The sequence below is a fragment of the Lethenteron reissneri genome, unplaced genomic scaffold, assembly GCF_015708825.2.
Source record: "Lethenteron reissneri isolate LAM-NWPU_2019-01 unplaced genomic scaffold, ASM1570882v1 scaffold_1574, whole genome shotgun sequence".
In the NCBI taxonomy this organism is placed as follows: domain Eukaryota; kingdom Metazoa; phylum Chordata; class Hyperoartia; order Petromyzontiformes; family Petromyzontidae; genus Lethenteron; species Lethenteron reissneri.
In genome coordinates, this window is record NW_026891305.1 from 34247 (window position 1) to 106335 (window position 72089).

Here is a 72089-nt window from a genome sequence, read left to right on the forward strand (position 1 = left end):
CTCTGTGTGGTGAGTCTGTGGGTCTCTGTGTGGCGAGTCTGTGGGTCTCTGTGTGGAAAGTCTGTGGGTCTCTGTGTGGTGAGTCTATGGGTCTCTGTGTGGCGAGTCTGTGGGTCTCTGTGTGGCGAGTCTGTGGGTCTCTGTGTGGTGAGTCTGTGGGTCTCTGTGTGGTGAGTCTGTGGGTCTCTGTGTGGTGAGTCCTATGGGTCTCTGTGTGGTGAGTCTGTGGGTCTCTGTGTGATGAGTCTATGGGTCTCTGTGTGGTGAGACTATGGGTCTCTGTGTGGTGAGTCTATGGGTCTCTGTGTGGCGAGTCTGTGGGTCTTTGTGTGGTGAGTCTATGGGTCTCTGTGTGGTGAGTCTATGGGTCTCTGTGTGGTGAGTCTGTGGGTCTCTGTGTGGTGAGTCTATGGGTCTCTGTGTGATGAGTCTGTGGGTCTCTGTATGATGAGTCTATGGGTCTCTGTGTGGTCAGTCTATGGGTCTCTGTGTGGTGAGTCTGTGGGTCTCTGTGTGGCGAGTCTGTGGGTCTTTGTGTGGTGAGTCTATGGGTCTCTGTGTGGTGAGTCTATGGGTCTCTGTGTGGCGAGTCTGTGGGTCTTTGTGTGGTGAGTCTGTGGGTCTCTGTGTGGTGAGCCTGTGGGTCTCTGTGGTGAGTCTGTGGGTCTCTGTGTGGGGTCTGGTCTCTGTGTGTGAGTCTATGGCTCTCTGTGTGGTGAGTCTGTGGGTCTTTGTGTGGTGAGTCTATGGGTCTCTGTGTGGTGAGTCTATGGGTCTCTGTGTGGCGAGTCTGTGGGTCTTTGTGTGGTGAGTCTGTGGGTCTCTGTGTGGTGAGTCTGTGGGTGTCTGTGTGGTGAGTCTGTGGGTCTCTGTGTGGTGAGTCTGTGGGTCTCTGTGTGGTGAGTCTGTGGGTCTTTGTGTGGTGAGTCTGTGGGTCTCTGTGTGGTGAGTCTGTGGGTCTCTGTGTGGTGAGTCTGTGGGTCTCTGTGTGGTGAGTCTGTGGGTCTGTGTGGTGAGTCTGTGGGTCTCTGTGTGGTGAGTCTGTGGGTCTCTGTGTGGTGAGTCTGTGGGTCTCTGTGTGGTGAGTCTGTGGGTCTCTGTGTGGTGAGTCTATGGGTCTCTGTGTGGTGAGTCTGTGGGTCTCTGTGTGGTGAGTCTGTGGGTCTCTGTGTGGTGAGTCTGTGGGTCTCTGTGTGGTGAGTCTATGGGTCTCTGTGTGGTGAGTCTGTGGGTCTCTGTGTGGTGAGTCTGTGGGTCTCTGTGTGGTGAGTCTATGGGTCTCTGTGTGGTGAGTCTGTGGGTCTCTGTGTGGTGAGTCTATGGGTCTCTGTGTGGTGAGTCTGTGGGTCTCTGTGTGGTGAGTCTATGGGTATCTTTGTGGCGAGTCTTTGGGTCTCTGTGTGAGTACCGGACATCACACAACTAAAAGCTTGAATATAAAGTCGGGGTGAGGGGGTGCGTGAGAAATAACTTTTCACCATCAATACAACAGCAGCAGCAACAATGACGGTACTACTACAGTGGCGGCCTTGCCCACCAACACACAAACTTCCCCGTGCCGCCATCAGCCCGGTCCACGCCGCCCCGGGGCTCCGTGTCAGTGGCGGCCACGAAGGCCGCGAGAGAGAGAACCGCCACCAGCAATGGGAGCCGTCACCACGAGCCGCCCACCACTCTGACACCTCGTCTTCCACCTCTTCTCCTCTTACACCTCCGTCCAGAGGCGAGGCTAGGGGGGGGCAGGGGGGTACACGTGTCCCCGGGCGCCAAGGTAAAGGGGCACCAAAATGAGGCTTACAACGTTACACGATAACTTATTGCGGCGGGCGCGGCAGCCTGAAACTACTGCACAAATCTACACCTCAACCTCAAAGTTTATATATCCCGCCACACACAGCCTGCATGTCATGTAATTAAATTTTGGTACGCGCGCCTATTAAGAACTTCCATGGAAGAACGTCCCAAACAACAGACAGGCGCAGTCTTTCAGCCTTAGTCACTGGCCTGTTTTTTGGTGGTGGAAACTACGACGCCTATTTTTAGTTCTTATTAGTGACACCACCACGCTCCAGGCGGCTGCAGCAGCCGCAGCAGCCCACGCACGTTCAATTACATCAGCATGGTTTAAACGCCGACTAGCGAACGGAGAGGAAGTGACTCGTTCGTGGCTATTATATTCACCAATCAATAAAGCTGTTTACTGTTTCTGTTGTCTATTATTTACATAATCGAGTTCAAACTCACGAGCTTCGTTTGAATTAACAAACGGTTTCAACAAGTGGAGGAAGCCAGAAAAACTAAATTCTCATGAAAACAATCCTAGCCACCGCACACAGCTTTTACTACATGGAAGGAAGCCGAACGAAGGATGATTGATGGTGCTGGAATTGACGCAGTGGTTCAAGCTCAGATTCATTTGGAAAAACAACGTTGGCGAGATATATTGCAAAGAATACTCACCTGTATTAAGTTTCTGGTTTCACAAAATTTGGCACTACATGGCCATGAGGAAAATTTGAATGCGGATGAAAAAAAATGTTGGAAACTTTCTTGCGCTGATCAAACTCGTTGCGCAGTATGACCCATTGTTAGCAAAACACGTACAGCACGCAGGAGAAAATCCGGGATCAGTTTCTTATTTGTCACCGGAAATCCAGAATGAATTTATCCACATACTTGCGTCGACTGTAAAGAACCAATTGTTGAGTGATATCAGGAAAAACAAGTACTACGGTATCTTACTTGACTCAACTCCTGATCTAGGACATCGGGAACAGCTTTCTCAGGTCATAAGATTTGTGGATGTCAATTTTCAAACTAAAAAAGTAACTATCAAAGAATCATGTTTAGGTTATATCGAGATACATGCGAAAGATGCAGCAAGCCTAGAAAGAGTCATCGTCGAGAGACTGAAATCTGACAACATACCTCTAGCCGACTGTCGGGCACAATGTTATGACAATGCTGCTGTGATGACTGGGCATATATCCGGCCTTCAACAACGAATATGTGACAAAAATCACAGAGCATTGTTTGTCAACTGTGACAACCACAGCTTAAACTTAGCAGGAGTACACTCAGCTAAACAGGATCCACTTGTCACATTTTTGGAACAGTTGAAAGTATATATTTGTTTTTCTCTCGTTCAACAATTCGTTGGGAAGAGTTAAAAAAAGCTGTGCCCATCATAGTAAAGCTGGAGCCTGAAACACGTAGGAGTGCACGATCAGAAGTTGTTAAAGCTATCTTGAAGGACTGGATGAACTAGTAGGGCTGCTAGACAAATTATCGGAGGACGTAACTATGACGCCTGAAACCAGAAGTGATGCAGAACAGTTACAGGTGTAATACCGTTGACGACTCTTGACGCCGGAGTTGGAGGCACACGGGTTTATTTCACAGCACAACAGTGGGCATATAACACTCGAGGGGTTATCGGCCCTCTCACCCGGCTAGCTGGGAATACACACGCTAGCTACCCTAGCCTGCCTCTTAGTCCTCCACTAACGGGCTAGGGGAGGCTATCTGGCCCAACACTGGTAAGTCGGGCCCGGTACCCGGAGTCCCAGACCTGCTCTGACAAGAGCACCGGCTCTGGCTCTCAGAACCACGCCGCTGGCTCGATCCTGTTCGGCCCTGATAAGGACGTCGAACTAGGGGAGTCCAGGGCTTCTAGCTAAGATGTCTTCAGTCTTCTCGTTAGCTTAACATTTCTCTCCCGAGCCCTCTGACACCTCCCCTTTTATACTCAACCCCCGCTGAGGGGTGGGGCCCCGGGCTGCCCGGTGCGGACGTCGTTGAGAGCACCCCCCCGTGCACTCACGTAGCCCCGCCCACTGTGTTTGTTTCCCATAAGCTGCCATGCATAACGGCTCTCTCTCTAACACCCCTACACAGGCATGCGTATTACATTTTAACTTCATAGTTTTATTACATTTCTGGAATGGCATTCTTGGAAAAATTGATCGTGTTCAGAAGCGCTTACAGGATCCTACTATGAATTTCAAGGAAGCAGCAACTGATCTTGAATCTTTGGAGCATGAATTTGTCAAGCTTCGTGATGATTTGAGCCAAGTTGCTGTAGAAAACGCCAAAACAAGATGCACAGCCTGGGGGATCGATGTGGACAGAAGAATTAGGCGACGTCGGAAGATGCCAGGAGAACTGGCAAGAGATGCAGGACTTTCAGCAGAAGAAGAAATTGTGCGCGTTATGAAGAGCGTATTTTATCGACTTCAACAGGTGATGTCAACACGTTTTTTTATGACTAAAAAACCTGAACACAAAATTTTGATTTCTGCTGGACGTCAAAACTCTTCTATCCAACACAGATGTCGATGCAATTCGTCGAAATTGCAAAGATTTTGGAAATTTCTATGACACCGACATCAATGGCCACGAACTTTTCACAGAAATTGGAGATTGCAAAATGCTGCTCAGTAACCGGAATGAAGTTCTACCAGAAACTCCTTTGGATCTTCTTGGTTTTATTGTCTTTTATGGAGACGACATATTTCCGAATTTGCGAATTTCACTGCAAATGTTATTAACAATAGCAGTTTCAATTGCAAGCTGTGAGCGGTCGTTCAGCAAATTGAAACTTATTTAGTCGTATTTGCATGCTTCAATGGGACAAGATCGTCTCAGCGATCTTGCTATTCTTAGCGTTGAAAGAGAAACATTGTAAAAAAACAGATGTTGATTATGTGATTGACCAGTTTGCGACAGTGACTGAGTGAGCCATGTAATATAATTTCTATAAATTTGCTTCTTTAAACAACAATGTTTCATTAAAATTTAAATTGTTGTTCCTTATTCGATGTAATAGGAAAATGTGATTAAACGGGGGGGGGCGCCAATTTTATAGTTCGTCCCCGGGCGCAAAATATCCTAGCTACGCCTCTGCCTCCGTCACCCGCGCGGTGGCCGCCTCCTCGTCGCTGGAGGGAGCGGAGAAAGTAGGCGAGGGTGATGCGGACGGCAGAGCTCGCAAACGGGTTTTGATTCCTTACCCCCCGTACCCGGCCGCACCAGGGTCGCAAACGGGTACCCGTACCCTACCCGCACCAGGGTCGCAAACGGGTACCTGTACCTGGCCGTACCCGTACCCTACCCGTACCCTACCCGTACCCGTACCCTACCCGTACCCTACCCGTACCCTACCCGTACCCTACCCGTACCCTACCGTACCCTACCCTACCCGCACCCGTACCCTACCCGTACCCGTACCCTACCCGTACCCGTACCCTACCCGTACCCGTACCCTACCCGTACCCTACCCGTACCGTACCCGTACCCGGCCACACCAGGGTCGCAAACGGGTACCTGATTGCGACCTCTGGGATGAAGCCATGTTGCAGGCGCGGGTGGGTTGATTCCAGGAACTTGAATTGTGAGAAGAGACAAGACGTTGGGAAATGAGTGACAAACGGTGACTCACCGATGACTCACGGCCTACCCGTACCCGTACCCAGCCGGGTACGGGTAGCCGGGTATCGGGTAGGGTACGGGTATCGGGTACCCGGTTGCGACCTCTGGCATACGTACCGAGCAGCGCGTGAGAGTGCACAAACAGTGGAAGTTATTCGCGCCCGTTTCGTAGACAAAATATTTCTAACTCGGAGGTTCGGAGGAAGTTTGACGAGCTGAACACAAGAAGACGTCACGCGGCCACCGAATAAACAGCGGCGGGCGTCGTCAAGGGTGGGGATCGAACCCACGACCTCCTGCGTGCCAGGCGAGGTGGTCAACATCTCTCAGTGTCTGGGATTGAACCCACGACCTCCTGCGTGCCAGGCGAGGTGGTCAACATCTCTCAGTGTCTGGGATTGAACCCACGACCTCCTGCGTGCCAGGCGAGGTGGACAACATCTCTCAGTGTCTAGGATTGAACCCACGACCTCCTGCGTGCCAGGCGAGGTGGTCAACATCTCTCAGTGTCTGGGATTGAACACACGACCTCCTGCGTGCCAGGCGAGGTGGTCAACATCTCTCAGTGTCTGGGATTGAACCCACGACCTCCTGCGTGCCAGGCGAGGTGGTGGCGGTGGTGGCGGTGGTGATGGTGGTGGTGGTGATGGTGGTTGTGGTGGTGGCGGTGATGGTGGCGATGGCGGTGGCGGCGGTGGTGGCGGTGGCGGTGGTGATGGTGGTGGTGGTGATGGTGGTGGCGGTGGTGGCGGTGGTGGTGGCGGTGGTGGCGATGGTGGTGGTGGCGGTGGTGATGATGGTGGCGGTGGTGGCGGTGGTGATGATGATGGTGGTGGCGGTGGTGGTGGTGGTGACGGTGGTGGCAGTGGTGGTGATGATGATGGTGGTGGTGGCGGTGGTGATGATGGTGGTGGCGGTGGTGGTGGCGGTGGTGGTGATGGTGGTGGCGGTGGTGGTGTTGGTGGTGTTAGTGTTGGTGGCTACCTGCACTTGGCAGAGACGGCATCTCTCTCGGGCACCAGGCTCGGGGAGCTCCCTCCTTGCTCGTCCGCTGGGGAACGAGAACATCACGCAGAGTGCGGAGAGAAACTCACGAGGCACGGAACTCTGGGACGCGACACGCAGACGCGACACGCAGACGCGACACGCAGACGCGACACGCAGACGCGACACGCAGACGCGACACGCAGACGCGACACGCAGACGCGACACGCAGACACGCGCCGTCGGCACGTGCGAAGTATAGCAAAAGTTGACAAATCAATTAAAATAAGTACATAGATACAAATGCTAATATTTGTTGTATCTTACCGGGTAAGCCCCCCGCTGTGCAACTACTTAACTTGTTTAGTAGAAGCTACAGCGGCTATCACAAGTGACGGCTCAACTCGGTGGCTTATCGTCGTCATCGTCATCATCGTCGTCGTCATCATCGTCGTCATCATCGTCGTCATCGTCGTCATCACCATCGTTGTCGGGCGGCAAATATAAAGCAGCAACCAAAAGACTCAGAATGCGCAGAGACGCAGGAAGTGTCAGGGTCTGGATCGAACCCACGACCTCCTGTGTACCAGGCGAGGTAGTCAACATCTCAGACATTGTGATGATGAGAGACACCGCAAACTCCAAATATACAGGTGTCAGGGTCGGGATCGAACCCACGACCTCCCGTGTACCAGGCGAGGCCGTCAACATCTCCGTAGCCACCACAACGCCACCACAACGCTCACCGGCATCATCTCATAGCCACCACAACGCCACCACAACGCTCACCGGCAACATCTCATAGCCACCACAACGCCACCGCAACGCTCACCGCCACGTTTGCCGGCGCTCCGTCTGCCCCACGCGGTGCACACCACGAAGGGGAGGATCGCCAGCACCGCTATGGCCGCCATGAAGCTGATGGAGGCGCTACCGCCACCGGCGGGGAGCGTCGCCTCGTCTCCCGTAGACACCGCGGTGGTGGTGGTGGTGGCGGCAGCGGTGGTGGTGGTGGCGGTGGTGGTGATTGTGGCGGTGGTGGCTACGGGATTGGGGACACACGCGGGGAGATACGGTGAGACGCGGGGAAACAGAGAGACACAGTGAGACAGATACAAACAGAGAGACAGAGAGAGACAGGGAGACACAGACAGAGAGAGACAGACAGAGAGACAGAGAGAGACAGACACAGACAGAGAAACAGAGAGAGAAACAGGGAGACACAGACAGAGAGACACAGTGAGACAGATACAGACAGAGAGACAGGGAGACACAGACAGAGAGACACAGTGAGACAGATACAGACAGAGAGACAGAGAGAGACAGGGAGACACAGACAGAGAGACACAGTGAGACAGATACAGACAGAGACACAGAGAGAGACAGAGATACACAGACAGAGAGACACAGACAGAGAGACACAGTGAGACAGATACAGACAGAGAGACAGGGAGACACAGACAGAGAGACACAGTGAGACAGATACAGACAGAGAGACAGAGAGAGACAGAGATACACAGACAGAGAGACACAGACAGAGAGACAGAGAGAGACAGACACAGACAGAGAAACAGAGAGAGAAACAGAGAGACACAGACAGAGAGACACAGTGAGACAGATACAGACAGAGAAACAGAGAGAGACAGGGAGACACAGACAGAGAGACACAGTGAGACAGATACAGACAGAGAGACAGGGAGACACAGACAGAGAGACACAGTGAGACAGATACAGACAGAGAGACAGAGAGAGACAGGGAGACACAGACAGAGAGACACAGTGAGACAGATACAGACAGAGAGACAGAGAGAGAGACAGGGAGACACAGACAGAGAGACACAGTGAGACAGATACAGAGAGACAGGGAGACACAGACAGAGAGACACAGTGAGACAGATACAGACAGAGAGACAGAGAGAGAGACAGGGAGACACAGACAGAGAGACACAGTGAGACAGATACAGACAGAGAGACAGAGAGAGACAGGGAGACACAGACAGAGAGACACAGTGAGACAGATACAGACAGAGAGACAGAGAGAGAGACAGGGAGACACAGACAGAGAGACACAGTGAGACAGATACAGAGAGACAGGGAGACACAGACAGAGAGACACAGTGAGACAGATACAGACAGAGAGACAGAGAGAGACAGGGAGACACAGACAGAGAGACACAGTGAGACAGATACAGACAGAGAGACAGAGAGAGAGACAGGGAGACACAGACAGAGAGACACAGTGAGACAGATACAGACAGAGAGACAGGGAGACACAGACAAAGAGACACAGTGAGACAGATACAGACAGAGAAACAGAGAGAGAAACAGAGAGACACAGACAGAGTGGGATGCTGAGCAGTGTTGTTGTATGAGGTGAGTGATGAGGTTTTGGTCTTCATCACTTTTCTGTGTCTGTCTTGTGTGTGTCTCTGTGTGTCTGTGTTTGTCTGTGTGTGGCAGTGTCTGTCCGTCTGTGTCTGTGTGTGTCTGTGGCTGTCTGTTTGTCTGTGTGTGTGGCCTGGCACAAGCGTCGTGGTGATGTCACCACCACTTAGTGGCAAATGGCGGTTGTTGTTGTCTGTGTGTGGCTGTGTGTGTCTGTGTGTGTCTGTCTGTGTGTACCGTTCTGGCCTTCATAGGTGCTCGCTAACAGCACTTGCCCCTACAGTCTGTTAAGGCTATACGGGGGATCTTTATCTGTCTGTGTCTGTCTGTGTGTGTCTGTCTATGTGTGTCTGTGTGTCTATTCAACATCGCTTTGCCAGGCACACTGAGGACAGGCTTGCGGAGCCCCAATGTGGTTTAAGGAAAGGGTGGTCCTGCACAGATGCCATATTTTCTGTCCGTCTGCTACAGCAGAGGTGTAGGGAATTCCAACAAGACCTATATCTCTGCTTTAATGACCTGGTCAAGGCCTATGATACCATCAGTAGGCCTGGGCTCTGGGTCATTGTTCGTGCTTTTGCAGTCCCTGACCCTCTGCTCACAAGGACCTTCATGATGGTGAGCGGGCCCGGGTAAAACTACGTGGCCGGGAGTCAGAGCCATTCCCTTTTTACCTTGGGGTGCAACAGGGATGTCCTCTAGCTCCCACATTATTGAACATCTATTTTGACCACGTAGTTCGTGAAGCCTTCGATGGCTGTACCAGAGGAATTTCCATCTGGTACAGATACAATGGGAGGCTGATCGATGCCCGGGTGCGGTCAAGGGATGGCTCCCTATTGGTCAACCATGTTATGTATGCCGATGATTTGGTGATAGCTGCTCATTCAGAAGAGGAGTTGGAGATGCTGCGGCTGAGACTGGAGCGTGCCACTAAGAGGTGGGGCCTTACCATCAGACCCACCAAAACTAAGCACCTGCCTGGGTATTTTGTACCATTGGACACTCCACCCCCACAACTCCCATTTGGTGATGGGGCAGTTGTGGAGAGAGTGGAGAGTTTCCCATACCTGGACAGTGTGATCATGGCCGGCTCCGGTTTAACAGCAGAGGTCTCACTCCGAATCAGTCAAGCGGCAATATCTTTTCATCGGTTGCGTAACGCTGTGTGGAAGCTACCTGGTCTGTCGCTCCGCACGAAGCTTCAGGTCTTCTCGGCCACAATCATTCGCTCCCTTCTCTACGCATGCGAAAAGTGGACCCCCCTAATGGAACATATTCGCCGCTTAAAAAGATTAAGGCTGGCCTGCCTACGATCCATCCTGGGTTTAAACAGGCTGGATTGTGTGAGGAGCTCACAAATCCCAGAAAGATCTGGACAAAGTCCCATCGGTGAGCTCCTCCGGCAGGCAAGGCTGCGTTGGCTGGGTCATGTAGCCCGCAAGCCCAGCCACCGCATGCCTAAACAGCTTTTGTTCGGCCGGATCGAGGGGGCTAAATGGGTGCGGCACTCATCCACCTACCCACTCAACCACTAACGCACCCACTCGCTCAACCACTTACCCACCCACTCAGTCAACTACTCACCCAATCACTCACTCACCCACCCACTCACACACACACCCATACACCCACTCACTCACACACTCACTCACCCACCCACTCACCCACTCACTCACCCACCCACCCACTACTCACTCACTCACTCACCCACACCACCCACTACTCACTCACTCACTCACCCACCCACCCACTCACTCGCCCACCCACTCACCCACCCACTACTCACTCACCCACCCACCCACCCACTACTCACTCACTCACCCACCCACGCACCCACTACTCACTCACTCACCCACCCACCCACCCACTACTCACTCACCCACCCACTCACCCACCCACCCACTCACCCACCCACCCACCCACTCACTCACCCACCCACCCACCCACTACTCACTACCACCATCACCACCCACCCACCCACTCACCCACCCACCCACTCACTCACCCACCCACCCACCCACTTACCCACCCACTCACTCACCCACCAACTCACTCACTCACCCACCCACCCACCCACCACCACCCACCCCACCCACCCACCCACTCACCCACCCACTCACTCACACACTCACTCACCCACCCACCCACCCACCACTCACCCACCCCCCCACCCACTCACTCACCACTCACTCACCCCACCACCCACTCACTCACCACCCCCCCACACACTCACTCACTCACCCACCCACCACTCCCACTCACTCACTCACCCCACCCACCCACCACACCACCACTCACTCACCCACCCACCACCCACTACGCACTCACCCACCCACTCACCCACCCACCCACCCACTCACCCACCCACCACTCACTCACCCTCACCACCCACCCACCCACCCACTTACCCACCCACTCACTCACCCACCAACTCACTCACTCACCCACCCACCCCCCACTCCCACCCACTCTCACCCACCCACCCACTCACCCACCCACTCACTCACTCACTCACTCACTCACCCACCCACCCACCCACCCACCCACCAACTCACTCACTCACCCACCCACCCACTCACTCACCCACCCACCCACCCACCCACTCACCCACCCACTCACTCACTCACCCACCCATCACCCACCCACTTACCCACCCACCCACCCACCCACCCACTACTCACTCACCCACCCACTCACCCACCCACCCACTCACTCACTCACTCACCCACCCACCCACCCACTACTCACACACCCACCCACTCACCCACCCACCCACCCACTCACTCACCCACCCACCCACTCACTCACCCACCCACCCACTCACTCACCCACCAACTCACTCACCCACCAACTCACTCACTCACCCACCCACCCACTCACCCACCCACTCACTCACCCACCCACCCACCCACTCACCCACCCACTCACTCACACACTCACTCACCCACCCACTCACCCACTCACTCACCCACCCACCCACTACTCACTCACAACAAACACCCACTACTCACAATCACTTCACCTCACCCACCCACCCACTACATCACCCATACTCACCACCCACCCACCCTCATCACACCACCCACTCACCCACGTCACTCACCCCCACCCACCCACTACTCACCTCACCCAAACACACCCCCTACGCACTCACCCACACACTCCCCACCCACCCACTCACCCACCACACCACTCACATCACCCCCCACCCCTCCACCCCTTACCCACCCACTCACTCACCCACCAACTCCTCACTCACCCAAAACCCACCCACTCCACTCACCCACCCACTCACCACACCACCACCCACCCACGCACCCACCCACATCACCACTCACATCACATCACGTCACCCACCCACCCACCCACCCACCACCAACTCACTCAATCACTACTCACCCACCCACCCAATCCACCCACCCACTCACTTCACCCACCCCCCACCACCCACTCCCTAAGCACCCCACCCACCCACCACTTACCCACCCACCCACTCACCACTCACTCACTCATTCACCCACCCACCCACCAACTCACTCACTCACCCACCAACCCACCCACTCACCCACCCACTCACTCACTCACCCAACAACCCACCCACTCACCCACCACTCACTCACTCCCCACCCACCCACTCACCCACCCACTCACTCACTCACTCACCCACCCACCCACCCACCCCCCCACCCACCCACCCACCCACTCACTCACTCACCCACCCACCCACCCACTCACTCACTCACTCACCCACCCACCCACCCACTCACCCACCAACTCACTAACCCACCCACTTACCCACCCACCCACCCACTCACTCACCCACCCACCCACCCACTCAACCCACCCACTCACTCACCCACCCACCCACCCACTCACCCACCCACTCACTCACACACTCACTCACCCACCCACTCACCCCACTCACTCACCCACCCACCCACTACTCACTCACTCACTCACCCACCCACCCACTACTCACTCACTCACTCACCCACCACCCACCACCCACTCACTCACCCACCCACTCACCACTCCACTCACCCACCACCACCACTACTCCTCACCAAACACACACCCACTACTCACCACCACCAACTCACCCACCCACACACTCACCCACCCACCCACTCACTCACCCACCCACCCACCCACCATCCACTTACCCACCACTCACTCCCCACAAACGCACTCACTCCCCACCCCCACCACCCACTCACCCACCCACTCACTCACCCACCCACCCTACCCACCAACTACTCACTCACTCACCACCCACCAACCCACCCACCACCCACCAACTCCCACTCACTCACCCACCCACCCACTCACTCACTCACCCACCCCACCCACTCACCCACCCACTCACTTCAACTCACCCCACCCCACCCACCCACACACTTACCCACCCACACTCACCCACTCACTCACTCATTCACCCCACCCACCCACCAACTCACTCACTCACCCCATCCAACCCACCCACTCACACACCCACTCACTCACTCACCCAACAACCCACCCACTCACCCACCCACTCACTCACTCACCCACCCCCACTCACCACCCACTCACTCACTCACTCACCCACCCACCCACCCACCCCCACCCACCAACTCACTCATCACTCCCTCACCCACCCACCCACCCAACCAACTCACTCCACTCCCTCTACCCACCCACCCACCACCCCCTCACTCACTCACTCACCCACCACACCCACCCACTCACCCACCAACTCACTAACCCACCCATTAACCCACCCACCCACCCACACTCACTCACCCACCACACCCACTTACCACCCACCCACACACCCACCCACCACTCACCACTCCACCCACCCAACCCACTCAATCACTCACCCACCCTACCACCCCACTCAACCACCAACTCACTAACCCCCCACTTACCCACTCACCCACCCACTCCCTCACTCACCCACCCACCCACTCACCCACCCACCACTCACTCACCACCCACCACCCACCCACCCACCAAATCACTCACTCACCCACCCACCCACCCACTCACTCACTCACTCACCCACCCACCCACCCACTCACCCACCAACTCACTAACCCACCCACTTACCCACCCACTCACCCACTCACTCACTCACTCATTCACCCAGCCACCCACTCACCCACGGCGCTGTGTGGTGGAGGGACGGAGACACACGACAGTGGAGACCACTCCCCTGCCTTCCACCGTGGGTAGATGACTACGACTCTCACGCGGACGCAGTATTCCTCCTCGCCTCCAGGCTGAGGCAGCGCATGGCGGTAACGACATCCCAGAAAGCGCTCCTGGCAGGAGCAAGCAGATGGTCTCAGTGTGCTGGGTTACGTGGATGACACATCGGTGGTCTGGCCACACGGCAAAGATGCACTGAACGCATTTCTAAATCATCTCAACTCGTAAAACCCATCCATCCAGTTCAGCATGGAAGTGGAAGCTGACAGAACTCAACCATTTCTGGACATTCAGTAGCAGCAGCAGCAGCAATAGCATCGTCATCAGTAGAATTAGCATCACCACCCACCCACTCACTCTCCCACCCACCCACCCGCCCACCCACTCACTCACTCACCCACCCACCCACTCACCCACTCACCCACTCACCCACTCACTCATCCACCCACCCACTCACCAACCCACCCACTCATCCACCCACCCACTCACTCATCCACCCACCCACCCACTCACTCACCCACTCATCCACCCACCCACACACCCACTCACCCACTTATCCACCCACCCACTCATCCACCCACCCACTCACCCACCCATTCATTCACTCACCTACTCACCCACTCATCCACCCACCCACTCATCCACCCACTCACACACCCACTCACCCCCTCACCCACCCACTCACCCACCCACCCACTCACTCATCCATCCACCCACCCACTCACTCACCCACTCATCCACCCACCCACACACCCACTCACCCACTTATCCACCCACTCATCCACCCACCCACTCACCCACCCACTCACACACCCACTCACCCACTCATCCACTCACCCACTCATCCACCCACTCGCCCACGCACTCGCCCACTCACTCACCCACTCACTCACCCACCCACCCACTCACCCACCCACCCACTCTCACCGTGCTAGTCACGCCCCTCCTTGTGGAGACCTCGGCTTGTAGATGGTACAGCACGTCACTCTGCGCCATCCTCCTCCTCCACTCGCTCCTCATGGAGACCCGCACGGACAGCTCCCACCGCTCTCCCTCGTCGCCACCGCCATCACCGTCATCGCCGCCATCACCCTCATCGTCATCGTCGTTCTCGTAGCCATCTTTGTCGTCATGTTTGTAGTCCTCACGCTCACTACCACACTCCTCCTCCTCCTCCTCGTCACCACCCTCCTCACCACCCTCCTCACCACCCTCCTCGCCACCCTCCTCGCCACCCTCCTCCAGCGTCGCGTCCTTGTGGAGCATCAAGGTGACAGTCGGAGCACTCAGCACGGCTGAGACACACACAGAGACACACACACAGACACACACAGACACACACACACACAGAAACACACACACACAGAGACACTCACACACAGACACACACACAGACACACACACAGACACACACACAGACACACACAGACACACACAGACACACACAAACAGACACACACACACAGACACACACACACAGACACACAGAGACACACACACACAGAGACACTCACACACAGACACACACAGACACACAGAGACAGACACACAGAGACACACACACACAGACACACACACACAGACACACACACACACAGACACTCACACACAGAGACACACTCACACAGACACACACACAGACACACACAGAGACACTCACACAAAGAGACACTCACACACAGAGACACACACACGGACACACACACGGACACACACACAGAGACACACACAGACACACACAGAGACACACACACAGACACTCACAGACACACACACAGACAGAAACACTCACACAGAGACACTCACACACAGACACACAGACACACACAGAGACACTCACACACAGAGACACACACACAGACACACACAGACACACACACAGACAGAGACACTCACACAGAGACACTCACACATAGACACACAGACACACACAGAGACACTCACACACAGAGACACACACACAGACACACACACAGAGACACACACACACAGAGACACACACAGACATACACACACACTCATACACAGAGACACACACACACACAGAGAGACTCACACACAAAGACACTCACACAGAGACACAGAGAGTGAGACACTCACACACACAGAGACACACAGAGACACACAGAGACACACACACACAGAGACACACACACAGACACACACACTCATACACAGAGACACACACACACACACAGAGACACACAGAGACACACACACACAGAGACACACACACAGACACACACACTCATACACAGAGACACACACACACACACAGAGACACTCACACACAGAGACACTCACACAGAGAAACTCACACAGAGACACAGAGAGTGAGACACTCACACACAGACACAGAGACACAGACAGAGACACAGACAATGCCACTCACTTGTCTTCAAGGGTAACACATCAACCACGACCCAGGGTGAGGATGATGGTGGTGTTGGTGGTGATGGTGGTGTTGGTGGTGGTGATAAGACGGTGGATCTGACGCGAAGTTGATAGCGGTCGCCGGGATGTCGCAGAGCTGAGGAGACATCGCACCGTGTCTCTGCGGTGGCAGCGCAGACGGTCCGCCAGCGGGCTCGTCCATAGCTGCACAGACAGAGACACGGGGAGGAGGAGGTGGTGGTGAGGAGTGAGTGGGTGGGTGGGTGGGTGGGTGGGTGAGTGAGTGAGTGAGTGGGTGGGTGGGTGGGTGAGTGAGTGAGTGGGTGGGTGGGTGGGTGAGTGGGTGGGTGGGTGAGTGGGTGGGTGGGTGAGTGAGTGGGTGGGTGGGTGGGTGAGTGGGTAGGTGGGTGGGTGAGTGAGTGAGTGAGTGGGTGGTGGGTGGGTGGGTGAGTGGGTGGGTGGGTGAGTGAGTGGGTGGGTGAGTGAGTGAGTGAGTGGGTGGGTGAGTGGGTGGGTGGGTGAGTGGATGGGTGGTTGAGTGAGTGGTTGAGCGAGTGGATGAGTGAGTGGATGGGTGAGCGAGTGGGTGAGTGGGTGAGCGAGTGGGTGAGTGAGTGAGTGAGTGAGCGAGTGGATGAGTGAGCGAGCATCTCACAGTTTGCTGTCCACCCTGTAGGTAACGTCCAGGAGCTTTGAGCTGCTGCTGGTGGCGACGTCCACTTCAGCGTCGTGGTCCCAGCGGAGTTGCGTCAGCAGGTCGCGAGACTCCACGCGGACATTCAGAGGGGGAGTCGCAGCTGGGGAGATGGGAAAACGGCACTCGGTGTGCGCTAACCACTGCACCACCGCTCCCCACACTGCGCTAACCACTGCCCCACCACTCCCCACACACAGTGCGCTAACCACTGCACCACCGCTCCCCACACACACACAGTGCGCTAACCACTGCACCACCGCTCCCCACTCACACACACACAGTGCGCTAACCACTGCACCACCGCTCCCCACACACACACACAGTGCGCTAACCACTGCACCACCGCTCCCCACACACACACACACACAGTGTGCTAACCACTGCACCACCGCTCCCCACACACTGTGCTAACCACTGCACCACCGCTCCCCACACTGCGCTAACCACTGCACCACCACTCCCCACACACACACAAAGTGCGCTAACCACTGCACCACCACTCCCCACACAAAGTGCGCTAACCACTGCACCACCACTCCCCACTCACAAACACAGTGCGCTAACCACTGCACCACCACTCCCCACACACACACAAAGTGCACTAACCACTGCACCACCGCTCCCCACACACACACACAAAGTGCGCTAACCACTGCACCACCGCTCCCCACACACACACACAGTGCGCTAACCACTGCACCACCGCTCCCCCCCCACACACACAGTGTGCTAACCACTGCCCCACCGCTCCCCACACACACACAGTGCGCTAACCACTGCACCACCACTCCCCACACAAAGTGCGCTAACCACTGCACCACCACTCCCCACTCACCACACACAGTGCGCTAACCACTGCACCACCACTCCCCACACAAAGTGCGCTAACCACTGCACCACCACTCCCCACTCACACACACACTGCGCTAACCACTGCACCACCGCTCCCCACACACACACACTGCGCTAACCACTGCACCACCGCTCCCCACTCACACACACACAGTGCGCTAACCACTGCACCACCGCTCCCCACACACACACACAGTGCGCTAACCACTGCACCACCGCTCCCCACACACACACACACACAGTGTGCTAACCACTGCACCACCGCTCCCCACACACTGTGCTAACCACTGCACCACCGCTCCCCACACACACACAAAGTGCGCTAACCACTGCACCACCGCTCCCCACACACACACAAAGTGCGCTAACCACTGCACCACCACTCCCCACACAAAGTGCGCTAACCACTGCACCACCACTCCCCACTCACAAACACAGTGCGCTAACCACTGCACCACCACTCCCCACACACACACAAAGTGCACTAACCACTGCACCACCGCTCCCCACACACACACACAAAGTGCGCTAACCACTGCACCACCGCTCCCCACACACACACACAGTGCGCTAACCACTGCACCACCGCTCCCCCCCCACACACACAGTGTGCTAACCACTGCCCCACCGCTCCCCACACACACACAGTGCGCTAACCACTGCACCACCACTCCCCACACAAAGTGCGCTAACCACTGCACCACCACTCCCCACTCACACACACAGTGCGCTAACCACTGCACCACCACTCCCCACACAAAGTGCGCTAACCACTGCACCACCACTCCCCACTCACACACACACTGCGCTAACCACTGCACCACCGCTCCCCACACACACACACTGCGCTAACCACTGTACCACTACTCCCCACACACACACACAGTGCGCTAACCACTGCACCACCACTCCCACCCCCACACACACAGTGCGCTAACCACTGTACCACCACTCCCCCCACACACACAGTGCGCTAACCACTGTACCACCACTCCCCACACACACACACACACAGTGCGCTAACCACTGCACCACCGCTCCCCCCACACACACAGTGCGCTAACCACTGTGCCACCACTCCCCACACACACACACAGTGCGCTAACCACTGCACCACCGCTCCCCACGTCCACCACAACCTGGTACCCGATGTATCGACCACCTCTGGCTGTGCTCACCGCGTGTGCACGTGACGAGGAGGGAGAGGAGGAGTAGGCCAAGTCTCGAGAAGAGTTCTCGCACCGCCATGACACCCACCTGGGACCCACGTGTTTCAGTTTCTCAAGTCACGTGGTGCAGAGAAATTCGATTCCCGGTTCGATTAACTCCACTTGCGTCGATTCTTAATGGGATAACATTAGGAATCGATTCTTGTAGTGGATTTATAGAGTCGATTTCTATTGGGATAACATGGGAATCGATTTATAGTTGATTAAGCTATTGGAATCGATTTACGTTGAGATAACATGGAAATAGACTATCGTGGGTGTGTGTCCATGTGTGTGTGTGTAAGGTCCGGCAAAACAACCTCCTACCTCCTCGCGGTGCCGGACGGGCAACACTGTCGTGGGCAGTGCTGTGGGGGGAAGTCCAATGCCCATTGGCCTCTCCCCTCATGGCGTCTGTGACCACCACAGTGGCTAAACGGGGGCTCTGGACGGGTGTGAGGGGCTGGTAACCCCTCCACCTTCAATTAACCACCACTAAACCACGAATTAAACATAAACCTGTAACAAATAAGCTTGTGCCGGAGGCCCCGGGGGGGTCAGGCTTTTATGACGTCTCCTGGCCAAACCCCATTTGGCGGAGCCAGGAGATTGAATTTTCACCCTCGGGGCTCCTCCAGAAACAACAAAAAACCATTGCGGATGGCCACGTGGAATGTTCGAACGCTCACTGCGGAGGAGAGGCTGCCACTCCTCTGTCGGGAGCTGGACCGGTACCGCCTGGATCTCTGTGGCATTCAGGAGGTCCGGTGGACCGGTTCTGGCTCCTGCCACCATGAGGGGTGGACAGTCCTCTACTCGGGGCAGGAGACTGCCAAACAACAGGGTGTGGCTCTTCTTCTGAACAAAAGAATGAAGGGGGCGTGGGAGCGTGGCGGTGAGGTGTGGGAAGCTGTAAGCCCCAGGATACTTTGGGCTCGCCTTCCCATCAACCAGAGGCGAGGAGTGGTGGTCGTGGTTACTTATGCCCCCACCGAAGACGAACATCCGTGGAGGGATGCAGGCAAAGCCGATGAGTCAGACTCTTTCTATGACCTCCTGTCACAGGTGCTGGCTAAAGTGGCCACTCGGGACAGAGTCATCTTGTTGGGTGACTTCAATGCCCGAGTTGGTCATGATGCTGGTACCTGGTCTGGAGTGATTGGAAGGCATGGGCCAGATCAGCTCAATAATAACGGTAGGAGGCTGCTAGATTTTTGTGCAGCCCATGGGCTTGTAATTACCAACACGCTCTTCCGGCATCGGCGCATCCACACAACATCATGGATACATGCCGGGTCCAAGCAAGAACATCTGCTGGACTACATAGTGACGGACCAGCGGATGCGAACCCATGTCCTTGACACCAGGACCTACCGTGGAGCTGATCTGTCCTCTGACCATCGACTAGTCATCTGTAAGATGCGCCTGCCTTTCTTCCACTCCGGTGGTGGGTGTACACCCAGGATCCCATTCCAACCAAAAGTGGCCTGGTCTCAGTTAGCTGATGAAAGTTGCAAGCGAGAATTTCATCATCGCTTGCAGCTGGGGTTGGCATCGTCCCCCACTCCACCTGATGTCGAGGGGAAATGGGCGAGGTTTAAGACTGTGACTCATGCAGCTGCAATGGCTGCTTTGGGTACGCGGTCCAGACCTCCCCAGAAACCCTGGCTGACAGAGGAGGTGTTCAGGTTAATTGGGAAAAAGCGTCAGGCCCACTCTCATCGCCTATAGCATCCCACGTCAGAGAATGAGGAGGTTTACCGCAGCCTTCGCTCGGAAGTTCGGAGAGCCGTAAGGCGCTGTAAGGATGGGTGGTGGTCGCGGGTTGCTGAGGAGATGGAGTCTGCCTCAGTGGCCCGTGATCACAAATCACTATTTAACTCCATCAAAAAAGTAACCTGCAGCGCCACACCTATTACCATCATTAGAGGAAAAAACGGTGATCCAATCTCCGACCCCCAGGAACAGGTTTGCAGATTTGCTGAGCATTTCTGTGAGGTCCTGGGGGAGGGAAATTCTCTCAGCCAGGAAAACATCATGGCACAAAGTGGTGATAACCCTGCTGAGGCTGCGGTGCCTCAAATATTGGAAGAGGTCACCCCCTGTGAGTGGCTGGCTGAGGTGCCAGCTGTTGAGGAAGTACTGAGGGCGATCCGGAGTCTGAGACCAGGGAAGGCATCGGGCAGAGATGATCTCCCAAGCGAAATGCTGAGGGAGGGTGGCGTTTGTGCACAGACTGCCCTATATGACATCATAACAACAGTCTGGACCACTGGACGGGTTCCGCAGGACTGGAAGGATGCCCTGGTGGTCCCCCTCTTTAAGAAGGGGGACCGTACCGACTGTAACAACTACAGGGGCATCTCACTCCTCAGTGTGCCGGGTAAGGTCCTGGCAAGGATTACTTGCTAGGCACGCTGAGGAGAGGCTTGCGGAGCCCCAATGCGGTTTCAGGAAAGGGCGGTCCTGCACAGATGCCATATTTTCTGTCCGTCTGCTACAGCAGAGGTGTAGGGAATTCCAACAAGACCTACATCTCTGCTTTATTGACCTGGTCAAGGCCTATGATACCATCAGTAGGACTGGGCTCTGGGTTGTTCTTCGTGCTTTCGGAGTCCCTGACCCTCTGCTCACGATCATTAAGGACCTTCATGATGGTGAGCGGGCCCGGGTAAAACTACGTGGCCGGGAGTCGGAGCCTTTCCCTGTACACCTTGGGGTGCGACAGGGATGTCCTCTGGCTCCCACATTATTTAACATCTATTTTGACCGCGTAGTTCGTGAAGCCTTCCATAGCTGTACCGGGGGAATTTCCATTTGGTACAGATATAATGGGAGGCTGATCGACACCCGGGTGCGATCAAGGGATGGCTCCCTATTGGTCAACCATGTTATGTATGCCGATGATTTGGTAATAGCTGCTCATTCAGAAGAGGAGTTGGAGACGCTGCTGCTGAGACTGGAGCGTGCCACTAAGAGGTGGGGCCTTACCATCAGCCCCACCAAAACGAAACATCTGCCTGGGTATTTTGTACCATCGGACACTCCACGCCCACAACTCCCAATTGGTGATGGGGCAGTTGTGGAGAGAGTTGAGAGTTTCCCATACCTGGGCAGCGTGCTTATGACCGGCTCCAGTTTATCAGCAGAGGTCTCACTCCGAATCAGTCGAGCGGCAATATCTTTTCATCGGTTGCGTAACGCTGTGTGGAAGCTACCTGGTCTGTCGCTCCGCACGAAGCTTCAGGTCTTCTCAGCCACGGTCATTCCCTCCCTTCTCTACGCTTGCGAAACGTGGACCCCCCTAGTGGAGCATCTTCGCCGGTTGGAAACATTTAGGCTGGCCTGCCTACGATCCATCCTGGGTTTAACCAGGCTGGATTGTGTGAGGAGCTCACAAGTCCTTGAAAGATCTGGGCAAAGTCCCATCAGTGAGCTCCTCCGGCAGGCAAGGCTGCGTTGGCTGGGTCATGTAGCCCGCATGCCCAGCCACCGCATGCCTAAACAGCTTTTGTTCGGCCGGATCGAGGGGGCTAGACGGGCGCGGCATGGGCTAGAGAAGAGATGGAGTGATGTGGTACAGGAGGACGTGGAGCTGAGTGGACTTGCCGATGACTGGTACCAGCGGTGTCAAGATCGGCCTCAGTGGAGGAGGCTCGTGAAGGACGCTACTGGGCAGTTGGAGGCAGTCGCCCTCCAACAACAACGGAGGGCGGAGGAGCGACGCTCACAACGAGCGGAGCGCCGGGTGGCTAAAGCACAGCAAGTTGGCACAGTAGGGGGCACAGATGGTGCATCAGCCACTCGTCTCAGTCAGTCGACCCGTGGCACCTGCTGGGTCTGCCCCGTGACCTCCTGCCAGCGGGCGTTCGACACTTCACGTGGCCTCAAGGTGCACTTGGCCTGGCACAAGCGTCGTGGTGACGTCTCCGCCACTTAGTGGCGAATGACTGTTGTTGTTGTTGTGTGTTGATGTTTGTAATTGCAAGTGTACATTAGGGACAGGCCTGAACCTGAGTTTCTTGCTTGAGGGTCACGTGACAGCCCGTCCAGCCGTCAGGTCACGTGACTTATCGACCCTCGGAAAGCTTCCCCACCTGCCCGTCTGTCTGTCCCGTGGCCCCATCTCCCTCCCTCTCCCTCCTCATCTCTCTCGCTTTCACGCGGACAGCTGGGGAACCACCACCCACCACCACCACCACGCACAGCACACACACAACCACTGCTTTCTTATTAAGATAATCTGTTCATCTGCTCTCATGAGAATAAGCTCTTTTTTAAATCCTTTATATTAAGTTCGCTCGCTTGCTTGCTTACGACCGTGCAACTCTTTCGGTCGTTTTTTAACACACTTCCCGTGATCCAATAGAGCTGACATTTTGCACACAGACTCGTTGTGCGTGACAATTTTCGTGAAATTTTTTTTTTACATTTTTACACTGTTTAGGCAATTTCTTTTAAATATTTAATTACCAATTGCTTAATGGTGGCAGACAATCATCTCTGACCCATAGGTGGCAGCCATCTCAAGCCAGAGGACGAGAGGACTCGAGCCGCCACGCATATAAGTTCCTAGAATCAACCCACCCGCGCCTGCAACGTGGCTTCATCCCAGAGGTCGCAATCGGGTACCCGATACCCGTACCCTACCCGTACCCGGCCGGGTACGGGTAGGGTACGGGTAGGGTACGGGTAGGGTACGGGTAGGGTACAGGTAAGGTACGGGTAGGGTACGGGTAGGGTCTGGGTACGGGTAGGGTCTGGGTAGGGTACGGGTACGGGTAGGGTACGGGTACGGGTAGGGTACGGGTACCCGTTTGCGACCCTGGTGCGGCCGGGTACGGGTACGGGTAAGGAATCAAAACCCGTTTGCGACCTCTGATTCACGCGAAGACGATACAATTGACTCTTCAATCTCCCATGGGACGAGGAGGGCACGAGTAGAGAGGGAGAGAGGGGGGGGGGGGGGACGGTTCGGGGGTGCCCCCCCCACCTGAGCAGCTCGCAGCGGTTGGGGTCCATCTCGTCGTAGACGGTTCTCTTGAGGATGCGGCTGAGATGCAGCGGCAGCCAGCACAGCGCAAACACCACCGCCAGGCAGAACACCGCCTTGCCTGCCTCCCGTTGCTGTGTGTACACACACGCACGCACACACGCGCACGCACACACACACGTACACACACACGCACACACACACACACACGCACGCACACACGCACGTACACACACACACACATGCACACACACACGTACGCACACACACACACGCACACACACACGTACACACACACGCACACACACACGCACGCACACACACACGTACACACACACACACACGCACACACACACGTACACACACACGCACATACACACGCACACACACACACGCACACACACACGCACATACACACACACGCAAACACACGCAAACATCCGTCGAATCAACATCTCGCAGTTTCACGAATCGTTCGGTGACAAAGTCGGAGAGCGAACGTCACGGACCCCTCCCTCCCCTCCTGCCCGCCACCGCAAATCGGTTACGTAACCGCACAACCACGGGGAGCCGTTCGGCCTCCAGCCGATGGGGCCGGCGGTACCGGAGGGAGGTCCCGAGGTTCACACCTGCTTGAGGTGCTCGTCGATGGCGCTGCCAAGGTTTCGCTTCTTCATCCCAAGCATCTCGACGGTCGTGAGCGTGTAGAAGACCGCCGCGCAGGCCAGCGGCATGCAGAAGTAGAAGCCGAACAGCCACCAGTCCTTGGCTTTGGCGTAAAACTGCGAGGGCCCAGACAAGAGGTTTCGTCAGAGTCAGGCGGGGCGACAAATCTCCTCGTGGGATAGCCGAGCACAGGGTTGGTGGAGTATCTAATTAGCTGCCTGTCTCTGTGAGTGACTGAAAGACAGACTGTGTGTCAGAGGTCGCAATCGGGTACCCGATACCCGACTACCCGTACCCTGGTGCGGCCGGGTACGGGTAGGCCGTGAGTCACTGGTGAGTAACCGTTTGTTACTCATTTCCCAACGTCTTGTCTCTTCTCACAATTCAAGTTCCTAGAATCAACCCACCCGAGCCTGCAACGTGGCTTCATCCCAGAGGTCGCAATCGGGTACTCGATACCCGTACCCTACCCATACCCGGCTGGGTACGGGTACGACTGGATACGGGTACGGGTACCCATTTGCGACCCTGGTGCGGCCGGGTACGAGTACAGCAACCCGGACAAAAAACATTCGGTGACGATTCACATCCCCGTTTGTGCCGACCGGAGTTTGCGAAACCACCCCCCCCCCCCCCCCCCCCACGGTTACGGCGACGCCGGTGGTTGCCACGTTCTTGACGCGCCGTGTCGCACCTCCACGAAGCTCGTCTGCGGGATGACCATGCACGTGTCGAGCGTCCGGTTGCGGTATTCCCAGGACAGCGTGTCGAAGGCCAGGAGCTCGGGCACCGCCAGCACCAGCGACAGCGTCCAGATGGCCAGGACTTTAAGCGCCGTGAGCAGGGAGAGGCCCACGCCCTGGAGGCGGTCCCAGTGCGCGACCGCACGGTACCTGCGTAGAGGGGTCACGGGAGGGCGAACAAACACACCGGGGGTGCTTGTGCCTGCACGCGGAAAGATGCTTACATCCACGTCCGCATCGGTTAGCCCTGGGGGGCTGTAATGGCGCTGTGATCCCCCACGGCACCACCCCTTGGGGGGGAGTTGCTATATAAGGCGGTGAGCCGGTGGGCTCGGGGTTCAGTGTTTAGCTTAAACCAGAGAAGAGAGAAGACCGGCTAGATAGGCCCTGGGACTCCCCTGGCTCGCCGTGCTTCTAAGGAGCAACCAGGGCAAGCCAGTGGCGTGGCCCCCAGAGCCCAGAGCCGATGTTCTTGTAAGAGCCGGTCTGGGGACTCAGGGTGCCGTGATCCCAGCTTGGCCAGAGCTGGATCAGCTAGCCTCCCCTAGCCCTGTAGTGGAGGACCTGGGAGTAGGCTAGCCGGGTTAGAGACAGTGGGAGCTCCCTGTTAGACGGGTGAAGTGGCCGGTCTGGTGACTCAGGGTGCCGTGATCCCAGCTTGGCCAGAGCTGGATCACTAGCCTCCCCTAGCTCTCGAGTGGAGGACCTGGGAGTAGGCTAGCTGTGACATAGATTGTGGGATCTCCCTGTTAGACGGGTGAACGGGACGATACCCCTGCGAGTGTTGTATACATTGGCCTGTGCTGAGTGAACCGTTTAATAAACCTACTACACCGACTACACCTGCACAGCCACCAAAGATAAAGGCAATGACCCCCCCCCCCCACCCGTGTAGCCTGTAACAGGCTGTTGTCTCGCCGGTGGCGATGTTTACACACCGCACCACGTCCTCATTTGAGGCCGAGTCTACCTAGGGAAGGCCCAGGACCGGTTCAAATAATCGTCACCGGTGTTGGCCGTGAGCGGGAAACGGGCGATCGCTTCGGGTCCTGAAGCAGAGGAGGGGGCGGCCAAGTTGGTGCTGGTTGGTTTGTCGAGGCGAGAACTCGCGAGTGAGCGGGACGGGTCTCGCTCGCAGGAGCGAGCTGGATCAACACGTTGACACGTGTCGCATGTTTGGGAAGCGGGGATTAGTTTCGGCCGCGTCCGTCCGGTTTGGCAACCTGAAACAATGTGTACGCACAGCGGCTCACCACATCCATCATACAGATCGCTATGTCTGTGGCTGCTAGACGGCGCTGGTGCCATCTACAACAGTCTACCAGGAAGTCGGACAATATTCAGTGAGAAATGAGGTTCTGGGTGACACCCAAGGAATGACACCGTCACTTAATTATCTAAAATACTGTTGTAGCCTGCTGCTTATAACAGAAGGAGCAGAAGGGAGGAGGGAGGGAGGAGGAGGAATGTAAACTCTGGAGATGTACTACGACTGTTCCTATTCTATTTGTATGTTACCAGGCAAGGCCCACTCAGCTGTATACGACCTGGCCACAAACGACAGCTCAACGAAGTAGCTGATCACGTGGGGACATTTAGAGCAGCAGCCAAATAGCATTTATAATCAAACGCATGTTTTTTGTCTTAATTTGGAGGGAAAAACCAGAGGACTCGGAGAAAAAATACACACGACCACGGGGAGAATATGCAAACTGGAAATATACAGCAGCAGCAGGCGTCAGGGTCGAGATCAAACCCACGACTTCCTGTATACCAGGCGAGGTAGTTAACCCATTTACATTTTTCTTCTGATTCCGTACACGTATGTCATGCACACGTATGTCATGCACACGTACGTCATCGGAACGGAATTGGAAGAACAACTAAAATAAAATTACTTTATCGGTAACCGAGGCTCCCACAAGGCCATGCGGGAGGGAGTGTGGCTATTGCGACCTCTGGGATGAAGCCATGTTGCAGGCGCGGGTGGGTTGAGTCTAGGAACTTGAATTGTGAGAAGAGACAAGACGTTGGGAATCGTGTCGTGACAGTTCTCCGCGGTGAGCACGATGTCTTCAGGAACACGCCTCTCCAGACAAAGTTCACGCCAACAAGCGCTTTGAGCGCTTCCGAGATTTGAGCCGTGAACGGGAACAGCGAGCGGCCGGGTCTCTCCTCACCTGTCTCCGCTGAGCACGCACAGGCTCAGCGCGCTGATGCCCAGAGAGGCCTTCTGCACGAAGGGCACCGTCTTGCACACGGTGGCACCGAATGGCCAGCTCTCGGCGTGCAGCTGGAAAGATAAGAACGCACCGCACGCACCCCGCAGGTTTTCTCTGGAAATGAATTGAGGAAATGAATTGGGGTCCTCCCAAACATCAACAACAACTATACTCTTAGTTCTTTCGGTAAAGACACCATGTAGGCAAAAAATGAAATAAAAATTAATAAAAATAAAACAATAAAATCACGACGTTTCGGAGGCAACACAAGTCTCCGTCATCAGGTGGGACCGTCACAGCCAGTCATGAAAGCTTCAAATCTAGAATCAACAACAACAACAACAGTTCTAGATTTGAAGTTTTCGTGACTGCAAGGGTCCATGCTCTTTGGTGTTTTTCGGTAAAGTCACGTAGGTGAAAAAGAAAATAAAAATAAATGAAATCACGACGTTTCGGAGGCAACACAAGCTTCCGTCTTCAACAACAAAAGTCTCCAGAACTTTTAGAGGCCTTTTTTTTTGGGGGGGGGGGTAAAAGTCAATCGAGTTAATGATCACAACAAAAATTTTTTGTGTTAGGTCACGTAAGTAGAAATGTTGTGTCCTAACCCTCCACCACCCGACACAGCCAGTAAGGTTTGTCACGTAAACAACGCGCCAATTCCACATTCCCATGACAGTGGCGAGTCTGCTCATCGCAACACCGCTGTTGACTTCACCATCATGGGGTAAAACCAGGGGCGGTTTCTTCATTAGGGCGATTGGGCGACGCACCACCAATGTCATTCAACCACAGAGTCACGCTAGCCGTCACTGCAGCCTCTGGATATAGTCCAATCAGCGTCATGTCACGTTCTGTGGAGTACCGCCTCTTTTTGGGCGATTTCACTCCGGCTGAGAATCGCCCCGAGTGGCCCCATAGACTTACATTCAAAGATGTTTTTTTTCGAACGGCGGGCGCTGCAATGCATTCTCTATGGCTTCCGGGAGGGCTCGCACTAACGTGCTTACGTCATCATACGTGCTTACGTCATCATACGTGCTAACGTCATCATACGTGCTTACGTCATCATACGCAAGCACGTTTCATCCAACAATATAATTTGTGGCCACCTAGTGGAATCTTTAATAAAATAAACTTGAGTGGTTTGTTTTAATAGTGAGTATAGAAACAAACAAGATGTATTGTAAGAGTCACTTTATTTTTCATTAATATTAAAGAAGTGAAGTTGCCTTTACATGCTTAAGCTGTTAATTTATCCATTGCATGGGTGGACCTTATCCTTATCAATCATCCAGACATTTGCCCCCCCTGAGAGATTTTGCAGGAGCCGCCACTGGGTAAAACATTTCTTTTTTGTAATTGAGGCATCGTCGTTTCATCTATGCATTTCTATTTGTTATATAACAACAGTTTTTACACTTTACTTTGGCCAGAATATTCCTAAGTTAGTGAATAACAACTGGATATTAGCCAATTAACTTTTTGCGAATATTCTCTTTGTATAACAAAGTCTGAATATGTATTGACACTGGAGGAGGAATCCGATGAGCTATGAAGCTCTTTTTCACAGATGTCCAGTAGGGGCACGGGGTCAGAACGTTAGAACAACAAAGTGAAAAAAAACCATGACAGTCTATATATAGTTACGTGTATATAGTATCCAAGTGTACGTACGTATGTTAAACCGCTTTCACGCCACACATAGCCGAGCGTGCTAATCGGCTGCAGACACGCGAGCGTGTTGTACACACACACACAGGTACACACACACACAGGTACACACACACACACACACAGAGGTACACACACACACACAGGTACACACACACAGGTACACACACACAGGTACACACACACACAGGTACACACACACAGGTACACACACACACAGGTACACACACACAGGTACACACACACACACAGGTACACACACACATGTACACACACACAGGTACACACAGACACACAGATACTCACACACAGGTACACACACACACAGGTACACACAGGTACACACACAGGTACACACACAGGTACACACACAGGTACACACACACACGCACACACACACACACACAGGTACACACAAACACACACAGGTACACACACACACAGGTACACACACACACACAGGTACACACACACAGGTGCACACACACACACACACGTACAACACACACACAGGTACACACACAGGTACACACACACAGGTACACACACACAGGTACACACACACAGGTACACACACACAGGTACACACACACAGGTACACACACACACAGGTACACACACACAGGTACACACACACACAGGTACACACACACATGTACACACACACAGGTACACACACAGGTACACACACACAGGTACACACACACAGGTACACACACAGGTACACACACACAGGTACACACACACACACAGGTACACACACACAGGTCACACACACACAGGTACACACACACACAGGTACACACACACAGGTGCACACACACACACACACGTACACACACACACAGGTACACACACAGGTACACACACACACACAGGTACACACACACACAGGTACACACACACAGGTACACACACAGGTACACACACACACAGGTACACACACAGGTACACACACACACAGGTACACACACACAGGTACACACACACAGGTACACACACACACAGGTACACACACACAGGTACACACACAGTACAACACACACAGGTACACACACACAGGTACACACACACACAGGTACACACACACACACAGGTACACACACACAGGTGCACACACACACGTACACACACACACAGGTACACACACACACAGGTACACACACACACAGGTACACACACACAGGTACACACACACAGGTACACACACACACACAGGTACACACACACACAGGTACACACACACAGGTACACACACACACACACAGGTACACACACACACACAGGTACACACACACAGGTACACACACACACGTAGACTTTGGCGACCAATATTATCCATAAGGGGATTGTTTTTGGGATTACATCGCGCAAATATAAAACACGCGACCTCTACGATGGTTGTACATCCGTCGCATGCTGTAGCTGGGGGGGGGGGGGGGCACGCTGGTGCTCGCCTGTGGGGCAGTGCTCTGGAGGCAAGGGTTGGTGGGTCACGCAGAGATTTGTCAAACTCCCAACCCACTGGGGCTGCGAGGCGCCCTGGAGATGGGCAGTCCACAAAGTGGTCTCTGGAATCCATCACGTGCAGAAGCTACACAGATTGGCCAAACATCCTCAAGCAGGATGCTCGTTCTACAGAGTCTTGCAACTCCTCGGGGCTTTTCTGGATACATCAGAGGGAATTGTTGCTGATTTTCTGTCCATCTGTTTATCACCCATATGGAAGCAAACGAAATGTTGAAGCAGTCTATATAATTCAACGCTTTAAAGCTTGCTACTTATCAAGTCACACACGAGGTGCGTGGTGGAGTGGTAGTAGTGGCGGCAGTGGTTACCGCACAGTAATATTGAACCGGCGAGTTGAGTTCAATTCCCAGCGATGGTCAACATCAGTGACAAGTGACATCTGAACTGGTCCTGCCCCAACCTGTCCCTGGCCAGCACGGCGAGGCGTGGTCAAGCAGGCCGCGTGGCTGACGCGCTATGGGGAGGGCCCTCATCCAGGCAACACCCTTCTCACAGTGGGTTGACAGAGGACTGTCAATGAGACTTGTGTCAATGTTCATTAACAACAATGATCCACATTCTTGTTTTTTTGGGGTAAGGCAAACCGTGGTGGCTTCAATGCCAAAATTATTGCCGTCACCCCCCCTCTCCCACCCGACAAGATTGTCACGAATTGCATAATCATCACGTGGTAGCTGGGAGAGAGAGACATTTAATTTCGTTGTTGGCGAACCGTCTTGACAGACGAGTGGTAATCTCGGCTCGTCAATGAGTATGTGACCTGTAAGTCGTCGTACAGCTTCCCGAGTCTGCATCGCCTTGGGGACTAAATATGAATGAATAGTCTTTGGTGTTTTCGGTAAAGTCACGTAGGTAAAAAATAAAATGAAAATTAAAATAAAAGTTCTTTATTTTATTTATTTTCTTTTAGTAAAATGTAAATGTGTTTATTTATTTATTTCCTTTGAGTACAATTTTCTTTTAGTTGTTTTTACCGAAAAAAACCAAAGAGTATGAATCCTTGCAGTCACGCAAACTTCTAATCTAGAATGAATGAATATATCATTTTGACCCGGTGGGTGTAGTCACCCAGAATGATCTCTCTCTTGACTCTCTTGGCTCAAACTCGCTCTCTTCTCTCTCTCACCATCCTGCCTGATCTTGAGCTGTCTGCTTCATTTCTCTGGAAGCCTTCCACCAAGGTGTCATTCTCTCTCTCTCTGCCGCACGGCCTCTTTCCCAGCATCGCTCAAAATCTTTTCGCGAAATCACGAAGCTTCATTATTCGTTTTTTTATATTCTTGGTTCTTTCGGTAAAGTCACGTAGAAGGGAAATAATAAAATATCAAACAATAAAAATTCTCACGACGTTTCGACTGCAACACCAGCAATCATCATCAGGTGTGAAATCCATATTTTATTTTATTATTTCCCTTCTGCGTGACTTTACCGAAAGAACCAAGCATATGAATCCCTGCAGTCACGAAAGCTTTCAATCAAAATATTAGTTTTTGTTTCGTCTCCCAGGTATGTACATGTACAACAATCTCACTCATGCACATATCTCTCATTACAAACAACAGCATCCATTAACCCTGTTGGCAGCATTTTAAATACGCAACAAACAACAGCAACAACTTTTTAAAGAGCCAACACTACTCTTAGGTTGTTTCCGGTAAAGTCACGAAGGTAAACTAGTAATAAAATAAAAAATTAAAATAATTAAATTAATAAAACAAGTATAACCTGTAAAAAAAGTTTTTCACTCTAAATCCTTTATATGCGTGGCGGCTAGAGTCCTATCGTCCTCTGGCTTGAGATGGCTGCCACCTATGGGTCAGATGATTGTCTGCCAGTATTAAGCAATTGGTAATTAAATATTTAATTTGTTTTCCCTAAACAGTGTAAAATTTTGGAAAAAAAAATTCACGAAAAATAATTGTCACACACAACGAGTCTGTGTGCAAAATGTCAGCTCGATTGGATCACGGGAAGTGGGGTAAAAAACGACCGAAAGATTTGCACGGTCGTAAGCAAGCAAGCAAGTGAACTTAATATAAAGGATTTAATAACTAGCGATTTAATTTAGTTTTATCATCATTAAAACCCACGAGTATGATTCCTTGCATCTTCTTGGTTCTTTCGGCAAAGTCACGTAGAAGGGAAGTAATAAAATAATAAAAATAAAACATAATAAATAAAATATAATAAAATTAATTTTATTATGTTTTATTTTTATTATTGTATTACTTCCCTTCTACGTGACTTTACCGAAAGAACCAAGAAGATGAATCCCTGCAGTCACGAAAGCTTTAAATCGAAATTTATGATTCCTTGCAGTCACGAACGCTTCAAATCCAGCCAGCAGCAGCAGCACGTGGCTAAGAACTCGCGTTGTTATTGACACCGCACCACGTGCGCGCGTCCTACCCCCCCCCTCCTCACCTTGTACACGTTGATGGGCATGTCTAGGACGATGTAGAGGAGGTCTCCCAGAGCGAGGCTGGCGATGAGGACGCTGCTCCCGTCGCGCATCATCGACTTGTCCCCGTAGACAACGAGCAGCAGCGCCGAGTTGCCGACGCTCCCCACGAGGAAGACGACGCTCGCCACGGCCGCGTTGACGCGCTTGAAGACGAGGCCCACGCCGCTCTGCGCCAGGCACGGGGGCGGCCTCCCGCCAGCTCTGGGTCCCGGTGGGGACGCCGAGAAGGAGGAGGAGGAGGAAGACGGAGGAGGAGGAGGAGAGGACGAGGCCATCGCTGGACTGGTCGCGGGGATGGTCTGGGCGTCTGTCGATTGGGACTGCTCTAAGGGTGCAAGTGACGGTGGGGTTCCTTGGCCGTGTACCGAGGCCAAGCCGACCAGGGTGGCCAGGGAGAGGCACAAGAAGGTGGACGTGAGCCTCCTAGGGGTGGACATCGTGGTCGAGGTGGCGGTGTGCGTGTGTGTGTGGTCACGCTGGGTGTGAACTTGTGTCCACGTGCTCCTCCTGCTGATCCTCCCGGGGCAAAGTTCACTTTGGTGTGCAGCTTCCGGGTGAACAATTTTTTTTTTAGAAATATTAAAAAACCCCCCACGCTTTCATCTTCTTGGCTCTTTCGGTGAAGTCACGTAGAAGGGACTTTACCTAAAGAACCAAGAAGATGAATCCCTGCAGTCACGAAAACTTTAAATCAAACCCCCCCCCCCCACGCTTTAATTAAATGTCACTGTCCCAGATGCCCCTCCCCGTGCCCCCCTCCCCCATCGCCCCTCCCCCTCCTGCCACCCCCCCCCGCCCCTCCCCCCCCCCGTGCCCCCCCCCTTCCCCCCCTGCCCCTCCCCCCCCGTGCCCCCCCCTTCCCCCCCCGCCCCCCGTGCCCCCCCTTCCCCCATCGCCCCTCCCCCCTCCTGCCCCCCCCCCGCCCCTCGGCGCGGCTGCTCAGAGGACACAACTCCAGACGGAATTTGTTAAATAATAAAAGCGTGTTATAAACAAACCCATCTAGGATAACATCAATCCTCGCCGTAAACCAAGTATCTGTCATCTCAAAACATGAAAAATTCGCAAATGTATTTGTTTGGCTTGTTTTGTTTACAAACACATCACAACGGACGTATTAGAACAGAAAAAAATATAAAATAGATTTTTGGTTCTACGTTTGGAAACTATTCCTCGCTTGTTGTGTTTCATCGTCAAACAAACTCCCCCCATTCTGCCCCCTCCCCCTTCTCCCCCCCCTCCCCCTTCTCCCCCCCTCCCCCTTCTCACTCCCCCTCCCCCTTCTCACTCCCATAGAGACCCCACAGAGATCCATAGACACCCATAGAGACCCCACAGAGATCCATAGACACCCATAGAGACCCATACTCAGAGAGACTCACACAGACCCACAGACATCCAGGGACTCGTATAGATCCATAGAGACACACGGAGAACCATCATCATCACGTGAACATTTCTAGTAGCAGCCAAACAATCTGAACGTGTGCAGATGTCAACTCGACATGTGGAGGGGGAAAACCCGGAGGACCCGGTGACACATATACAGCAGCAGCAGCAGGGTTGGGATGGAACCCACGACCTCCTGTAGACCAGGCGAGGTAGTCAACATCTCATAACTACAGAGAGAGACACAGACTCCACATATACAGCAGCAGCAGCAGGCATCGCCAGGGTCCGGGATGGAACCCATGACCTGTAGACCAGGTGAGGTAGTCAACATCTCTTAGCCACAGAGAAAGAGACGCAGACTCCACATATACAGCAGCAGGCATCGTCAGGGTTAAGAATGGAACCCATGACCTCCTGTAGACCAGGCAAGGTAGTCAACATCTCTTAGCCACAGAGAGACGCAGACTCCACATATACAGCAGCAGCAGGCATCGCCAGGGTTGGGATGGAACCCACGACCTCCTGTAGACCAGGCAAGGTAGTCAACATCTCTTAGCCACAGAGAGACGCAGACTCCACATATACAGCAGCAGCAGGCATCGCCAGGGTTGGGATGGAACCCACGACCTCCTGTAGACCAGGCGAGGTAGTCAACATCTCATAGCCACAGAGAGAGAGACGCACACTCCACATATACAGCAGCAGCAGCAGGCATCGCCACGGTCCGGGACACACACGCACACACGGCGGCCAACTCAGACCGTATTGGTCACCCCGTGCCCCGTATAAACCTCAACGTTCATCCTGCAAAGTCCCATCATCACAAGGGAAAGAAACACAGATAGACGATTACGATTTGTTGCCCGCATTGCAACGTCTGTACGCTGTGTGGGCCTGAAAACTCGCCTGTTGCAAGAACACGGGTCGAGCGCACGGGTTGGGACGTCACGGTGGGTGGCACGTGCGTGTGGTGTGACTCCCTGAACCCTGCGGGTTCCGTGGTGACCTGTGAATACACTTGATGTCTCTTGCACACCTCACCCCGTGTCTGTCTCCGCGTGTGTGTCTCTCGCGGTGTGGGGAGCGGTGGTGCAGCGGTTAGCGCTACGAACCCGGCGATCAGAGTTCGATTCCGGCTCACGGCCAACACCGCCAGTGACGATTATCTGAACCTGTCCTGGGCCTCCCCTAGGTCGACTCAGCCTCAAAGCGAGTAGCTGGTGCGGTGTGTAGCGAACATCGCCACCAGGGAGACGAAGGCGGCCGGGCGTGGTGCTGGTCACCCACCGCCACCTCGTGTGTAGCCACAGTGAAGGGGGGTGAGAGGGGGGGGTGAGGGGGTGAGTGGGGGGGGGGTGAGTGGGGGGGGTGAGTGGGGGGGGGTGAGCGAGTGGGGGGGGGGTGAGTGAGTGGGGGGGGGGGTGAGTGGGGGGGGTGAGTGAGTGGGGGGGGGTGAGTGGGGGGGGGTGAATGGGGGGGGTGAGTGGGGGGGGGGTGAGTGAGTGGGGAGGGGTGAGTGGGGGGGGGTGAGTGGGGGGGGTGAGTGGGGGGGGGGTGAGTGGGGGGGGGGTGAGTGGGGGGGGGTGAGTGGGGAGGGGTGAGAGGGGGGGGGTGAGTTGGGTGGGGGGTGAGTGAGGGGGGGTGAGTGAGTGGGGGGGGGTGAGTGGGGGGGGGTGAGTGGGGGGGGTGAGTGGGGGGGGGTGAGAGGGGGGTGAGTGAGTGGGGGGGTGAGTGGGGGGGGGGTGAGTGGGGGGGGGTGAGTGGGGGGGTGAGAGGGGGGGTGAGTGAGTGGGGGGGGGTGAGTGAGTGGGGGGGGGTGAGTGGGGGGGTGAGTGGGGGGGGGTGAGTGAGTGGGGGGTGAATGGGGGGGGTGAGTGGGGGGGGTGAGTGAGTGGGGGGGGTGAGTGAGTGGGGGGGGGTGAGTGGGGGGGGGGGTGAGTGAGTGGGGGGGGTGAGTGGGGGGGTGAGTGGGGGGGGGGGTGAGTGGGGGGGGGGGTGGTGAGTGGGGGGGGGTGAGTGGGGGGGGGTGAGTGGGGGGGGGGGGTGAGAGGGGGGGTGAGTGAGTGGGGGGGGTGAGTGGGGGGGTGAGTGGGGGGGGGTGAGTGGGGGGGGGTGGTGAGTGGGGGGGGGGGGGTGAGTGGGGGGTGAGTGAGTGGGGGGGGTGAGTGAGTGGGGGGGGTGAGTGAGTGGGGGGGGGTGAGTGAGTGGGGGGGGGGGGGTGAGTGAGTGGGGGGGGGGGGGTGAGTGAGTGGGGGGGTGAGTGAGTGGGGGTGAGTGGGGGGGGGTGAGTGAGTGGGGGGGTGAGTGAGTGGAAGGGGTGAGTGAGTGGGGGGGGTGAGTGGGGGGGGGTGAGTGGGGGGGGGTGAGTGGGGGGGGGTGAGTGAGTGGGGGGGGGGTGAGTGGGGGGGGTGAGTGAGTGGGGGGGGGTGAGTGGGGGGGGGTGAGTGGGGGGGGGTGAGTGGGGGGGGGTGAGTGGGGGGGGGTGAGTGGGGGGGGGTGAGTGGGGGGGGGGGTGAGTGGGGGGGGGTGAGTGGGGGGGGTGAGTGGGGGGGGGTGAGTGGTGGGGGGTGAGTGAGTGGGGGGGGTGAGTGGGGGGGGTGAGTGGGGGGGGGTGAGTGGGGGGGGGGGGTGAGAGGGGGGGGGTGAGTGAGTGGGGGGGGTGAGAGGGGGGGTGAGTGGGGGGGGTGAGTGGGGGGGGGTGAGTGGGGGGGGTGAGTGGGGGGGGGTGAGTGAGGGGGGGGGGTGAGTGAGAGGGGGGTGAGAGGGGGGGTGAGTGAGTGGGGGGGGGGGGGTGAGTGGGGGGGGGGGGTGAGTGAGGGGGGGGGGTGAGTGAGAGGGGGGTGAGAGGGGGGGTGAGTGAGTGGGGGGGGGGTGAGAGGGGGGGTGAGTGAGTGGGGGGGGGGTAAAGGGGGGGTGAGTGGGGGGGGGGGTGAGTGAGTGGGGGGGGTGAGTGGGGGGGGGGGTGAGTGGGGGGGGTGAGTGGGGGGGGGTGAGTGGGGGGGGTGAGTGGGGGGGGGTTAGTGAGGGGGGGGTGTGAGAGGGGGGGGTGAGTGAGGGGGGGGGGTGAGTGAGAGGGGGGTGAGAGGGGGGAGTGAGGGGGGGTGAGAGGGGGGGTGAGAGGGGGGGTGAGTGGGGGGGGGGTGAGTGAGGGGGGGGGTGAGTGAGAGGGGGGTGAGAGGGGGGGGTGAGAGGGGGGGTGAGTGAGTGGGGGGGGGGGTGAGAGGGGGGTGAGGGGGGGGGGGGGTGAGTGAGTGGGGGGGGTGAGAGGGGGGGTGAGTGAGTGGGGGGAGGGGGGGGTGAGTGAGGGGGGGTGAGAGAGGGGGGGTGAGAGGGGGGGGTGGGTGGGTGAGTGGGTGGGTGGATGGTGAGTGGGCGAGTGTGTCTGTGTACCTGTGTCTCTGTGTGTCTATGTGTGTGTCTGTGTGTCTGTGTGTGTGTCTGTGTGTTTGTTTAGCAGCACTTGCCCCCACAAAGTGTGTGGAGGCTACACGGGGGAGCTTTGCCGGTGTAGTGAAGGATGTTGCGGGCGGGCTGGTCTGGTTGCCCACAGCCTCAAGATTGCACAACTTTGACAACGACTCGTCACGAGCGGGTGGTGGTGGTGCTGGTGGTGCTGCTGGTGGTGATGGTGGTGGTGGTGGTGCTGGTGGTGGTGCTGGTGCTGGTGGTGCTGCTGGTGGTGGTGGTGCTGGTGGTGGTGCTGGTGGTGGTGCTGGTGGTGGTGGTGCTGGTGGTGCTGGTGGTGGTGCTGGTGGTGGTGTGGTGGTGCTGCTGGTGCTGGTGGTGGTGCTGGTGGTGCTGGTGGTGGTGCTGGTGGTGCTGGTGGTGCTGCTGGTGCTGGTGGTGGTGCTGGTGGTGCTGGTGGTGGTGGTGGTGCTGGTGGTGCTGCTGGTGGTGCTGGTGGTGGTGACGTTGGGCCGCCTCATTAACATAATTTATTCAGTTGCGGGGTCGCTCATTGTGGGAGGAGCGTGGCTTGTAACCCGAGAGTGACGTCATGTCACCTGCTGCTGCTGCCGCGTGACGTCACGAGGTAACAGGACGTTGCTGCTGCTGCTTCGTGCTTACTGAAATCTGAGGTGAGAATTTCTCATCGTTGTGGTGGTTGTTGTTGTTGTGGTTGTTGTTGTGTACCAAGGTAGAGCCTCGCTGTTTCTCTCTCTCAGGGATGTCAACTGAGTAGCAGCGAGTGTTGGAATCGATGTCCAGATTGGAACTTTGCCCCGCGGGGCCTTGCCTCCTGCCCTCGCCTGATTGCGTTCAAGTTTAATTATCTCGCTCAAGATAAATTTGTCTTCACGCGGCTCGCTACTCTGTAACTTTGGTTCGCTGTAGATATTAACGCAGTTTTTTTTCGTGTTTTTTATCAGCCCAAGCCCGCTCGAGCTGCTATACCGCTCTCGTTTTCAGAAGCGACCTGCCAACAACAACAAGGTGAGGCTTGTCAACACGTGGCGCTGTTCACTCTGGACGCGGCACCGCGAGTCGGTGTCTGTGGGTCACAGGCGCTCAGCGCCGCGTGCCGCTGTTCACTCTGAACGAGTGGAGGGGGGCACCGCGGGGGGGGGCAGGAGGTAAATCCGCGCCGCCGCCACGGGGAGAGGGAGAGACACGGGGAGCGCCTCGGCTGTGTCGGTTGATCCTCCATTCTTTACTCGGTGGAGTGACGCAGCATTAATGTCACTGCTAGAAACCTCCTGGTTCCACCAGCCCACAGGGGATTATTGTGTCCGTCCGTCCGTCCGTCGTGCATCCAGAAATGGGAGGGGTGGGGCTGGGTGGGGGAGGGGGCTGGTCACCCCGTGGTGCCCTTATAAAACTCAACGTTTCACCTACTCACGCCGGCTTGTGCCCGCCCTCACAGTCGGGCATATTTGCGGAATACACCACGCCGCCGTTGACCCTGCAGGCCATTGACCGAGCAACCCAACGTTCCTACCAGCTCCCTCCGCAGGAATGAGGTAATGGTGTGCTGGGTGAATAATCAAGAGACACACACTCACCCAAATGCAAACAAAGTTAAGAGCCCACAAAGACGCACACTTTGGCACGTAAGTTTGCCTACCACATAGCTTTACATTGGTGTGTGTATGCTCATAAGTTTACTCTCAGGCACGAATATACTGATTTTGTACAATCTACAATGGCCTATTGTGTGAGAACAATATCCCGTCTGACAATGAAACAAAGGCAGACTTTTCACAGACTAAGATGTCGACATTAATGATTTTACTCCAGAGTACTTTTTAAAACATGATTCAAAGTTTAGGTGTGTCTTTCCGCATTGCAATAATGGCACAAGTATTAAATGTGGGTGTTTGAGGTTATCTCGGCCAAATACTCCCAACAACTATGTCATACCCCACCCTTGAGGTACACTGCAAGGTCCAGAGACACGATGTCTCATATCCTGTGTTAAAGCCTTAAGGCAGACAACTGTACAGTTTGTCTTTATGTCCTACCAAATTATTTTATGAACGTAATACAAGGGCAGCAACAACACATCTAAAAACTGCTGTTTGGATTTCCTTGACTTAAATACAACTCTCCAACGATGCAAATGGCCATGAGCGGTTAGGAGAGCTTCTTTACCAATGCTGTTTATTGAATGAGTGTTGCAGTAAATCATCCAGTACTTTGTTGCAGTGCCACACCTGGTTCAGAGTTGCACCTGCCACTGTGACTTTGAAGTTCACGTATGAGTACCATTATGCACCTGTGTCTGATTAGTTTACATTTATATTGGCACCGAAGCAAAAACGGATGACAAGGGAATTCTAAAATGTATATTCATTGATGGATTTACCGCCAAATAACACTTCATGTAGTACTGTAATTTAATTACCCACCTTTTTAATCTGCTTCCTGAAAAAAGCTAGCGTTTTAGAATATCTTACATTTGTGCGTAAAGTACGAATAGCTTTTAGAGGACTTTTTTGTACATTTTCCACCATGCACATGAAAACCAGATGATTGGCCTTGCTTCTAATTCCTTCTACGGGAATGCTTTGAAATTGCATCATGGGTGTAGTAATGACTAAACCATACCAACCTCCATCTTTCCCCAATCTCCAGATGTATCAAATTCTCAGCATAGCAGGTCACGGCTCTCGGGTGAAAGCAGTTCCCCCAGTTGGTACAGGTGCAGCCTGAGGAAGGCTGCTGGCAATTGAACACAGTCCTTTTTGTTGTACACATTCACACACTGGGTCTGAAGAAATTAATGGCACGAGGAGTGGGATTTAAGCCATGGCTGCATTCTCGGCACATACCGTAATTAAAATGTTTGCCCATATTTACAGACTTGTGTTGGTGAAAAAACCCCAGCAATCTTGGGCCAGATTGCTCTTTAAATCTGGGTCTGCAGCGTGGGACGGCACCACCTTAAGTATTTTTCAAACGAAAAAAAATCGGCAGTGTGGAATGTCCATGTGTTTGCACAATGGGAACGCTTGCCAGAGTGAACCTTTCTCCAGATGAACCTTTCATTTAAATTCACATTGCTGTCAAAAAGTATTTACAGAGAAATGTGCACCATGAAATGTGCGTAGAGCTAAGATAATGGCAAAGGAGGAGTTAAGTTTGATAAAAACAAGAGTTTTAAAATGATCTTTGAATACAATGTTTCTTTAACTCTTGAAAAATATACTTTTAAGCGGTACGAGATGGCACAGATAAGAGTGGGGATAAAAAGGCACGTGTCTTTATCATCCATTTCCATTACATTAATTTCCATACTTGTTTCACTTAGAGGGCATTTAGACAATGTAGAGATGATCCCGATTCATGTAATTGCTTAGCTTGCTGGTATTATGCCACGTGTTTAAATTACTTTGTATTTAGACTATGAAATATATTTTCAACTCCATTTCTTGTTGTGGTACATTCATTTTCGTGAAGTACTTTATTCCGAAAACAATTACAAGAATAATTAAATATGTTTTGTTGTTGTTGCAAATCAGGCACTCTCATCCTGAATAACCGTTCAGCAGGAAGCGGAGAGTGGGAGTGTGCGCGCAGTGAAGGACAGTGGCCTTGAACAAAACCGCCGGCTACTGAAGAATATGTACAGCGTTGCCGACCTGCTGGCTTCCCATGGCTTCAGGTCGGGCAGGAGGCCGACATCCGGCAGCAGCAGCAGCACACAGCCTCCACTCCGGATGGAGCCGCCCCGGTCAGGGCTGGAGCAGGGGTTTCCTGGCCAGGATGTGTGGCACGACGCACCGCCCGCTCCCCGCGCCACACGTCACTCCAGCCTGCCACTACAAGAGCACCCCGCAAGGGCCGAGCCCTCCAGGGAAAGGGCAGAGCTCGTAAGTGAAAAGGCGAACTATGAAGAGGGGCAAATGCAGCCCCAAAGCCCCCCTGTGACCATAAGGTGAGGAGCTCGCTGGAGAAAAACGCACCGTCAAAAAAGTTCAGCATTTTTAGACATCATTTCCTTTCTTTGACTGCTGTGTCATTTGCCTGAAATGAAATGTGCTTGTACTCTGTTTGAACAGCTGTAACATAATTTCCTTTGAGAAACGAACAGATTACACAAATGTATATGTATGCATATATGCTGCTTATACAGTACTTACTGTATGCCTATAAAAAAAACACTGGCTTATGCATAGAATGTGACAAGAGTGCATTACGTCGACTATTAATACTTAAATAGAATAGGTTTCACCCTTTCTGGCAATAAACCAGGAGTTAAGATTTCCAAACACCACATAGATACCTTTACGTGATGCTTGAACACCCCTATCTAACACATCAATAGGCTGCAGGATTTATGCTGACCAGTCAAACAATATACACACATTTTAAACTATTAATTCTTACGTGCACAATTCTCTGCAAGTACTCTGATCACAAGAATCATTTTCAAATGTTAATCGATGCAGTTACATGCCTAGATATACACCTGTGGGCAGATTATATGAATGCCCACTGTTGGTGCAATTAAAATACAATATAATTGACCGAAATGAGAATCCCTGGTAAGCTTGCTGTGGTTGCATCCTGGCAGCCGTACCAGGCACATTATTTTATTTTTGTCTCGTTTTAAAGTGCTGCATGCATCATTTATGCCATGGATAGTTACTCAGTGGAACAACTGCAGTTCCCAGTTTTATTTGTTTGTTTGTTTTCCACTGCTGTGCTAACTTTACGCCACAACTCATTCGGCCACGGTTTGGTTTTACACTCTCATCATTTATGTGGGTGAGTAGAAAGTAATCACAATCAACTGGCAACAGGGTGGTACACCGGCTATGTGAAAGATGTACTCCTGAAGACATATGAGCTCAGACATGGTATGTTGAAGTTTGGATTTCACCAAGGCAACATCAACTTCACGGTCTTGGCTTCCGTTTTGGGGATTATTATGCTGATGTTCATGCCCCCCACCCCACATACTGAAAGTTTCTTCCAAACCCATGAAATACCAATAAAATGTTGTCACCCTTGTAACAGACATGGCAAATATAATACAAAGACTGAGCCAAAGGGCATGTCTTGATTTGAAATGGCCCGTCGTTGTTTTCAATGAATGGTCTGCATCCGATTACGAATTGGCAGAGAAACTGCTTAAAAGACAGTGTTGTAAAATTCTTAAGGGGATGCGATGCTGTATACACTGTATAAGGCGTTCACAAAGACACTGTAATCCTTTTGAATATGATTAATTAGTCACCAGCACTTAAAATATTGTTCCAATAGTTAAACTCTTTAAGATGTCCTAAATGTTTCAAAAACATGTATAAAAAATGAATGCAAAACAGCATGCTCTACAAAACACACACTCGCACATGATTGATGTCTACCCCTGACCCAGGATTTAAGCAATGGCTCATTGAAAAGAAAAAGCAGAAAGTTACAAATGCTAAAAGCGTTCTAGTGTTGATGCAATTTGGTCACAATATTTATTTTGTTCTGCAGGAACTTTGAAAACCAGCTTCCATTATTGGAGGGATCCGATGAAAGCGTGAGTTACTGGCGGCGCCGTGGGCAGGATTTCAGCGTGCTGCTGGACTACGCAATCCACCAACCGCCTCATGTTGACGTCCCTCCGCCTGCCTACCTTGCAGGGTTACGAGATCAAGCCCCATCACACAACACAGTGCAGCATGGCCCTTTCAACCAGACTGCAGTGTCTCGCGAGGCAACCCCCCCACCGTACCCTGCAGTGTCTCGTGACTCGACTCTTCCCTCGGAATACTCTGGATTGCACGGCTACCCAGCTAATGCAGACACAATCCCACGCCCCAGCACCTACCCACAGCCTCCACCATACAAGGCTGAACCTCCGACCCTGGAATTATCTCAGAACTCTGCACCACAGACTACACAGCTGCAACAAAGTAAAATAAATCCAGACTACGCGTTATTGACCGATCAAAGTAAAAATATGCACAGGAATAGCAGAGAAAAAGGGAATTCCAAATATGTATCAAGCCATTGCTGTAGTGACTACCAGGACATGTCAGGGATGTATTACTCCTCAAGTCAGTGTGGTCAGGACAGCAAGGACATGTTGGTGAATCCAGGCAAAGGAAGCACTTCCCTCCAGGCAACATCAGATGCACATGCAATATTGTACACAGGAAAACAATACTTTGAAGCAACTCCCCTACCAACAGAGAAGATTGAAAAACCTCAAACATTCAGGCCTCCACCGCCAACATACGAGATGTACCAAATGAGAAGCAAAGATTGCTACAAGGGACCAACAACACAAGTTCAATTGAAAAACGTGTGTTGTCATACGAGTACACATGAAAATGGGCAATACAAGTCATCAGCAGAATTTTCCCCAGACAGATTTATGCCTCCTGAATCACAAATGAAATATCAAAATGTACAGCTGCCCACATACATCAAACCACCAGATTACATTCCTCAATATAAAGAGAATACATCTCGTCAAAATCAACATGCAAGCAATGAAAACAGCATTGACTCTACTGGTGAAAGCAAACAAAAACTTAGAACAGCTCGTGTTGAATACATTCCATTCACAGACCCATGGGTGCGAATTGTCCCCAAGGCACACTGGGAAACTGAGCGCCAAAATCAAGACAATGGTCACAGTGTGAGGAAGTCTACAAATGACAACAATTCTGTAAACTACATTCATGTAAAAGAAGGCTTAGACAAACAATTGTTGTACTCAAAGCAAATACCACCTCCATCACTTGTGTTACCTGTACTAAATCAGGATTCATATTTTTGGAGAAATTCGCAGTCAAACCATGAAATCAACAAGCATAAAATGCATTCAGATGACATAACGTACATGCAGTTAAAATATCCGGACAGTACCTCAACAAGTGCTGATCATGCATTTCACTCAAGAAAGGGCCACATACAAGAAACAGCAGGTGAACATAGATCTGTGTTGCATACAGATAAAAAGGAGGGTATTCTTCAGGGTGACAAGACACATGAAGCAAGTGGTGGTCAGATGCCACGTAGCCTGCTTGGAGTCCGGACCGGCATGCATCAGCGAGGAGCTGTGGGAGAAACTGTGTTCTGTTTGATCTCCGTGCCAAGTCAGTCTGTGGATGTGGATCAAGGTGGCATTTGGCTCCCAGATGTGTCAAACGGCAGCAGTAACGCCGTTCCCGAACACTCCCACCAGCACACGCAGTCTGCAAGTGAGCTGGAGCTGCAAGCACTCACTGGGAAAATGATCGCCGAGGAAGAGGCACGCAAGGCCAAAGAAAAAGCGGAGGAAAAGGCGAAAAAGCATGCATGTGAAAGCCAAATATTAAGTCACCCACTGAAATTTAGTTCTGAACTAAAAGGTGAAGCAAAAATGTATGAAACACCTCAAAAACCACTATCACAAAAACAGCTTAATAATGTTACCTTGCACTGTGTTCCAAAGCAGCTATATCCTGATGAACGAACATTTGTGTCACAGAAAAATAGACAAATTCATGGGCATGCTGTAGAGGTGGAGGGTAAACATTTCCAAGCCTCTAATTGCAGGTGGAAAACCCAAAATTCACAAAATACATCCCATATTACTGGTGAAACAAAAAATGAGGAAATTAAAAGTGAATTTGGATCTAAAATCTCCTCCAGGTCAGTCTCGTGCTGCTTGTATCTGAGGAAATGTAAACAACTAACATTTTCTATTTACCAACAACAGTATAATTAATTTGGTTTAACACATCAGCTTTCGTGGCCAATATCCATAAAGGTGTATTGGGTTAGATCGCGTAAATATAAATGTGTTAACACACCACCACCTGACAGCCAATTAGTAAGGTTTGTCGCGGAAACAAAATGTGCCAATTAGTGACTACTTAAGCTTACCAGTGTGTTGGAGAGTAAACCCACAACATTTACAATTTGAGTATGATGTTTTGCTGGTGATTACAACCAGCTTCAGGCGATTTTACAGAAATGTAAAAAAGTTTGAATGTTTACCAAAATCCTTTATTATTGAATAATTGCCAGGCTAAACTATTAAAGTGGTAGGATATCAATTGGTTAACCTTTTACCGCATGTCGATATTCAAAGTTAATCATACCGCTTTATACAATTTGAGATAAAATATATATATATTGCCGTTTGCTTTGAGAATCTATATGTGGTATCAGGTTTTAAAAATTGGCAAGTTACTGCTTAAATTGGTAGCGTTTGATTTTAAGAATATCTTTGAACTGTTGAATTCCTATTGGGAAATAATTTGCCTAGTTCCTTCCTGTTTGAGCATGCGTATTAATAAAGATGTCGATACGAGTATTAACGTGAGTTTTCTTGCAGATTAATAAAGACCTGATTTGTTTTTAAAGATGACTGATCGTACGTTATTGCTACCATGTTTCCTTTAAAAAACACGGACGAGTAGACATACACACACGAGTGTGCATCCAAACACGACTGTATATACAGCGGTGTGCATTCACACACGAGTGTGCATGTGTTTCTACGCTTTTTAACGTTAATTTACTTGCAGAACAATAAAGACCTGATAGGTTAAAGATGACTGATCGTCGCTTATTGCTACAATCTTCATAGCGAACACGTGTGGAGGCGAGTTTCAGGCGAAGCATCTCCAGCACACAAGTTGACCCTCACCTGGCAGCATCGTGGCTGTCCGCTGGTCACTCATGACGTCACACTCATGACGTCACACGCACGAGCTGTAGGGGCGGGGCTCTGTCTGCTCAGTGGCGCTGTTTTCATTCATTGAGCACCACGAGCGGGGAGTCTCATTCCTACCACGTTGCCCCTACATTCTTTGTACGACACAATATTAAAACTCATTTGTTCCAGTACATAATCATACACGAGTACACATATACACCCCCATGTACACACACCCACACACGAGTGGACATACACAGCGCTGTAGAAACATACACGAATGTGCATACACACTGCCTCATACATACACACACGGGTGCACATGCATACAAGTGCGCATACACACACGAGTGTACATACACAGCAGTGTACGTACAAAGGGATTGCGTTCTACTACACGAACAAATGTGCAAACAAATGATTGTACATACACACACATTCACGCATGTACATATCCACATAAACAAGTGTGAATAAACACACGGGTGGACATACACAGAAGTACAGATGCATGTACATACACACAGTAGTAGACTGGGATAGCGGGGTTTTGTGATTATTTTCACAGGTTAAACTGACGATACAAATCTTAGATGCCCCACAACATTGAAGTACGTTATACTTTTGAAAAAAAGCGCATTCAATTATAATTCCTTCTCTGTTTCCACTCCAAACGCTTGGAATTATTAATAATATTTTAAATAGTGGCCCCATGTTTAATGAATGAGTGTAGTGAAATCTTAACTTTGGAGCTTTCGTGACTGCAGGAATTATTCTTTGGTTCTTTCGGTGAAGTCACGTATAAAGAAAAAATAATAAATTAATTAATAGCATACGACGTTTCGATTGCAGCACAAGCAATCATCATCAGGTATAATGAAATAGCGACATAAAATCTAACCAGCAAAAAATTATAGACAGACATATAAGCAGACAGATGTCACCAAGATACACAGAGCGGGCAACACAGGTACAGAGAGGGGTGATCGTCTCTGTGGGGTGGCCTTAAATAGTGAAGGCATTACTTTAGTTCATTTAATTCCGTTTGTTTGCATTTGCTCCGGCACATATGTAGTGGCGGTGCGCGCGACAAGGTGGGGGCGTGTGTGTGCGCGCGCCGGGCGTGGCTACATCGAGTGTGGGGGTGTTGACGCACACCGACAGTGATGGATCACGGGGCGGCGCTGGGTGCGTGCTTGTGCACGCAGACACGATATGGGAAACAGGATCGTGGGCAGCGCGCTGAGTGATTGGTCAACTTGGGTGGGTGCTCTCAGCGACGTCCGCATGGAGGACTATAAAGGGGGACGCGCGAGAGCACTCGGGGAGTTATTACCAGCTGAAGATCGAAGACGGAGTTGAAGAGATAGGGCCCTGAGACCCCTAGCCCCGCTGTCCTTGTAAGGGCCGGGACCCTGTGCGGCTCAGAGGCGAGGCTGTGGGACCTGGGGCCTGGTGTCCATGTGGAACCAGGCTGTGGGACCCAGAGTCGAGACTAATAACCCAGCCGGGTGTGTTCCAAGAAGCTACGGGGCGTAAGAGCCCGTGTGGGTATAGCTCAGGGGAACCTCGTGGGTTATGTGGCAGTTGCCACCCGTGTAAAATAAGTTGGTGTTAATAAAAGGTGTGCTACCCGTCAGAGTCGTCTCCCGCCAAGTTACTACTTTACACAGGCATACGAAATATACTTCAGTATTTACGATATTTACATCATTTAAACGTTGTCCTATATGTACAATTATATGCTGTGGAATGTACATACTATATTAGGATCACAGATGCATGCTGCACTAAACACTTAAACATTGTACATGTACAACTCTTGGGTAAATGTATCCGTATAGATGCATTCAGAAAATACTTCATAGTTCATAAGCATATATATATTTTTAAAAGCATGTTATTAATGCATAGATAAGCGGTCATGCGTGTCAGGCTACTATACAGTACGGAATGTTGTCTTTAATAAAGCAAAACTATTCAATGAAATTAACCTTATATGTATCTACACAGTTGTATATAGAGCGTGTCTTTAATAAGTGACCTCTACTGACCAGCCTGGTGAAGTCTGGACACACACATTCCTCAAGGCCCCGTAAGCTATTCAGCAGCGAATTTCCAAAACGGACTGTGCGTGTATTAGACACACACAGACATATATACACTGGGCCCATATATGTGTGTAAGAAAATGTGTACAATAATTAAGCGTGAAATTCATGCATAGAAAGGGATGCTGTACAGAACACGTATCCACAGTATAGTACAAATTACGGCTCTATCTATATTGTATTATTTATATACAGTAAATACATAATCGTTGCAGGGCATAAGCTGCATTAAAATAATATAACAAAGTTTGAATGCAATTGTGTATATTTACACGATTCTGTGCACGCGTGTGCATGTATGTGTGTGTGCTGTGTGTGAGAGTGTGGGGCCAGTGTGTGTGTGTGTGTGCCGTGTGTGTGTGTGTGTATGTGTGTGTGCATGTGTAGTTGTGGAGAGAGTGGAGAGCTTCCCATACCTGGGCAGTGTGCTTATGACCGGCTCCAGTTTATCAGCAGAGGTCTCACTCCGAATCAGTCGAGCGGCAATATCTTTTCATCGGTTGCGTAACGCTGTGTGGAAGCTACCTGGTCTGTCGCTCCGCACGAAGCTTCAGGTCTTCTCGGCCACGGTCATTCCCTCCCTTCTCTACGCTTGCGAAACGTGGACCCCCCTGGTGGAGCATCTTCGCCGGTTGGAAACATTTAGGCTGGCCTGCCTACGATCCATCTTGGGTTTAACCAGGCTGGATTGTGTGAGGAGCTCACAAATCCTTGAAAGATCTGGGCAAAGTCCCATCAGTGAGCTCCTCCGGCAGGCAAGGCTGCGTTGGCTGGGTCATGTAGCCCGCATGCCCAGCCACCGCATGCCTAAACAGCTTTTGTTCGGCCGGATCGAGGGGGCTAGACGGGCGCGGCACGGGCTGGAGAAGAGATGGAGTGATGTGGTACAGGAGGACGTGGAGCTGAGTGGACTTGCCGATGACTGGTACCAGCGGTGTCAAGATCGGCCTCAGTGGAGGAGGCTCGTGAAGGACGCTACTGGGCAGTTGCTGCACGCGCTGCAGCGCCCGTAGCAGCACCAGCGGAATTTGCACTCGCAATGCCACGAGCGCGTGTACTGGCGCGTGTTGTAGCCGCGGCCGCAGCACAGCAGCTCGCAGCCGTCGGCGTGCGGCGACTTGCGGTCGCACGGGCGGCCGCGCGTGCCCACACTGCCCGTCAGCCAGTCCTCCTCGCAGTAGTTGGGCGAGCTCTTGGTGAACACGAGCTCCGTGCGGAGCGGCTTGCGGTGGGCGCGCGAGCGCCTCGTCTTGAGGAAGGCGGGGTAGCGGCGGCGGTAGCGGCCGGCGTGCACCGGCTCCACGTGGACCGCCTCGTCGTACTTGCGCTTGAGCGCGGAGCCCACCTCGCGGAACTGGGGCAGCGTGGCCCAGCACGTCCTGGTGGTGCACGAGCCCGACACTCCGTGGCACTTGCACACCGGCTTCATCTTCTCCTCCAGCACCTGGCGGCGCGTGGGGGGGAGAGAGAGACGAGAGGGCAGGAGAGCATCGGGGAGGTAGGTGGGGACAAGTGGGGGGGGGGGGAGAGTGGGGAGGGAAGGGGTGGGGTGGCGGGTGGAGAGGTCAAGCGAGGGAGTGTGCGTGAGGGGTTGCCGTACGCGGGGTTGGGACGAGAGATGGTTTTGTTTTCACCCCCAAGACATTTCAGCGCCTGCCTGGGATTGGATCTGGAGGAGTGCTCGGTTTGGGGAAATCGCCTGCAGAGGAAACAGGGCCCCACGGGCGTAATGATAATTCCTTGCATTCTAGATTCAAAGTTTTCGTAACTGCAAGGATCCATACTCCGTGGTTCTTTCGGTAAAGTCACGTGGGTGAAAATAAAAATTATAAAAAATAACTAAACTCAATCACAACGTTTCGGAGGTAACACAAGCTTCCGTCATCAGGTGGGACAACCACAGCAAATTTGTTTTTTTTTTCACCTAAATGACTTTACCGACATTCCTTGCATGGCACGCGAGCGCCTTCATTCAATGATGGGCCTGCAGGTGGGATCAGGGGGAGAGGAGACCCCTGTCGAGAGCACTCAAGGAACACCGGGGCAGACGAGCTGCAAGGGTAGCAGCAGCAGCAGCCCAGTGTCGCCGTGTCGCCACGAGCAGGAGGTGGCTGGCTGGCTGGGTGGGTGGCCACCTGCAACCCCGTGGCCGTGCAGGGAAAGTGAAAGCACCGGGCGAGTTGCTCTTAACACGTAGGCTTTTGCGACCAATGTTATTCATAATCAACGTTTTTGGGTTTAGATCGCGTTATTTATAAATGTGTCGTAACCCTCCACCACCCGACACGTAAAAAAAGTGTCACGTTGACAAAAGACAAATAGTTCACTGCTTTAGCCCACCGGTGTGTTGAAGCCACAACATTTACAATTTGAGTACGACGTTTCGCTGGTAATTGCATCCAGCATCATCGGGCAATTCGCCAGAATGGTGAGGCTCTCCCCCCTTGAATCTTTGCACCTGATGAGTTGATGAGTTAATGATGACGTCACCCTGCTGCTGCTGCTGCTCTATATAAGAACGGGAGACACAGCAAAGCCTCACCATTCTGGCGAATTGCCCGATGATGCTGGATGCAATTACCAGCGAAACGTCGTGCTACTCAAATTGTAAATGTTGTGGTTTCACACTTCACACCGGTGGGCTAAAGCAGTGAACTATTTGTCTTTTGTCCTACGTGACACTTTTTTACTGATTGGCCGTGTCGGGTGGTGGAGGGTTACGACACATTTATAAATAACGCGATCTAAACCCAAAAACGTTGATTATGAGTTGCTCTTAGGCTGCGCTGACCTGGAGGACCTTGGAGGGAGGAGGTCCTCAGTGGAAACGGAGCCGCCAATGTCAGGTGCAAGGGACAGGTAAAGGTGCAGTGCTGCAACCTGCTTTGTGGCACCACTGCTGTCAGAAAGCCCTCCTCCCCACTCGAGGCCACGTTGCTCTACTCTCCCACACTGACCACACGTCTTGGATAACCCCCCCCCCCTTCACCCCGCCGCACGTGGCGCACCAGGTCGCCTAACTGCGGCGTTGCTCATTTCGCCGCCGCAATTAGAACGTCGTGCCGCGCCCGGAGCACCCAAGCGAAGACTTCCGATCCGCCGACCCGTTATACCACCGCCGCACGCCCCCTACGGATCGCGTTCACGAGTAGATGAAGTCATCGCGCGCCGATGAATGACATCAACCTTTCCGATTCAAATGGAGAAGCGAGGTCTGTAAACGGACGGCGCGTGTCGTCGTGATCTGCGGAGACAGCCGATTGAAAGGCGTCGTGGGAAGACGAGGAGCAGGGTAGGGCACCCGCGCGCCCACGCACCTTGCGCCCGGCGACGTTGTTGTGCAGGTTCACGAGCGTGCGCGTGTTCCGCTTGACCTCGCGCGCGTCCACGAAGAGGCGCGAGAACTCGAGGCCGTGGCTGAGGTCGGCCGAGCAGCCGCCCCAGCGCCAGCCCCCCTGCGCGTCGTAGAAGCCGCCCCGCTTGGCGCCGTCGCAGCCGCACTCGCTCCGGTCGCCCCGGCCGCACGCCGCCGTGATGGCGTACGCCACGGCGGCCGAGATCACCGCGTGCTGGAAGGCCGCTTCTCGGCTACCTGCTCGTGTGGGGGAGCGCACGCACCAGGGGGGTTATACGGCAACTGCTGCATCATAAGCTCGCGGGCAGCCTGCTGATACATGGAGTCCTCTCTGAGGAGATACCAACTGGGTCAGGTGTGCGACAGGGGTGTCTCCCAATGTCACCGGTGTGAGTCATGTTGTGAATGGAGCCCTTTGCCCAGGCGGTCAGGGGAAATCAGCGGATTAAAGGGGTGTAGGGAGCCAGCAATAAGTTTAACCCGTAAAAACAAAGTTTTTCACTATAAATCCTTTATATGCGTGGCATCGGGGCGGCTAGAGTCCTCTCGTCCTCTGGCTTGAGATGGCTGCCACCTATGGGTCAGATGATTGTCTGCAGTATTAAATACTTGGTAATTTAATATTTAATTTGTTTTCCCTTAACAGTGTAAAATTTTGGAAAAAAAATTTACACTGGCGCTCACCGCCTTTGAGCTCCTGGCCGAACACCGTCTCCTCACCCAGCGCCAAGCAATTCCAGCGGCTGAATCGGAACTGGTGCCGGCACTCGCCGATTCCCAGCCGCGCGCCCTCACCGACCACGACCATCGCGTCCGGACGGCTCCGGCACAGCGCCCGCTGCCGTGGCGACAGTCCCGGAATCTTGCCGCAGATGATGTTCGCGCCCGGTGCCACGACCGCGGACAGCGCCCTGCGGCGATGGGGAAGGCAGACGGACGCACAGACGGGCGCGTGGACGGACAGCCGCCCGGCGTTGCGGTGACCAGCGCGAGCGAACGCAGCAGCAGCAGCGGCAGCAGCAGCAGCAGCGTGCAGACTTTTTTTTCCCTCGACGATCTTCACAGCGACGCGTCGCCATTCATTGACCCGACATTGCCACCGCAGCCCCCGTCACGACACCGCACGACGAGCCTGGCTTCTCAACGATGGCGATCTCTCTTACCCCACTCGCGAGTAGAAGGCTGCCGCGAGAGCAGCAGCGATGAGGAGGAGCAGGGGGGATGGGGGGCGGTGCGATGGTGCCCAGCGGCGAACACACGCGCTACGTGGCGCCGTCTGCCGCGTGGCCGAGGCGCTGGCGCGCGACATCTCGCGGCGCGGGGCTCCTCCACTGCTGCTGTGACGAGTCGAGCCACACCACTTCGTCACACGCAGCAGCAGCACCTACACACACACACAGTGACACACACACAGTGACACAACAACCGCCATTCGCTACTAAGTGGCGGTGACGTCACCACGACGCTTGTGCCAGGCCATGTGCACCTTGAGGCCACGTGAAGTGTCTAACGCCCGCTGGCAGGAGGTCACGGGGCAGACCCAGGTGCAACGGGTCGACTGACCGAGATGACCGAGATGACTGGCTGATGCACCACCTGTGCCCCCTACTGTACCAACTTGCTGTGCTTTAGCCACCCGGCGCTCCGCTCGTTGTTGTGAGCGTCGCTCCTCCGCCCTCCGTTGTTGTTGGAGGGAGACTGCCTCCAACTGCCCAGTAGCATCCTTCACGAGCCTCCTCCACAGAGGCCGATCTTGACACCGCTGGTACCAGTCATCGGCAAGTCCACTCAGCTCCACGTCCTCCTGTACCACATCACTCCATCTCTTCTCTAGCCCGTGCCGCGCCCGTTTAGCCCCCTCGATCCGGCCGAACAAAAGCTGTTTAGGCATGTGGTGGCTGGGCATGCAGGGCTACATGACCCAGCCAACGCAGCCTTGCCTGCCGGAGGAGCTCACCGATGGGACTTTGCCCAGATCTTTCACGGATTTGTGAGCTCCTCACACAATCCAGCCTGGTTAAACCCAGGATGGATCGTAGGCAGGCCAGCCTAAATGTTTCCAACCGGCGAAGCGTAGAGAAGGGAGGGAATGACCGTGGCCGAGAAGACCTGAAGCTTCGTGCGGAGCGACAGACCAGGTAGCTTCCACACAGCGTTACGCAACCGATGAAAAGATATTGCCGCTCGACTGATTCTGAGTGAGACCTCTGCTGATAAACTGGAGCCGGTCATAAGCACACTGCCCAGGTATGGGAAACTCTCCACTCTCTCCACTACTACCCCATCACCGATTGGGAGTTGTGGGGGTGGAGTGTCCGATGGTACAAAATACCCAGGCAGGTGCTTAGTTTTGGTGGGGCTGATGGTAAGGCCCCACCTCATAGTGGCACGCTCCAGTATCAGCAGCAGCGTCTCCAACTCCTCTTCTGAATGAGCAGCTATTACCAAATCATCGGCATACATAACGTGGTTTACCAATAGGGAGCCATCCCTTGATCGCACCCGGGCGTCGATCAGCCTCCCATTATATCTGTGTAGTGGTGTTAACTACTCGCTGTTCTCAAACTGAGAGAGCGGATCGTAAACAATGTTTTCCCGCTCAATCAAACGGTCAGGGTCAAATGGGGTGAGGTAGGATCCAAACGCCAGATTGGGAAGGACCAATCGGAGGGTTCCACAAGGTGGCCGGGGATTAGACAACCCGGCCACGAACAGGTATAAAAGCCGGAGCGCTGAGAGCTCTTGGTGAGTTCTGCCACACGAAGACCCAAGTCGGCTGAAGACAGCTAGGACCCTGGACCAAGCCTTCCAGCCCTTGTCAGGGCTGGGGCTCAGTGTCACCAGTGGTCGGAGGAGATAGGTCCTGGATAGGACCCTGGCTCCCAGCCTTCCCGCCCTTGTGAGGACGAAGGTCTTGAGCGACCAGAGGTCGGGGACCCGCTGGGCCAGCGGCGGGTCAGTGTGCCTCCCCTAGGTCCCAGCCGGAGGACGCTAGGCTAGCGGGAAGATTAGATAGACAGCAAGTCCGAAGGCTGTACCTTCGTAGAATAGGAGCGAGGAGTGAGTGTGAGCTGTGCAGGGTCAGGAGACTGTGTGTCAAGATAATAAACAGTGTGTGCCATAAAGAAGTTTAGAAGTCCGTCCTTTACAACACTACATCTGTACCAGATGGAAATTCCCCCGGTACAGACACTCACTCACCTACACACACAGACAGACACTCACCTACACAGACATTCACTCACCTACACACACACACACATACAGACACTCACTCACCTACACACACAGACACTCACTCACACAGACATTCACTCACCCACACACACACAGACACTCACTCACCTACACAGACATTCACCCACCCACACACACACAGACACTCACTCACCTACACAGACACACACAGACAGACACTGACCTACACACACACTCACCTACACACACAGACAGACACTCACCTACACACAGACAGACACACAGACAGACACTCACCTACACACACACACAGACAGACACACAGACAGACATTCACCTACACACACACACACACTCACCTACAAAGATCCCCCGTATAGCCTTAACAGACTGTAGGGGCAAGTGCTGTTAGCGAGCACCTATGAAGGCCGGAACGGTACACAAGGGGGTGGGTGGCCAGCACCACGCCCGGCCGCCTTTGTCTCCCCAGGGGCTATGTTTACACACCGCACCAGGTACTTACTTAAGGCTCAGTCGACCTAGGGAAAGCCCAGGACCGGTTCAGATAATCGTCACTTGAGTTGGCGCAGCGCGCTAACCGCTGCACTACCGCTCCCCACGTCCATAAATAGCGGCACGCCAGGTGCGTGACGTCATTTATCGACGGCCTCTAATCAAAGCACACAAACACGTTCAGAATAATTGTTTCCTGATGGGCTTTTGTTGATGAAGCAAGCAGGTGTAATCAACTCCGTCGTGTGTTCTAATTGCCCAAATCGCCCTGTGAAACGCGCTCACTCACACGCCGCGTGCACGTGTGTTGCTGGGGCCTTGATAAAGTCATTCATGAAATGTGAGCGACTTCTCACGCCTCTCCCCCAGAGCCACTCCACGCCACTGCGTAGCTTCGCACACGACACCATTCACCCTCGCCGGTGGGATACATTTCACCTAGTCATGTTGTCAATGACATTCAGTTAACAAACATCGTCGTGAGGATGCACCTATTCACGACAGAGCCGAGACATACAAAATAAAAACAAGCAATTGGCAAGATTGTTACTGGTAGGAACCTCTGGTTACACCAGCCCACAGGGGATTATTGTGTCCGTCCGTCCGTCGTGCAGGGAGGGGCTGGGTGGGGAGGGTAGGGCTGGGAGGGGAGGGGCTGGGGGGGGAGGGTGGGGCTGGGTGGGGGGTGGGGCTGGGAGGGGAGGGGCTGATGTGGGGAGGTGGGGCTGGGTGGGGGGTGGGGCTGGGAGGGTAGGGGCTGGGTGGGGAGGGTGGGGCTGGGTGGGGGTGTGGGCTGGGAGGGGAGGGGCTGGGTGGGGAGGGTGGGGCTGGGTGGGGGGTGGGGCTGGGAGGGGAGGGGCTGGGTGGGGAGGGTGGGGCTGGGTGGGGGGGGGGGCTGGGAGGGGAGGGGCTGGGTGGGGAGGGTGGGGCTGGGTGGGGGGTGGGCTGGGAGGGGAGGGGCTGGGTGGGGAGGGTGGGGCTGGGGTGGGGGGTGGGGCTGGGGAGGGGAGGGGCTGGGGGGGTGGAGGGTGGGCTGGGTGGGGGGTGGGGCTGGGTGGGGAGGGGCTGGTCACCCCGTGGTGCCCTTATAAAACTCAACGTTTAACCTACTCACGCCGGCTTGTGCCCGCCCTCACAGTTGGGCATATTGGCGGAATACACCACGCCGCCGTTGACCCTGCAGGCCATTGACTGAGCAACCCAACGTCACTACCAGCTCCCTCCGCAGGAGGAGAAACGTGTTCAGTGTCAAGAGCGACACGTCAATGAACCCGTGATCTCGGGGTTCACATGTTCACGTGCTAATGCATAAAACCACGAATGTTCCCAACTGTCTATAGCAGGGGTCGGCAACCTACGGCTCCGGAGCCGCATGCGGCTCTTTACGGGCTGCTTCTTGACGATATGTACGTATGTACTCAGATGCATTGCGGCTCTTGAAATACTGAATTTTGTACCGAATTGGAAAGAAATGGCTCTTCTTGTTATTTTGGTTGCCGACCCCTGGTCTATAGGAATCATCCAACTTACATGCACAGCATTATTTCTTCATCTTGTTCGTTGGATTGTTATTTTTTAAAGAAGCTTAAGCAACAATAAGTTCAACATCTTATCAAACCCATTTCGTTCATCAAACAGATTTCTCAAAACTCCCCCCCCCTCCCCCCCTTCAGCGTGTGTTGGTGCGGTGTGTAGCAGTGAACATCGCCGCTGGGGAGATTAAGGCGGCCGGGCGTGGTGCTGGCCACCCACCCCCTCGTGTGCCACAGTGCCGACCTTCATAGGTGCTCGCTAACAGCACTTGCCTCTACAGCCTGTTACATCCATACGGGGGGAGGGGGGGGTCATTGTTGTTGTTGTTGTGCCGCACATCTCTGATGTGTTGTTGATGTTGATGTTGTTGATGTTGTTGTTGTAATGCTGCGCGCACAAAAGATCCCCCGTGTAGCCTTGACAGGCTGTAGGGGCAAGTGCTGTTAGCGAGCACCTATGAAGGCCGGCAATGCGGCACGAGGGGGTGGGTGGCCAGCACCACGCCCGGCCGCCTTTGTCTCCCCAGTGGCGATGTTTACACACCGCACCAGGTACTCATTTGAGGCTGAGTCGACCTAGGGGAAGCCCGGGACCGGTTCAGATAATCGTCACTGGTATTGGCCGTGAGCGGGAATCGAACCCGTGTCGCCGGGTTCATAGCGCAGCGTAGCGCTAACCACTACACTGTCGCACGCACACTCACGCACGCACACTCACACACACACGCGCATACACACGCACACACACGCCCACTCACGCCACACACACGCCCACTCACGCACACACGTACACACACGCACACTCACGCACACACACTCACACACGCCCACACACACACTCACGCACACGCACACACGTACACACACACGCACATACACGCACGCACGCACACTGACGCACACGCACACACATGCACACACATGCACACTCACGCACACTCACACACACGCACCCGCACACACGCACACACACGCACACTCACGCACCCGCACACACGCACACACATGCACACACAAGCCCACACACACACGCACACTCACACACACGCACCCGCACACACGCACACACATGCACACACGCACACACATGCACTCAGGTGTGAGCACACCTGTAGTGTCACGTGACCTGTAATGCCCGGTTGCTTGTCAAATTCCTTCTTGAGTACTTTTGCACGCGGAGAAAGCCAATGCGTTCAACTGGACACACGCGCGTGGAGATGGGTCACGTGTAGAGAGTGGTGAGTGAACCCTGTTGCTTGAGCCACTCGTAAAGCCGCCTCCGCAACTTCCCTAATTAAATTATTAAATCCACGAGGCGCTACTCACGGAGGGGGGAGGGGCGGTAATTCCACGAATACGATCTGACTTTTTAGTTGCTGCAGGAAATTAAATCGGCTATTTTACGCGTCCAAATGCAAAGACTCGTTTGAGGAAGAGAACGTCGAGTGCCACGTGGCACGAGTCGGCGTTCTCTCGCATGCGATGAAGCCTCTTGCATTCGTTATGGAAATGTCAGGAGTGACCTTTCGCCAGTGTGGCTAAGTAAACACACGACGGCAGGACTGGACTCGATTAACGATTGGTTTCAAGGGCAGATTGAAAGTGAGAGCACTTTTATAAAGCAAACGCATTCCCAGCCCCCTGAACAAAAGAAACTGGTACGATCCACTCTGCAATATAAACGTGTGCGTCTCTGACTGCTGCAATGTCTATAAACTCAAACATCTGTTTTAGTTCACAAAGCATGGCCCACTGAGCGACGTAGCGCTCTTGCAGAAGCGACCTGGCTTTCACAAATGATAGCCACATTGAAATGGCTGATGACGTGGACACTTAAAGCAGCCAAACACTCTGAACGCGTGATGTTGATTCTAAATGTGGAGGGGGAAAACCGGAGGACCCGGAGAAAAATCCACGGGGAGAATATGCAGGAGATGGTGGGTGGTGAAGGGTGATGTTTGCCATGGGTATTGTGCACGATCCACCCTGGGTTTAACCAGGCTGGATTGTGTGAGGAGCTCACAAATCCTTGAAAGATCTGGGCAAAGTCCCTTTGGTGAGCTCCTCCGGCAGGCAAGGCTGCGTTGGCTGGGTCATGTAGCCCGCATGCCCAGCCACCGCATGCCTAAACAGCTTTTGTTCGGCCGGATCGAAGGGGCTAAACGGGCGCGGCACGGGCTAGAGAAGAGATGGAGTGATGTGGTACAGGAGGACGTGGAGCTGAGTGGACTTGCCGATGACCGGTACCAGCGGTGTCAAAATCGGCCTCAGTGGAGGAGGCTCGTGAAGGACGCTACTGGGCAGTTGGAGGCAGTCGCCCTCCAACAACAACGGAGGGCGGAGGAGCGACGCTCACAACAACGAGCGGAGCGCCGGGTGGCTAAAGCACAGCAAATTGGCACAGTATGGGGCACAGGTGGTGCATCAGCCGGTCATCTCAGTCAGTCGATCCGTGGCACCTGCTGGGTCTGCCCCGTGACCTCCTGCCAGCGGGCGTTCGACACTTCACGTGGCCTCAAGGTGCACATGGCCTGGCACAAGCGTCGTGGTGACGTCACCGCCACTTAGTGGCGAATGGCGGTTGTTGTTGTGTGCCTGTGTGTGTGTGTGCCCGTGTGTGTGTGTGCCCGTGTGTGTGTGTGCCCGTGTGTGTGTGTGCCTGTGTGTGTGTGCCCGTGTGTGTGTGGGCGCTCCGGGAATGAGGGATAACGGGCGCGGGCTACACTTCATCCCGCGTCCCCTCCGCCTCCCACCACCCCCAGAATCCCACCAGCCACCTCGCCACATTCCACAGTTCCGAGTTGCACGTCACCCCACACAACACTCACTCATAGGGACACAGAGGCAAAGTTCCCCCGTGTAGCCTTCGACAGGCTGTAGGGGCAAGTTGCTGTTAAGCCTGCAAGCTGCTGACCGATGTTGCCACACCGCACCAGGTTCTCGTTTGAGGCTGGCTCGAAACGCGTGCGTCTCTATAAACTACACACAGAGGTAAATACGCACGCAAACCTGCGTTCTGATATGCACATAAATGCGCGTACGTGTACGTATGCGTATTTATAGACGCACACGTACGTGGCACATACACAAGTACATCCACGCATACATTTGTGTCCGCGCATACGTACACACGCACATACACAAGTACATCCACGCATACATTTGTGTCCGCGCATACGTACACACGTACGTGCGAACGTACGAGCGCACATGCGTAAACGCAGGTACACGGGCATACAAAGTGCCCCGTAAAGGCTTCACGGGCTGTAGGGGCAAGTGCTGTTAGCGAGTAGCACCTGTGAAGGCCGGCACTGTGGCACACGAGGGGGGCGAGTGGCCAACACCACGCCCAGCCACCTGTCTCCTCAGTGGCGATGTTTACAACATCGCACCAAGTACTCATTTGAGTCTGAGTCGACCTAGGGGAGGCCCAGGACCATTTCAGATAATCGTCACCGTGAGAGGGAATCGAACCCGGGTCGCCGGATTCGTAGCACAACGCGCTAACCGCTGCACCACCGCTCCCCGTCACGACACACAGACGGGTACACGAACAGCCTCGCACACGGCCGCACGTCGCGCTCCTGAGCGCCACCATCCCAGAGACGCGCACGCGTTCAACATTCCGGCCGCCCTGACGTGGGCGTCCCCTAGGTCCACTCGGCCTAAAATGATGACTCTAGCACGGTGAGTGCGTGCGTGCGTTACGCAATCGTGCGATTATACACGTGCCACGACACTGACTCGCATCCCTCCGTGGAGTGCGATGCTCCGGCCTTAATAGGAGCTCGCAGACACCCACTGCCCCCCCACCCTCCCCCCGCACCCTCCCCCCCGCCACTGTCATCCTTGACAATGATGACACCACCCCCTCCCCCTCCCTTCAAACGAAAAAAATCGACAACACTGCAATGAAGATGAAAACAATATACGAGACGACGACGTTTCATGCAATGACCCCTGTTAGTGATTCTGATTATCGATGAGAGTGTGTTTAAAAATCACTCTTCGCCTGGATACCAGGCAGGAGATATTTTCCGGAGTCCTGGCCCCCAAAACTCCGGCTCGCAATGAAACTCGGGTTGAAATCTTTAATTGTACGAGACAACGCGTCGTCTCGTTTATTAAAAAAAGATACCTCCACATTCAGTAAACACGGCACAATTTCTTTAATTGCTTTAGGAATCAAAGCCTGCCGTTAACATAATCAACAGACAGCGTGTAGACGACACGGTCACGTAAATAGAGACAAAGATCCCCCGTGTAGCCTTAACAGACTGTGGGGCAAGTGCTGTTAGCGAGCACCTATGAAGGGCGAAATGTTACACGAGGGGGTGGGTGGCCAGCACCCCGCCCGACCGCCTTTGTCTCCCTAGTGACGATGTTTGCACATCGCACCAGGTACTAATTTGAGGTTGAGTCTACCTAGGGGATGCCCAGGACAGTTTCAGATAATAGTCACTTGGTATTGGCCGTGAGCAGGAATCGAACTCTGGTCGCCGGGTTCGTAGCGCAGCGTAGCGCTAACAGCTACACTACTGCTCCCCATGAGGTACCACACACAGAGAGAGCACACACACACAGCACACAGCACACCACACAGCACATACACAACCCACACAGCACACACAGCACACACACACAGCACACACAGCACACAGCACACACAGCACACACACACACAGCACACACACACAGCACACACAGCACACACACACACAGCACACACAGCACACAGCACACACAGCACACAGCACACACACACACACAGCACACACACACACAGCACACACAGCACACACACACACAGCACACACAGCACACAGCACACACAGCACACACACACAGCACACACAGCACACAGCACACACAGCACACACACAGCACACACACACACACACAGCACACACAGCACACACAGCACACACACACACACAGCACACACACACACAGCACACACAGCACACACACAGCACACAGCACACACACAGCACACACAGCACACACACACACAGCACACAGCACACACAGCACACACACACAGCACACAGCACCACACAGCACACACACACACAGCACACACAGCACACAGCACACAGCACACACAGCACACAGCACACACAGCACACACACACACACAGCACACACACACACAGCGCCACACAGCACACCACACACACACAGCACACACACAGCACACAGCACACACACAGCACACACACAGCACACAGCACGCACACAGCACACACACACAGCAGTAGCACACACACAGCACACACACAGCACACACACAGTACACATACAGCACACACAGCACACACAGCACACAGCACACACACAGCACATACAGCACACACAGCACACACACACACAGCAATACAGCACACACACACACAGCACATACAGCACACACACAGCACATACAGCACACACTGTTCTAAAACAAATTTTCATTGCCACAATTAACTTTATTTTTCAAATGACAATGTAACCAAATAGAAGCCACTCAGGCAGACGTGAACAACTCTAAAAACGCAATTCTGCCTTTCATTCAGTCAGATAACATTGAACAAACTGTATAGAATACCTTAAATTTCCATGAGTTAAATATCTTTACCTCATGAACATTTTTAACAGGAGTTATAAGTAATGCAAAGTGGTCTGTTATCATTAAACTTTAAAACAAGTGAATTTTGCCCTTGCCTTTTACAAGATCTTTCAGAAAGCAATAGTTTGTGTCACATCTACAGCTACATAACATCAACAGTTATAACCAAATCTTATTCAAGAGTTTAATAAAAACAAGTGCCATGAGTCCATCATGTTTGCAATAACCACAATACAAGCAGTCAAAATGCAAACAAAAAGAAACAACTCTGATGATGATAATGATATGCACTGTCCTTGAAGTTGATTGGTCCACATCCGAGACAGTACCAGTTGAAAGGGTAAAAACCTATCACTATATTTTGCCACTGGTAAAGGAGGTCTCATAGTGTAAATGTTTACCCCGAGCTCTCAATACTCTGATAGTGCGCTGTCTTTGAGTTGTACGCCTTTTGGTGTCATCTGGTCCAACACCAATGGAGACTAGGCTCTAAGAAAAGCCGTCTCGGGTGTGGACCAATCAACTTCAAGGACAGTGCATATCATTATCATCATCAGAGTTGTTTCTTGTTTGTTTGCATTTTGACTGCTTGTGTTGTGGTTATTGCAAACATGATGCCTTCTATAAAGGTGTCAGTTGTTATACCAGTTGAAAAGGGTAAAAACCTATCACTATTTTGCCACTGGCAAAGGAGATGTCTCATAGTGTAAACGTCAAACCACATTTGGTGAACGAGGCGTGTAACGATGGAACTTCTCCAAAGAGACACGCGACCGAGCCAAGTGTGATTGGGCAACTGCGCCGTGCGGCGCCTTGCGCACGAGTGCGTGAGGTGCACTGCCCCAGCAACGTAGCGGCGCAGAACCCGCCGCCGCTCACCGTCCGTCAGCGTCGTACCATTGCCGGCACGGGGCTTGCAACTACCCGCCCCCCTCTGTTCGCACCCGGGTGCTTCGACCCCTCCGGCGCACCGGCGCAGTTGCACCGCCTGTGCACTCGACGGTAGCTGCGCTGTCGCGAGCGGTGAGCGGTAGACCAGGCAGTGCCGTTCGAGTTCACCCTTCACTTCGCTGCCGGCCGCTGGCGGCACGAACCTCGTGGCCTACGCAGAGATGATTGCACGAGTTGGGGCAACTTGCGTGAAGGGTAACTGCGTTGCAGGGCAGCAAGTAGGTGGCCGAGCTAGCGCGTGCTCAACGGGCGTGTTGTCTCCTGCTGAACGTGTTTGTCGTATTGAAACGGCTGCACGCCGTACGGAGCTGGAAATCAAAATTTCCCTGTACAAGAATAGGGGTAAACCGAATGGGTTGACATGTATGAATGTGTGGCATTTAAATACAATACTCGTTTTTATTAAATCTGTGTCTGTGTTTGTTCAGGGTGTGCCAGGGTCTCAGGGTCCTATGGGACCTCCTGGTGTGCCTGGACCTCACGTGGAAAGTAAAAGAAAGTGTGGGGTAAACAGTTGATGTCAAAGGTTTCTGGAAATTGTGGACTCCCCCCTCAAAACATATCTTTACCCCCACGTAGTTATATATAGCTACACGCCCTACATATGTAATAAATGGACTCGGACACTTCCTTCTGTCTTCGTGTCTTTTATTGGGTTCTCGTCTTCACCCACACGGCACTCTGTTATAACTCTGTAATTGTAGCCCCCGGCTATTCACTGCTATTATAGCTTCTCCTTCCCTCTGACTCTCTGCTTCATCTACTGTAACCTCCTCCCTGCAGACTCGCTGCTACCTCTATGCAGACTCCCGCTGCTACCTCTATGCAGACTCCCGCTGCTACCCCTATGTGCAGACCCTCTGGCTGCCACTGTATGCAGACCCGCTGCCCACTCTCTCTGTGCAGCCCCGCTGCTGACTGCAGCCTCCTCGCTGCCTCGGGTCGGTCACCGCTGGCCAACGGTGCCGATCCTCGCTGCCTCCGTGTTCGTGGCGATCTCGCCACACTCCGCTTCGCCCTTCGTGGCCTCTCTCTGTCCCTGGTTCCCCGTCACTCCCTATCCTCTTCCGGTTCCCCTCCTTCTATAGCTCAACCCCTCTCCCCCCACGTGACCTAACTCCTCCCCTCATGACGGCACCTCCGGAGGGCCGTTTACGCCCGCATTACACATACAACAGAGGAAGTAGCATCTATTGATTCTATCGTTGTATCGACTGACTGTACCGTAGTATCTACTGAGCCAGTAGTAGCTACTGACTGTGTAGTAGGATTTACTGCATTTCGTATTTCATTAGAGACTGCACTGAATGTGTAAGTTGTGAATAAATGACGCTGCAGCGACGACAGCCTGACTCGTTCGTAGTTTAATGTCGCATTTAGTCGTCTAGACAAAAGTATCAGCTTAGATGCAATATCACCCTAAGAAAGTTACGTACCCGTTATTTTGGTATGATTTATCCAAGAGATAAACTGCCTCATGTGGCACTCCGCTTGTTTCTACTTTATATATACTACATTAATGTATACTTACATACATTTAATCACGATTATTTCCTGTTCCATCAGCTAAAATTACCATCATATATACAGTGAGGGAAAAAAGTATTTATCCCCTGCTGATTTTGTACGTTTGCCCACTGACAAAGAAATGATCAGTCTATAATTTTAATGGTAGGTTTATTTGAACAGTGAGAGACAGAAAAACAACAACAAATCCAGAAAAACGCGTCAAAAATGTTATAAATTGATTTGCATTTTAATGAGGGAAATAAGTATTTGACCCCACTGCAAAACATGACTTAGTACTTGGTGGCAAAACCTTTGTTGGCAATCACAGAGGTCAGACGTTTCTTGTAGTTGCCCACCAGTTTGCACACAGCTCAGGAGGGATTTAGTCCCACCACTCCTCTTTGCAGATCTTCTCCAAGTCAATCAAGGTTTCGAGGCTGACGTTTGGCAACTCGAACCTTAAGATCCCTTCACAGAGTTTTCTATGGGATTAAGGTCTGGAGACTGGCAAGGGCCACTCCAGGACCTTAATGTGCTTCTTCTTGAGCCACTCCTTTGTTGCATTGGCCGTGTGTTTTGGGTCATTGTCATGCTGGAATACCCATCCACGACCCATTTTCAATGCCCTGGCTGAGGGAAGGAGGTTCTCACCCAAGATTTGACGGTACATGGCCCCGTCCATCGTCCCTTTGATGCGGTGAAGTTGTCCTTTCCCCTTAGCAGATAAACACCCCCAAAGCATAATGTTTCCACCTCCATGTATGACGGTGGGGATGGTGTTCTTGGGGTCATACAAGTTAAGGGGGAGGAGGGGGGGGAGCTTACCAATGAATGGGAACGTATTGGGAGGGGGGGGTGCTAAAAGAGGTGTACGTAGACGTCGACGTGGACGTGTTTTGTGCGCAAGCCCCTGTTGGTGCACATGACAGAAGAGAACGAAAATGCCCATGTTGTTTTCACCAGTGTTGGCTGACAATCAAATACGAAAAAGGAGAGTACTGTTAAACGCTGGGGATGTCAACACTCAGTAAAGTAAAATAGTGCCTGTCAGATAAAATGGTCCAAAAATGTGTAGTTAAATCTTTTTTGCATGGTTAATAACATCTTTCCAATGATTACTAAGTTTGTACCCATCATCACGGTTGAAATTATGTCTGTGTTTGTATATCTGAATGGCTTCGTGTACAAACCTTTGATGGTATCCAGAGGGTTTGCAGAGCACCTTAGTCTCGGAAAAAACAATATCATGAGAGCCATCTGTGAAGGATGTCATCCCTGACTTGCAATACCCTGGAGTCTATAAACTGAGTTGTCAGCTGTGGTGATTGTTACATTGGGGAAACGAAACGTCATGTCTCTGATCGTGTCCGCGAGCACAAGCAAGATTTGAAACACGGCAAAATTGAGTCTTCCGCCTTTGCCGATCATTGCTACAACGCGGTGGGCTCTCATGATATTGTTTTTTCCGAGACTAAGGTGCTCTGCAAACCCTCTGGCTACCATCAAAGGTTTGTATACGAGGCCATCCAAATTTACAAACACAGACATAATTTCAACCGTGATGAGGGGTAAATCATTGGGAAAGATGCTATTAACCATGCAAAAAAGATTAACTACACATTTTTGGACCATCTGCCGCCCTTCCATGCGCACCTTCCCCTGTAAAACACGAGATCATCGAGTCCAACGCATTTCCCCCGTGTTCGACGAGGGAAATGCTCGCCGGGGGGGGGGGGGGGACCGCTGGGAGACACTGGGAGATGCTGCACTCGGTGCCCGGCGACATACAGAACTTGTGGGTCCTCGTGGTCAGCAAATCTGAGTGGGAGAAGCGGCATGTGGTTGGAGGGGGCAGAGGTGGGGTGGGGGGGAGGGGCAGGGCAGGGTGAGCAATGTTGGACGAGTCACCGACTCCTCCTCTCTCTCCCATCATGCTGAGATCCTCGGTGGCTACTTTGTCCAGGCTCGGAGCCGATTGCAGATCTCACTCTTGCAGGGATCCGCCTGGGCCCCCCCCCACCCCGTCGGCAATCACGCAGGGTGGCGGTGGGTGGGGTGGTGAGTGGGGTGGAGTGAGGGAGGGAAGTTGAGGGCAACTGGGAGGTGCGGAACGACAGCCGCGCCATCAGGCAGCGACATCCGCTGACAATTTTGTCCGGCCATGATTGTTGTTGCCAGGGGCGAGGCCCGTGGGGGCCACGGCCGACAGTCGACGGGGCGAGCGATCGAGCCGGCGGATTAGTCGGGGCCCCAGCTTCCCAGCAAGCCGCCGCCGCCGTCACTTGCACGTGTACTCCTCCGCCCCCTCGCTGCACGTGCTGCAGCGCACGTAGCAGCACCAGCGGAACTCGCACTTGCAATGCCACGAGCGCGTGTACCGCGCGTGTCGTAGCCGCGGCCGCAGCACAGCAGCTCGCAGCCGTCGGCGCGCGGCGACGTGCGGTCGCACGGGCGGCCGCGCGTGCCCACGCTGCCCGTCAGCCGGTCCTCCTCGCAGTAGCTAGGCGAGCTCTCGGTGAACACGAGCTCCGTGTGGAGCGGCTTGCGGTGGCCGCGCGAGCGCCTCGCCTGGAGGAAGGCGGGGGTAGCGGTGGCGGTAGCGGCCGGCGTGCACCGGCTCCACGTGGACCGCCTCGTCGTACTTGCGCTTGAGCGCGGAGCCCACCTCGCGGAACTGGGGCAGCGTGGCCCAGCACGTCCTGGTGGTGCACGAGCCCAACACTCCGTGGCACTTACACACCGGCTTCATCTTCTCCTCCAGCACCTGGCGGCACGTGGGGGGGGAGAGAGAGACGAGAGGGCAGGAGAGCATCGGGGAGGTAGGTGGGGACAAGTGGGGGGGGGGGGGGAGACAGAAAGACAGAGAGAGAACGAGAGAGACAGAGAGAGGACACAGAGAGACAGAGACAGACTTTGACTTTAATAATTTTATTTACATCAGCGGCAATTGTGCTGGAGTTTTCCAATATATGAGCCTTTATGGCAACACACAAACATGTAATAAAAGACTCCGTCAGCCACTGCTGGTCTCCGCTTGTCTTCTATTTAGGTTCTTCTCCGCACCACCGCTGGTCCTCCTCCACGGACCAGCGTCGTCTCCTCTCGCGTGCCCCGCACGCTCCTCCGTTAGCTCCTCTACTCCCGCACTCCGCACCCCCGCTGGCCGACGGCGTGCTGAGGACCTTCGGCCACGTGGCCGATGGTGCGGATCTCTCTCTCACCACCCAACGGGGCTCAGCCTCTCAACTTCCACGACTGCCCCGATCTCTTCCGGGCTCCCACTAATATACATTCCCCCTCATGTGATCCTGACTCCTCCCCTTCCGGATCGTCAGATCCGGCCTTCCCATAATGCCACCGCTGGCTCCGCCCCCATTCACCTCGCCTCCCATTGGAGCCGAGGTGAACGGTGGCCCCTCCCACACGCCCCGCAGACCAGGCTCCGCCCCCCAATACCCCGGGCCGCGTGATTGGACCAGAGCCCAGCAACAACCCCTTTACACTATGAGACACCTCCTTTACCAGTGGCAAAATATAGTGATAGGTTTTAACCCTTTCAACTGGTACAAAAACTGACATCATGTTTGCAAGAACCACAAGAACCACAACACAAGCAGTCAAAATGCAAACAAAAGAAAACTCTGATGATGATAATGATATGCACTGTCCTTGAAGTTAATTGGTCCGCACTCGAGACAGCTTTCCTTAGCTAAAAATAAGCATTGTGCCGGAAAAATGCGAGGAGAAGAGGTAGGATATGGGGGGTGGGAAGGGGGGGGGGGGAGAGAGTGGGGAGGGTGGGGTGATTTTGTTTTCAGCGCCTGCGTTGGAATTGGATCTGGAGGAGTGCTTGGTGTGGGGAAATCGCTGGACACCTTGCGCCCGGCGGCGTTGTTGTGCAGGTTCATGAGCGTGCGCAGCGCTCCGCTGGACCTCGCGCGCCGTCCACGAAGAGGCGCGAGAACTCGAGGCTGTGGCTGAGGTCGGCCGAGCAGCCGCCCTGTGCATCGTAGAAGCCGCCCTGCTTGGCGCCGTCGCAGCCGCACCAGCTCCGGTCGCCCCGGCCGCACGCCGCCGTGATGGCGTACGCCACGGCCGCCGCCATCACGGCGTGCGCGAAGGCCGCTTCTCGGCTACCTGCTCGTGTCGGGGAGCCCACGCATGGGGGGGGGGGGGCGGTGTGAGCAGCAGGGTGGTGGAGCAGGGACGCGTGGAGGTGGGGGGAGGAGACGCGGGGTCGGCGTGATGGGGGTGGGGAAACAATTGATCGGCTGATAAGGCAACTGCTGTATCATAAGCTCACGGGCAGCCTGCTGATACATGGAGTCCTCTCTGAGGAGATACCAACTGGGTCAGGTGTGCGACAGGGGTGTCTCCCTATTCACCGGTGTTATTCATATTGTGAATGGAGCCCTTTGCCCAGGCGGTCAGGGGAAATCAGCGGATTAAAGGTGGTGTAGGGAGCCAGCAAAAAATAGCCATGTATATGGACGATGTCGTCATTTCCTGTGGGGATGTCTCCTCGGTATGGGAGGCCCTAGGACTCGCGGATAGATTATTTTGGCCTCGGGATCTAACGTAAATGTGAGGAAGAGTGAGATGCTGATCTTCAGTGACCCCAGGCTATTCGAGGGCCGTCCACCGGTATAACGGTGCTGGGAGAGGGGATCAAGATCCCTAGGGGTCAGCTTCTGTTGGCAGGACTCGGCGACGAAGCATTGGATGGGAAGGGAGAGGGCGGTGAGGGGCGGGCCGGCCGGCCGGGCGGACAGGCGCCTTCCAATGGAAGGTAGAATGTTGGTCCCGAGGGTGGAAATCCTCCCGGCACTTATCTAACCGGGCCTACGTGATCTCGCCGGCCGCGCAAATGGCGAAAAGACTGCAGCGAATGTTCTTCAGGTTCATCTGGGGGAGGGGGGGGGGGGGCGCGATGGGCCGAGTGGAACGGAAAACGATGTATAATAATAAAATCGTTCGAGAACGGTGGGAGGGGCGCCCCGTATATCACGTGCCACCCTCGCCACGATCCTGGTCTGCGACAACGCTGCACACCTGTATTTCTCCAATGGACTCCAGGTGGAAGCCTCGTTACGTACGGCAAGGCAGGCGTGGCTCCTGCGGTGGCCAGGGACGGCTTCGTTGCCGCGCGGCACCCCCGCGGCTTGGCCTCAGGGGTGGTCGTGCACCGCCGGCAAGCGAACACGTCGTGAGGCGTGAGCCGGCCCAGACAACGCGCGTCGTGGATTCCCAGGGACGTCCTGGCGGAGACGTCTAAGCAGCGAGGCTGGTACAGAGGTGCCAGGTGCACGGGGTGCCGTGCACCGACTACTTTAGAAAAACGTAACATCGCCAGCCCTGACGAAAAGGCAATGGGATTATCCTGGCTGGCGGCCTGGACAGGCCGGAATAAAGACGGTTCATGTGTTCCCGAAGATTGGCCCGCACCCTCAGTGCCCATTTGCTCGGGAGGTGTGGGAGTTATGTCAGCCTCTGCTGCCTCATTTTGTCCGGTAAAGGGCCACATTGCCCAATACAATTTGGGGATGTTCAGACAGAGGGCGGGGGAGGTCTGGGCTCAGGCGTGGGCCGTCGTAAGCGCCGTGAAGGAGGCGGCCCTGTGGGCGGCGCGCGGGGAGGAGTGATAAGGTCACCTGCATGTCGGCCGTTGGAAAAGGGTGGTGTAGGTGGAGACAGAGATGGTGGGATTGACGCTGCAAATGAGAAATGGCGGTGGCCTCCACACCCGTGTGGCACAGAGTTTGAGGACGGCCTCCGCTGCGAGGGTAGGCGGATTCATGTTTCTTCCCTGGCGACGGTAAACTTGTTCGCTCAAGGTTGTGTGCAGGATGTGTCTCTCGTGTTTCATACTCGGTGCACCTGCTGTCAGGGAGAGTGGTGCAGGCACTGGGTTGTTACAACCGATCACCGGCTCGGGTTGTGGTCATGATTTCTCCTGTTCTTTTTCCTGTTCTAGGCAGAGGACTGCCCATAGATTGAGAAATGAAAAAACTTTTAAATAAATAAGAAACGTGGCGCGTTGCGAGTTCTAGAATTCAGAGAGAGACCGCACAGGGTGACCGCACACCGCGGGTCAGTCCCCTTGCCGAACTGACGCCGAGTCTGGGCGCTCACCGCCTGGGAGCTCCTGGCCGAACACCGTCTCCTCCCCCAGCGCCGAGCAATTCCAGCGGCTGAATCGGAACTGGTGCCGGCACTCGCCGATTCCCAGGCGCGCGCCCTCGCCGACCGCGACCATCGCGTCCGGGTGGCTCCGGCACAGCGCCCGCTGCTGTGGCGTCAGTCCCGGAATCTTGCCGCAGATCGTGTCCGCGGACAGCGCCCTGCGGCCATCGGGCAGGCAGACGGACGCACGGACGGGCGCGTGGACGGAG

At 53.8% G+C, this 72089-nt stretch overlaps 3 protein-coding genes and 1 pseudogene across 7 annotated transcripts; 1 reads left to right on the top strand and 3 right to left on the bottom strand.

Moving 5' to 3' along the window:
- Positions 1-24029: 24029 nt before the first annotated feature.
- On the bottom strand, positions 24030-33875 carry LOC133362670 (endothelin receptor type B-like). Its single transcript, XM_061581592.1, has 6 exons — positions 33399-33875; positions 27729-27841; positions 25500-25698; positions 24769-24921; positions 24140-24273; positions 24030-24054 (listed from the first exon to the last, which is right to left on the bottom strand). Exons 1-6 carry the CDS (start codon positions 33873-33875, stop codon positions 24030-24032), a joined length of 1101 nt encoding a protein of 366 aa, XP_061437576.1.
- A 4982-nt stretch (positions 33876-38857) lies between these two features.
- On the top strand, positions 38858-46667 carry LOC133362667 (uncharacterized). 5 transcript variants are annotated; one of them, XM_061581586.1, is made up of 5 exons: positions 38895-38909; positions 39201-39264; positions 39695-39791; positions 41793-42208; positions 43759-46667. In XM_061581586.1, the coding sequence occupies exons 4-5, from the start codon at positions 41895-41897 to the stop codon at positions 45983-45985; spliced, it is 2541 nt and encodes an 846-aa protein (XP_061437570.1). In that variant the 5' UTR covers positions 38895-38909; positions 39201-39264; positions 39695-39791; positions 41793-41894; the 3' UTR covers positions 45986-46667. The 5 variants fall into 5 exon arrangements, with proteins under 5 accessions (XP_061437572.1, XP_061437574.1, XP_061437570.1 ...); XM_061581587.1 differs by having other exon boundaries at positions 41820-42208; XM_061581589.1 differs by having other exon boundaries at positions 41936-42208.
- Positions 46668-48345: 1678 nt separating this feature from the next.
- Positions 48346-55164, bottom strand: LOC133362671 (protein Wnt-7b-like; the record flags this gene model as incomplete). The annotated part of the gene is made up of 5 exons (XM_061581593.1): positions 48346-48395; positions 50022-50475; positions 52349-52623; positions 53071-53297; positions 55154-55164. Coding segments are annotated over 5 exons (1017 nt in total), but the record flags the coding sequence as incomplete, so codon positions are not given.
- A 12573-nt stretch (positions 55165-67737) lies between these two features.
- The window catches only part of LOC133362665 (protein Wnt-7b-like), a 4574-nt pseudogene continuing 222 nt past the window's right edge, over positions 67738-72089 (bottom strand).

What these genes read in the sequence shown, in the direction of transcription:
- LOC133362670 (XM_061581592.1), bottom strand. Translation starts at nt 33,875, where the DNA reads ATGTCCACCCCTAGGAGGCTCACGTCCACCTTCTTGTGCCTCTCCCTG. An exon ending in TGCGTGCTCAGCGGAGACAG is followed by an intron (nt 25,699 to 27,728) that starts GTGAGGAGAGAC and finishes CCCTCTACGCAG; the next exon opens with GTACCGTGCGGTCGCGCACT. An exon ending in CGCAGACGAGCTTCGTGGAG is followed by an intron (nt 24,922 to 25,499) that starts GTGCGACACGGC and finishes GGGCCCTCGCAG; the next exon opens with TTTTACGCCAAAGCCAAGGA.
- LOC133362667 (XM_061581588.1), top strand. Translation starts at nt 41,895, where the DNA reads ATGTACAGCGTTGCCGACCTGCTGGCTTCCCATGGCTTCAGGTCGGGC. An exon ending in AGCCCCCCTGTGACCATAAG is followed by an intron (nt 42,209 to 43,758) that starts GTGAGGAGCTCG and finishes TTTGTTCTGCAG; the next exon opens with GAACTTTGAAAACCAGCTTC.